Raw genomic sequence first — 72,089 nt, forward strand, 5'->3', positions numbered from 1 at the left:
CAGAAACGGACGAAGAATGGTTGGAAGGTTTGATAGAGGACCATGATATAAAAGAGGTGAATAACTCACTCGAGTTTTTCAAGGATGAAGAGGATTCCGTAATACAAGAAATTGTGCAAGGTTTGTCTAACCCTTTGCATATTGTTTCTTCTCATTTATCTCTTATTGGTTTGAATGTATGTGCTTCGAAAAAATTGTTGAATGACTTTGTTTCTCGATATCCGCCATTGGAAACATTTGATTCTCATGTTATGCAGGTTTCCGAACAAGAAACCATGACAATTCCCGAATTCTATATTTTATATCCACTTCCAAGTGTGGACAAGAATAAGTGTGGGAGAAACTTTTATCGGTTAATAGCTTCGTTTCTGTTTTATATTACTAATATGTGTGCGAAGCTAGTGTTGGCAAAACAGGTTCTATGGAAGGATCCTCAACTTTTCAGGTTATTGGTGTGTGGGGAATCGGTCTTGCAAGTCGGTATGACGACTTTAAACCAAGCGCTAAATGGGAGACAACCCATTGGTTTTGTGTATCTATCTCTATCTTTTTATTTCTCAAGTTTTTTATCTTTATTTTCTTATTTTGGATATTTGCATATCAAAACTCCAATTTTTAGAAATTTTTGAACAATTTAGAATAAACACTAGCCTTTCTAAGTAGATGGAATTTTTTCTTGACGATGAGGTATATATATTGGCTGAGTTGGGATTAGATGCCAACTAAATAACTTGTTTAGTGTTTATCCTCTATTTTTCAGAAATAGCTATGAGTTGGAATATCAGTTTTTTATCATGCATTTTATTTTCTTACTGTGTATATATATCGTGTTATGAATTTGCCATCTTAAATTTTACTTTGGATGACTTAATTTACATTGAGGACAATGTAAAGTTTAAGTGTGGGGGAGTGTTTTCGCATATAGAGTTTTTAGCCTTGTTAATTTTTCCTTTTTATGATTAAAAGAAAAACAAATTGCTTTATAAACTCCGAAATCTAGAAACTTGTGCCTTTAGGACACTACCAATATAAGTGGATGGAACCATCTTGGTTACAAGAGTTGAGGAACCCATTAACTAAAGGGATGGACAGAGCTCATGTGTTAGAAATAACATGATAGTTATTACCATATCTCGGAATGTCACCATATCACGTTCTATTTTTATTTTTCCATATTTATCTATTGTTTCTCTAAGTGATTTGGTGGGGCACAAGCATCGAATTGTTATCACTGCTAGGATGAAATAGAGTGATTGAGTTACTACAAAAAAAAAGAGACCAGACCAATTTGACCAAATGGTGTACATATATATATAAAAAAAAAGATTGACACTTTGATAGCAATATGTGCGTGTTCTCCCTGTCTCCGTCGCCTAAACAAGCGTGGAATGCAAGATCCAGGGGAATTACCATGTAATCTGCTGACAAGAATCATGCGCTTGGATTCTAAAAAAAAAATCCAATCATGTTGTCGATTAAAAAAATAAAAATTGGAAAAAGAAGAAAAAGAAAAAAAAAATATTTTATTGAATAAAATCGATCACTGGTTCCCTTGTATGTGCCAGTGAATTGATCCAGAATTAAGTTTGTCGACCGCTGGTTCCCTTGTATATGCTAGCTGTGTTGATATTAGAATTCAGACCAGTATCTCAATCCAATAGGATTTTTAGGTTCATCTTGGCGGTGACCTTCAGACAGATATGGGAAACACCGTTCACTTAGTCAACATTCGCAAACATCTATTTCTGTATCCATCTTCTTAATCTATTCATGTGTGATTGTGGTTAGTCAGATTCCGAGTATTGTGGTTTTTTCAACTTTCTGAGTATAGCTTAATTTACATATATATTAATTTGGATTGGCATCAGGGTACCTCCTCCAATAGCCATTTTGGATTCGTTCAGAGATTTGTCACATGTAGCTGGAGTTGGAAATATAGGTTTTGTAGGTAGATCTCTTGTAAACCTTCACGAGACTATAACTCGTCATCTAGGGACACCTAGGGGTTCAAAGGCATGTTATTCATGCTAAGAGTAACTGTAGCCTCGACGACACGGAGTTGTATGTATGTTTATAATTATTTTGTTTGATTTGTTCGAGGACTAGCAAAGTCTAAGTGTGGGGGAATTTGATAGGTGTCATAAACACCTTCATTTGTATCTATAGTCAATGCTTTCTTTGCCATGTTTTCTTGTGAATTATGTATTATTACGTTTGTTTTGAGTTTTATAGGTGTTTCGGAGTCGTTGGAGCAAAAGAGGAAGAAATTGATCAATAAAGGCATAATTGTCATTCCAGCACAGGTGATATTAGGAACCCAGCAATAGCTAAGAGGTTGTCACTTGGTAGCTCTTAACTGAAACGTGGGTGGCAATAGCTTCTCCCAAAGTTATACCTTATCTCAACTTGGGTCGAGCTGAAGAACACATTTTCCTTTCCTCATTCTACAGCCGCTGGATATGTTCATGGAGGTGATTTTGATGGAAAATTGGTTGGAAGATAAGGAGTTGAATTAGCAACGGAAGAGATTGATCGATGAGTTTGGTGGATCTTAGATCGGTGGTAATTCAAGGGTATAAGTGTGGGTTTGAATCTGTTAAGGATTTGTCATTACTGCTACTACAGATCGAGAATGAATGGGGAAAAAATTGGAAAGAGTTAGGGTTTGTGGTGAATGTTTTCTGCTGATTTCGGTTGAAATTAAGGAGGAGAAAATTGGAGTGCTGATATTGATTGTGTACATTGAGAGATGGGTTCGATCTGTAAGAATGAATCCGACAGTTGCTGGCAGTGTGATGAAGCTATTTCTGTTAACGAATTTGAGATTGAATTTGAGATAGATGATGAGTATATTTACTGGATTGGATCGAGAAGAATCGGAAGATGCTGCTGTTAATGAATCTGAGATGGAAATGGGTTTGAGGTTGAAGTTGCAGAAGTTGATTCAAGAGTTTAGGTGGAGCTGGATTTTGGCTAGGGATTGAACTGAAACAAGAGAGAATGAGTTTCTGCTGGTGATTAATTACAGTCTAGTACAGGGAATGGTTAACCTCGAGGTGTGCTGGTAGATTATGAACAAGAATGTTGCCATGAGCTGCAGGCTGAGTAACTGGTGCAGAAAGAAGATGCAACTGAGATTGGTGATAAGGCAATGGCTAAGCAATGCTACTGAGATGCAGTAAGTTGGAGGAATGGTTTGTTGAGGAATTGAGAAAATGCAAGGAACTGGAGTTGAAAGTTATGAACTACAAGATAATGATGCTGTTGTGTGTGTGGAGATGAAATTGGAATAAAGAAGATGGAATAACTGGCAGGGAAATTGGTCGATTCTGGTGATGTATTGTCTGAACAGGGAAGAAGCATGGTTCGAGTTGCAGAAGGAAAGTGATGAACATCAGTGAAGGAGAATTCGATTCAGTGAGCTGGGTGCTAATCGATTTCAGTATTAAGGTAAATCTGAGATTGATGGGGTTTTTCTTTCTACAACTAGGGTTTTTATTGATACTAAAGATTGAAGAATTGAATTTGAGGTTAAGCACTGAGATCTGGTTTGATAGAAAATGGGTTTGTGTTGGTGGTTGACTGTGACATGGAGAAGATGAATTACATGATGTTGGTGGTGGTACTGGATTCATGTTAGTTGCAGGCAATGGAGTTGGTGATTGCAGTTGGCATTGATAGAAATAGATGATTGTGTTATTGTGCTCAAGGTTTTGAGCTGGAGTAGATGATGATTGTCGCAGACTGAACTGGTTTGGTTTGGAGGATATACTGCAAGTTATTGAGCTGAGTTGGTGGTTCGGCTGACTGCCACAGAAATTTGTTGGTTGAATGATTGCACGTCATGGGCTGAAGTCTGTGGTGCTTGTTGCTGCAGTTAACAGCTTGGTGTTGTGGCTGGATGAATGGAGCTGTAATGGCATCGAATGAGCTGAACTGAATTGCAGCTGGTGCCGAGAAGATATGAGATGTGAACAGATGGTGGATGGAAGAGTTGAGCTTGCGCTGCTGTACAGGGAGAGGTGCAGCTGTTGATAACTTGAATGGTGCATTGGCTAGGAGATGGTAGTGCAGCTGAACAACAAGAATTGGCATGAATTGTCATGACAATGAAGTATGGCCTGAGATAGTTTTGAAACTTCAGAAGCGGTGCGAGAGGGAAAAGAAGAATTGTGTTGCTGCTGGGATTGAAGCTGGGAACTGAAGGATGGCAGCGAATGCAAGAAAGTGCAGGTGAACTGGTTGGTGCCATGTCGCTATGCTGTTAAGGCAGTGAATGGCTGAGTTGAGGAGATGGAGCTGCTAATGAGTAATGATCAGAAATGGGTTGAGATTGCAGGTAGAACTGAAGTGCTGCTTTGGAGGTTGATGCTGCAGGTGGTTTGATGAGATGGCGCTGTTAAATTATGAAAGAAGATATTGCAGCTGCAATGAAGGGCTACAAAGATGGAATTGGTAGGTCAGTGATGCTGAACAGTGCAGCTACAGATGGAGCTGTATGCAGTTGCGAACAACAAGTGCAATGCAAGTTGCTATGGAATGTGCAGTCAGATAGCTATGATTGCAGGTGGATTATGCTGCACACAGTGGTTGCAATTGAAGAAAGGGAGAGAGCAAGGATTGCAGCTGAGATGGCTTGGGTCTCTGGTGGAGTGTGAAGCGCAAGGAAGAGATTTGTTCTGCAGAAGAACAAGAAAGTGAGTTAACTCAGTGATTCATCCGACTCACCTGGCCAAATTTGATTCAAGGAAGGATTTGGACTTATATTGACTGGGCTTGGCTAATGGGTTGTAAGTGGCAGCCGGCTAACCTAGTTTTGGGAAGGATAAAAAGAGTTTCTCTCTGCATATCATGGGTGGCTCATTTGGGAAAAATATATCTTCTTCTACTAGTTTTTGCCTGGGGTTTAGAACATGATGACTTTTCTATTCCTTCTTGTGATGAACTCCTTTAACATGAGTACTTAATTTTATCATTGGTTTAAGGAATAAATTGGATTTCCAAATATGGGTTTTTATGCAATGAATTAGTTTTGTCTCCATATTATCGTTTATGATTCACCATTAATATTGTTACATGATTTGAATGTTTGTTTGGTTGAGTCTAGAATCGATTGAGTTTACTTTCATCTCTATTGCTAGATTAGAGTTTATTATACGCAAAAGTGATAAATTTCCGATTGCAAGTAGCATAATTGTGAATATTGCTTGTAGTGATACATCCTAGTAGTCACAAGTGGATCATAACCTTTGTTAAATCGGATTAGTGCTTTGACACATTCGATTGCTTTGATTGGCATGATTTCATAGAACTTAATGCATCTAGGGAATTAAACTTGATTAGTTCTTTTAAACGTTAGGTTGTTCTCTAAAGTAGAATTCATACTCGCATCTTTTAATGTGTTTGTTGATGAAAATAGGAGATTTGCGGGATATACTTGCGATCAAGGTATCTTAGGGCCTTTGATAAAAGAGAGATTCAATATCAATTCTAGTTATTGTTAGAAAGCATGTTAGTGAAAGAAAACGAAATCCTTAACCAATATCTTTATATCCTTGATTTGCGTGTTTATTTCTTTGTTTGCTTTTATTTTATTTTAGTACATAAAAATCAGAAAACCCCCCTTGTTCTATTTAGGAAACCAAAACATTTTGACAACCAAGACCTCTCTGTGGGAAAGATCCTTTCTTGCCCTTGCTATATTTATATTTTGAGTAATAAGAAAGTGTAATTTATTTTTGACGCATACGACAGCGATCAGTTGGTCTATTTCCTTGAGATGGGAACTCAAAGTCTAGACATTTGTGGGTTTATCATTTATAAAAATGTTGTCAATGACTTCTCCCAACAAGAAGTTAGGCTATCCATGCTTGATTGAGCAAATTTGTCGCACCTACTCCATTGCTCTGATTGGCAACTCCATTGGAACTCCCAAGGTTGTTCGTCCATGTACCTTCAAACGTATGAAGGAGAATGCTTGCAAGAGACAAAGATGTGACAACCTTGATGGCTCATGTGATATATTCTTCATCAAATTCTTAAAGGTGTGGATAAGATTAGTGCCAAAGTAAAGTCCGTGCAAGAACAATTACTTGTGATTACCACTAAGTTTCCAGAAATCAAGGATGACATGGATAAGATTCAAGCCACTCTTATGGTCTCCGATGATGAAGATGATGATTAGTTTTTTTTTTCGTGCTTTATCAGCTTTTTGGTTTTAGAGGTTATTTTAGTTTGTCTAGTAAATCTTCTTATGAGAATTTTATTCTTGTGTTTTTAAGAAGAATAACTAGAGTTTGGAGTAGCCATTATTATGATTACACATAGCTATGTCCAATGATTTTCATCTTCAATGTTTTTAGATTTATTTGTTTAAATTCTAAAGTTTGGTGGAAGATGTTTTTGCAGTATTAATCTTTATGGTTTATATATTGCAATTTGTTATGGGATATGTGTGTTTGCGTCCGTGAACTATGATTGTCCTATACGTGGTCAAAAGCTAAGTCTTTCATATGTCGATATGCAAATATTGATAAAAGATTGAATGAACTTTTGACAAACAAAAGTTAAGCCTTTTATGTCATTATGCAAATATTGATGGAAGAAAGGATGAACTTTTGTTTACAAAGATTAAGTCTATTGTATGTCATTGTGCAAATAGTGATGAAAGATATAATGAATCTTTGTGTATTCCGCAGTATTGATCTTCCCTGATCCATATTTATGTATATACTGTGTGGCTCCGTAAGTTTTCTTATGTTGAGCATTTACGATTAAATTAATTACGGGTTCTCTTGTGGTTAATTTAATTGAGTATTTTGGATACAAATTCATACTCTTATGTGATTTTTTTTGTTGTCCAAATAAATCTTTATTTTCATGTGAAAGTAAGGTTACTCTTGTTGTTCTTTCGTGAATGACATTTTATGCGGGAGAGTTCTTAATTGAACTTGTGCTTAATTGCCAAATCTTTTTGGGGAGTGTGGCTATAGAATATTATAGGGCTTATCTTGTATCTTTATAAACTCCTTGATGAATGCATTTAGTTTCAGTTATATGATTGCATCTAAAAAGTTGATATGTGCTTTCTTTTGGTCATGAAGTGTCTCTATTAAAATTTCATTAGGATCCCACTAATTTTCGTACCTTTGCCAATTTTATTGACAAAAAGGGGGGGAATTAATGTGTAGTTCACACTACAAATATATATGGTTTTCGGATCATTATGTAAGGGGGAGTGGTTTTCATGTGAGATGAAGTATTGACTAAGGGGGAGTGATACATATCACCATAGTATTGTTGTCGAAGTTGTGATACAATTGAACTTTGATGTTGTGTGATAATACTATGACACCGTGTAACAATGATTGGGAGCTTTTGTATTCTCATTGTTATGGCTACATATCTTCAACAACGATGATTCTTCATTGGATATCTTTGGAATCATTGGAGTACTTGGAAGTGACGAAGATTTCGAGTAATGTTGAAGAACCAAGGAGATCATGCATGTGGAAGAGAAGCTGCAAAGTTTATTTATTTTGTATTCCATATGTATTTATAGTTTTGTCACTAAAATTGACAAAGGGGGAGATTGTTAGAGCATTGCTCGGTCGAACTCGTAAGCGTTGCTATCTCAAGCTTGTTTGTCAAGTTTAGTTGCCAAAACTATAAGTCTTGATTTCTAGTCTACTTATAGCTAAGTCTCGGACTAGGATAGAAAGTATAGTAGATCTCTAGACTCCACGACGTTCATCATACAAAGACGAAGAAATACTCAAGGAACTGGTGGAACTTCATCGACTAAAAGGTATGTGGAGACTTGAACTTATCAATCACTCAAAAGTATATATACTCTATCTCCTATCTTGAGACAAAAGTCGTATTGCTATATAGACTTCGGTTATACACATCTGTTATTTCGATCCAAGTTCATCTCGCTTATCTATTTCTTGAAATATGTGTTGGTAAGCTTTCGCTTTGACCAAGTTCATCTTCACAAGTGAAAAAAGTTATGTTGATTATTTCAATATCTTGAAAATCGTTTTGATGAAAAATAGTGTGTGAATAACCTCTATTTAACATCCTCTAAGAATGTTTCAATGATTGAAATGAGAGTTTAGAATATATAACCTTGAATGGATATAAACATTGTATATGAACTCATACTTATGTAAGTCCAAAATCCTTGAACCAAAGTATGCGTACTTTGCTGCTCAGGATAATCGGAACTAAAGTCCGCGTACATGTACGCGTAATATCGAAAGTTCACATCCCTTGAATTTTTGTTGGAGTTTGTGAACTGAAAACAAACTCAATCCGGGTACTTAAGTATGCGTACTTGAGTGGGTTATTTTCTAAAACGGTTTATTCGTGAACTAAGACATATATAAACTAAGGAATATGCATATTTTCAAACCGTGGCTATAATGTTTATGAATCGATTCGGGTGAATCAAAATCGTTGTTGTTTAGATTGTGTCTTGTATACTTCTATGAGATCTAAGCAATTGAACAACTCTCTAACTAGTTCTTTTGAGTCATTTGAACTAGTTATGGTGAAGATGAATATGGTTGATATGAAAGTGCTCGTATGGCTAACCATTGATTAACTACTGTTGAACCAACTATGTGTACACGTTTAGGTACGGTTACACATGAACGTGCATTTCATTTGTGTATAACAAGCTAAGTTCAATCCAACGGTTGAAAGATATTAGCTTGAATCCAATCAGGTTTTCATCTAACAGTGAATATTGAATGCTCTGTTACCAAGGTAACTTAGATTACAAACCCTGATTTGGAGACTATATAAAGGAGAACTCTAGCAACTGGGAAACCTAATCCCCACACCTCATGTGTGATACTAGTTGTATAATCTAGAGTCGATTCTCCTTTAACCTTAGGTTTCTATCGAGACCCTGTAGGTTAACGACTTGAAGACTTCATTGGGATTGTGAAGCCAGACCCAACTATCTTCTCTGTAGTTGCGTGATTTGATCTTGTCGTTTCTATCGTTTTGAGTAAAATTGGAATAATTGGCTCGATATTAATATCTCTGATAGACAAGATAGAAAAGTAGTCACAAACATCTTCGTCTCATCGTTTGTGATTCCACAATATCTTATTTCGCTAGTCGATTAAGATTATTGTGAGGTGATTGATATTTCTAGGTCGTTCTTCGGGAATATAAGTCCGGTATATCAATTGGTTCATGTTCACCATGATTTATCAAAAGACGGAACAAAACTCGTAGGTATTTCTGTGGGAGGCAGATTTATCTATTCCTGTAGACTTTTCTGTGATGCAGATTTGTTTATTAAAGTCTTCGACTTTGGGTCGTAGCAACTCTTAGTTGTGGGTGAGATCAGCTAAGGGAATTAAGAGCGTAGTATCCTGCTGGGATCAGAGATGTAAGGAGCACAACTGTACCTTGGATCAGTGTGAGACTAATTGGGGTTCAACTACAGTCCAGACCGAAGTTAGTTTGTAGTAGGCTAGTGTATGTAGCGGCTTAATACAATGTGTGTTCAATATGGACTAGGTCCCGGGGTTTTCTGCATTTGCGGTTTCATCGTTAACAAAACTTCCGGTGTCTGTGTTATTTCTTTTCCGCATTATATTTTGTTATATAATTGAAATATCACAGGTTGTGCGTTGAATTGATCATTTGGGAAATCCGACCTTTGGTTGTTGATTGAAATTGATTGATACCTAAACACTAGTCTTCGGTACCGTTCAAGTTAATTTCTCTTGTGTTCAATTAGACTCGTAGATTTCTATTTGCTTGAGTAAGTATTGAATCGAGAAAGTGAGATGTAACTCCTTGATATACTTTTTGTTAAGATTGAAACCGACTGTCTAGTTGATTCTCTTAAAAGTATATTGGAGTTAGTCCATACAGATTGCTAAGAGAAATATTGGGTGAGGTTGTTGTACCCCTACTTTTCAAATATGACTAATAACAGGCTCTTTTGTTGCAAAACTTATTCAAGCTCATTTGACTTCAATAAAATAAGAAAACTTTCATAAACTGAAGCATTTTTACAACCACTACAAATTTTTCCGTATCAATACCGTCAATATCCACACCATCTCAAAGTAGTTTATGCATAAAATAACTCTGACTTGACTATGCACTGGTCTCCACTTTCTCTATGTTAAGAGTCGTAAAAAATTTCAAACACCAAAACTGAATTATGAATATGTAGCGCCCCTAAAGCTAGCAGCTGTCTAATCCAAGAGATTAACTAAATAATAAAGCTCTACGAATCTAAATCAAATACCTAAACATTCAATTAAGAAATATGCTACAAAAACTTAACCCAAGAACTATCCCCGCTCAGAAATATATATATACAAGAACTCCTTTCAAATGATACATATACAATAGTCATTTGGTTTAGAAATATAATATACAACATAATAAACATAGCCGAAGTTAACCAACTAACGAACTCAACTCCTCGAAGCTTTTGCTGCGCAGCTCTGATCTGTCTCCGAAACTGAAAGTGGGAATGTGTGAGCACGTCATCCCTGAAAGGGGTTCCCAGTGGAAATAACATTTACCTTTCAAGTAATCATGGGAAATTATTTGAAAACCATTCATGTTTTCCCTAAACACTATAACACAAGCAATTTCACAGAGGTAAACAATCATGTATGTGGAACTAACTCCTTCCAAACAATGTATAATATGGTGACTCGTCCCGCACCTAGATAATAATATGGTGACTTGTCCCGCACCTAGATATTGCATAAAGTAGGCATAAATTTCTTAATCAACCTTCTTCCCTGTAACCAAATCTCCAAATTAAAACTATAGCAATCTTTCTTACATCACGTTCTTCAACACCCATCCTCTAATTTCTTCTTAATTACCTCCAATCATAACTTTAATAAATTGCAGAAACCCTAATTATCTTCAGTCTCAAATTCAAACTGAAAACATCACTACAACTCAAATTAAACAACAACCTAGTTGTTCTTTATCCTTCAATAACCCGATAACTTGTCGATTCCACAACAATATCAAAATCAGACGAAACCCTAAGTTGAGTCGCCCTGATTTACTCTTTATTTAGAATTTGAATCAATTACTTGGAGTAGCACCACCATCATTACCCGTTTCTTTCTAACTCTATTCTCTTCTCGATCTCAGAGTTTCTGATTTGATTCTACAAATTCTTTCACAGACGCAGAACAGGGCTAAGAACAAGAGAAAATAAGAAAAACGAAGAAGAAAGAAAAGAAATGAATAATTCTTCTCGATTAGGAGTAGATAAGGCCGACCAAATTACTTGGGCACCCATTTTCTGGATAAGGGAAGACATAAGGTATATCAATGGAATGACTATTTCCCTCCATAAACAAATTGATAAGTCTTCTTCTTCTGGTATTCGATTGACACGTTCGAGTAGTCCATTCCGCGTAACTTTTCGAGACCTATACAAAGATACTAATTTCGTATCTAAATCGTTGTTAGATTAGTTTCTATTAATTAGCGCTCGTGTTAAGTTCATCGAGTAATTATCAGCTAAAACGTTTCTTGATCATATCTAGATCAACTCTTGACCAGTCTAATAGCGTTGACGAGCTTGAGGGTCCTTACAGAATGCATGCCCTTTTTAGCAAACTTTAAAGAGAAAAAAAATCAAGTAGACAACCAAGGTTCAAGTAACTAACAATTGATATTTTAGTAAGATCATGAGCTTCATTTTGCTCCAAGATTGCCCTTTCTTCTGGTCCCAAAAGTAATTCAACTTCTGCAAAAACCAAACGGCAAAATTAGGCTAAGGCCCAACCCATGGATAACACATAATATGAGGCCCTTAATTAAAAGAAGTTTAAATCTAGGCCCCGAATTATTAAATAAAATTTAAAACTAAGCCCCTCATTAAATAAAATTTAAAACTAAGCCCAAAATTATTAAAAATACATGTATTACTTTAATATTCATTTACAATAATTTCTTAGCATGTGTAACTAGAACTTACACACGCATATGTCTAGTATAATTGAGAGTTACATATGCATCTATCTAGTGTAATTGAGAGTTACACATGCATTTGATTTGTGTATTCAGCGTCAACTCCAATTCCAGAGAGACCTTTACCACATATATAATCAATTAGCTTTTATGAAGTTTAAATCTTTGCCTTTCCTTCTTGTCTTCTTCCCTCCAAAATGCTTGCATATCTGCAACGAAATAAACATCCATGGATTAGGTTGGATGAACAAAAAGAAAAAAAATAAAAATATTATAGAACAATTGTACGGAAAAATTATAGAACAAAGATCACACAAAATACACATGATAACCTATCTTAGCATGTGTAACTGGGAGTTACACATGCATCTGTCATGCGTAATTGACAGTTATACATGCATATGACTTGGATACCTAGCATGTGAAATTTTTTGGTTGCACGTTTGTTCATTTTAGCATGTGTAACTAGGAGTTACACATGCATCTGTCTAGTGTAAGAGGAGTTACACATGCATATATCATGTGTAACTAGGAGTTACACCTACGTATGACTTGTGTACTCAGCTCATAGTTGTAAATCATATGTTACAACTAAGAACCAATTAGTTCTTTTGCTAATTCTGATTTATTGGCAGACAAGGTTTCAAACATGAAACAAATTCGCTGAACACACATTCAATGCCTGGAGCCCAATTACATAGAAATAATGTACATCATAAATAAACATATTTTCAAGATGATGATTCCTTAATAGGAATGTTCAGGCAAGTGTTGGACTTAAAGAATTCAAATATTATGTAGCATTTGTGGGTAAGAAGTACCTGCAATTGCTTTTGTTTGTTCACCCACAACAGTCAAACTGTGCCCCTCCTCTTGTTATTCAAGAGTCTCACTGACACCAGCAATCACCTTAAATCCTTGAGAAAGTGCATATGCAACTTTCTTTCCAAAGAACTACATAACCATATTTCAAAAGCACCCAATCAATGTTACGGAACTATATAAAAATTAAGAAAAACCAAAGCAAAAGATGTTGTGCCACAAGAGCTATACATAACAATAACAATTAAGCTTCTGTACAAAAAAAAAAAAACTAATTACCTCATTTGATTCATTTAGCAAAGCCCTTCTTTCAGAGAGGTTGTGAATAACCCAGGGGATGTTCAAACTGGAAAGCATCTCAGTACTACATAAATAAGGGACGCGAGTTTTATTTATTCATACATGCCTGAGTAGTATTCCACCAGTATCAGAACATAGAAAACATGAATGCATGATGTGAGAAGATTAACTATTGTAAATAGGAGTTACACATAAATTTCAATAGTGTAACTAGGAGTTACATATGCATTTGAATGGTGTAACTGAGAGTTACAGACGCACCTGACTTGTGTAACTGAGAGTTACACATCCATATAATGCAAATAAATGTCTAATGTATTACACCTAACTAGTGTTTCATTAACACTTGGAAATAAAAACAATACCTTGAGCCAACACCATGCAGTTTCACGCCCTTCCCTGCTAACAGCTAGATCAAAAACAACATCTTGGCTTCGAACCTGCCGCAACAGCCAACAGAAGTTAATTTCATTCACCAATCATATCCTTCAGTAACACAATTAGGTTACATCACTTTATAGGAACTCTTAATGACAAATTAAGTTACCTCAGGCGATAACACAAAGTTCATAACCTCACGAACAATGCTAAGGTCCGGACATGAGGCAAGTGAGCCTGCAACAACAAAACAAATTTTTAGCGACAACAAGGAACGCCATATTGTACCCGAATTTACCACAAAAAAGATTAATCACCTAAAAATGCGTGTTTTCTCCTGGCTTAGATCAGTTTATCCATAAATTTTCATAAGTGTGTCATAACCCCATCTATTTGATGCAGCAACGGTATGAATAACTACGACTTATGCTGCCTACAAAATGTTTTGTATCAACAAATAAATTACGTGGTTGACAACAGAAGCCTTTTGAATGTAAAGAAGCTAATAAATCTCAACAGTGAATAATGTTTATTATCTTGTAATCCAAAACACAAGAGAAACTAATAATTTCAGCAACAAACTTGTTGAAGCTTACGTAGTTGACAACTTCTTTTAATAATGCTTTAAATACGGTTAAACTCTACATGAAAGAAGAGAAAATCAATCAAAATTTTGACAAAAACATGACATTCTCAAGAACTTAAGATTCAAAATCAAAAAGTGAGTTTTACCTTTTTGGTATACATCATCAATCCATTGCAGGTGTAGATTCCTGCATATTGAAGCTTCTTACTGTCTATAAGCTAGCATGTGTATATATAAATTACACATCTAATTAGCATGTGTAACTAGTAGGTACACATCAATTTAGCTTGTGTACCTAAAAGTTACACATGTAATAGCATGTGTAACTAGTAGCTACACATACATTTTGCTTGAAAAATTACAATATTCTGCAATGTAAAAGACATACATTTAGCTTGACAAATTACAACACTGTGCAATACATTTAGCAGTACTAGTACCAACACTACTTACATTTTTCCTGATGAAGTTTTCGTCTTTGCAACTACTAATTGTGCCTTTGATGTTGTAGGGAAGCTTTGCTGCAGAGACTCAAGCACCTTGTTAATCCATTGTGGGCTTGGTAGAATAGCTGACACATATGTACATGAAGAAAAATACAAGCAAAATGTAATGACCAATTTATCTTCTGAAATGTTAGCAACATTATATGGTAGTAGCACCGAATAAAAGCAAGATTAAAGATACCGACGAACTGACACTCAATTCTATTTCATCTATAGTTTATATGGAGTAAAAACATCTGAAGGTAATTAAAGGAAAATTTACCTGAAGCGAATGATGGTTGTGGCAAAATGAAATAACTGAAAAGGTTGAAAAGCTCATTACTCCGTCTGAAGAACATGACCATATAGAACTGTTGCGTGTCGTTAATGCAACAAACTAATATAAATATTTCCCACTAATTAATTGGTAATATAGCGGTAGTAAGAGATCGTTCCCACAAAGAGCTTTGTAATTGATAGGTTATTTGAAATAGAAAAATAAAGTAAATGACAAAAGGGGGGTTTTGTTGTGAGATAAATATAAAGACAATAAAGAAAAGAGATGATTAAGGAATCCTTCGCCGTTACCAAGCGATAGATAAATTAAAATACTTATCTATTGTTCGTAAGAACCATTCATCACCAACCGTAGAATAACAGCTAGATCAGTGTTATCCCCAAAACTCCTTTTATCATTGGATACGAAAGTTCTCGCCTACCAGATTCTATCCAACGAACCACCAAGTAGTAGATCATTCAAGGTGTAATCCAATCGAATTCTTTAAGCTTTGTGAATTTAGGTTGATCCCAGTAGTTAAACTCTTACATCAAGGTTCACTTGCTGGTGTTGTCTTCACACACGATTCCTCCACAGAATCCCTCTGTAAGGTCTCGCGATTTCTACTTGTGTAGAGAGTTAATCGGCGATTACTTATCTCATAACTTCCACTAGGAATAGAACAATCAATATACTGATCTAGTAGGCCTCCAAAATGAATATAAGAATCACTCATAAACCCTAGATATGGTAAAGATAAACGATGATGATAAAAACTCTCAATGGATTTGTATTATTAATAAAGTTTCACTCTTGGAACATTGAATGCATCCTTAATCAACAAAGGATTTAGCTACTCATATTACAAAGAAGATGATAATGGTGGTTTTCCCCTAAAGGGGTAAAACCTAGGTTTTGATATAGAAATTGTGATATGAGATCGATTTTATTCCTTACATAACCTAATACCTTTTTATAGGTTTAAATTGCTTGGTCTCCAAGTATTTAGTTCGTTTCAAGAACCCGACCCAAAAACATGAAATAACGATCCCAAACGTGCCCTTAGGTCTTCCGAGTAAATACACGTTTCCCATTTGATAAGTTCGCGAACCCAGTCCGCAAACTTCAAAATACAACATAAATTTTCGAAATTAGGTCTGCGAACCCGGTCCGCAAACCCAGTTCGCGGACTTCAATGTCGTCGGTATTTGATAAAACTGTTTTGGCCATAACTTCTTCATTCAAACTCGGAATGACCGCATTCTTTTTGCATTGTTTTTATATTTCAATTATCTTAAAGATGATGATGATAAATCATTAATTTAAATGAGTTAAGATCTGTCTTTTGCTCGTCTCTTGATTTTGAGCGTTTTCCTCATTTTCGTCGCACTTCTTCAACTTCTGTTGGACTTGGGAACTTGGATACTTGGAATACTTCTCTTCCTAGCTCTTTGGACATTAAAATACGCCTAATTGAAGCAAATAATAGAAAACCAAAGTAACAATACGAAAATATGCAAGAATAATAGCTAAAGCAAGTATGGAATGGACATTAAAATCATATGAATTATGCACTTATCAAATTCCCCCACACTTAGATTTTTCTAGTCCTCGAGCAAACTAAATAAAACTAATCCTAAATACAACACTCCATGTCGTGAGGATACGGTTACTCTTAGCATGAATAACAGGCCTTTAAACCCCTAGGTGTCCCTAGTGGACGAGTTATAGTCTCGTGAGAGCTTACAAGAGGTATACCCACAAAACCTACTCCAATTTCTCGCCTTGGAAGAACCACTAAGGATAGACACAAAGCAATAGCTAAATAATTAGCTTGCATAAGTTCTTTAGCTGCAAACATCCCACCTACATTTCAATAATCACACATAAGCAATTACTTACGTATGACATTCAACCTGATTGCAAAACTCTACTAAGATAGTCATCGTACTTGTTGCAACTTTTATCACAACACTCGCATACTGAAATCACATGGATAGATAAGAAAATGGAAATAGAAAAGTGAAGTGTGCAAATGTTGACTTAAGTGAAAGATGTTACCCACAATACTTGTATGAATGTCGTCAAAGGATATTTATTTATAGCACAATAGTTGAGAGAAGCACCCATTTAACTCGACCACATGATTAGATACTCTAAGCGCATGTTCCTTTTCAGCAAGTACATGATAGTTGCCTTGGATCCTGCACTCCACGCCTGCTTAGGCGACGAAGACAGGGACAATGTTTCACACATACTGCTATCAAAGTGTCAAGAACCCAATCAATAGTCTTTTTGACTTGCTATATAATGATGATATATTTTTTGTTTTCATCGACTATGATTATCCGCGATTCCGGACCTATCATTTATTAGTGTCGATAAATAAAGAGGAGCCTTATATATATATATATATTTTTTTTTTTCCGGCTTACTCTTTATGAGTGTAAGACAATTGTCTTATGGGGCTTTTAAATAACTCAACCAATGATTACCTTACTACAACATCCATGGCAGTATTAGGATCCCACCAAATCACTTTAGAAAAACATATAACTGCAAAAATAAAAAAGAAAGTGATTCAGTAATGACTAATTGTGGGGATAAATCTTTCAAATGACTACATAGCTTAGTTTCGCATTCAATTATGAACGTATATATTTTAAGGATTGAAATACATGGAACTTAATCTATAGCTTGAAGAACTGTTTCAACCTTAAAAAGGTTTAGAGTGCCATCCTAAATAGCTCAAAATTAACTCCAAAAGATGAAGTCTCAAGAATGCAAAAAATCAAAGAGTATTATTTTATTTATTTATTTTATATGCAATCCAAACATGCTTAACTACTCCCCTACACTTAAACTCAACATTGTCCTCAATCTTCAAAACTGAAAATTCTGATTTCTGACATAACAGCAAATTAAACTCGAAAACTGTACCAACGGGTAGGTAACTAGGAAAAACATCCTAAACAAAAGTTGTTCACCTATTTTTCTTTTATAAGGTGTCAAAATTTCACAGTGTTTCTATAAATGGTCTGACTTTTAAGGCCTCCGGACTTACTGACATGCAATCTGAAAAAGTTCTGGTAAAATACCAAAACTCAAATGTCCAGGCCTATCGCTCCAACTTAACAGACTCCAAATTAGGATTTTCTTTTTGTAAATGAAAGGTGGGTCTGTCCTCTTTAATATTTGGGATCAACCACTCAAATAGGACTCCGTATGAAGTCTCGAGATCTATTTTCGTGACAAGCGCGCAGTTAGAATTTAGTGACGAGAATTCGTCAAAACTTTCATTATAGATATAGGACTTTGTAAAATATAAGATGGGAATGCAATATATGATATGAAAACTAAGAAAACTAAAATCAAAAGGGATAGAGATACAAAACCGATGGGTTGCCTCCCACTAAGCGCTTGGTTTAACGTCGTCAAAGCCCGACGTTATTGTTAACCGGCCTAAAAACATTGTAATATGGATGTTCATTGTAACATTGATATGCATTTGAGTATGTCACACCATTCATACCAATGGTTGGTCATACCAAGGCTCCTCCTTTTGAATAGGCGAATGATCATTATTACGATCTGGAGTTGGAATAACTTCATCACTGTTACAAAGGCTTTCCAAAGGTTGCTCATCTTACTCCATTTCCTCCTTAAGCTGATTCACGTTCCTTCTCAAGTTGTTCATACCCTCTTGAAGTTCTTGGATTTGCTTGCACTGTTTCTGTCCAATTGTAAGGAACCTTTGTTGATGTTTCTTTAATCCTTCATAATATTTTTCTATTTTCACATGAAGATATTCCATCTTGGTACACGTTTGTTCTGCAACACTTGAAGAAATCGGATAAGAAGCATAACTATCCTCCCATCCTTGTGACTGTTCACTTATATGCCAGTCATAAGGTTGTTGACATGTATGAGAATATCCATAAGGTTCCGTAGGATATTGATCATAGCCAAATGATTGGTTTTGATTATATCCATAGGATGGTTGGTAGTTGTTATATGAATGAGATTGAAAAGGAAACATGTTATTTTCGAAAGGAAACATGACGACTCACAAGAACAAAAGAGAATATCGAAACAAAAACCTAAAAATTAAATAAAAAAAAGCTAAACAAATAAAAAATTAATTAACAACTGCTCCCCGGCAACGGCGCCAAAATTTGATGCATGTCTTTAGTTCAACAAATTAATATAAATATTTCCCACTAATTAACTGGTTATATAGCGGTAGTAAGAGATCGTTCCCACAGATAGCTATGTAATTGATAGGTTATTTGAAATAGCAAAATAAAGTAAATGAAAAAAGCGGGGTTTTGTTGTAAGATAAATATAAAGACAATAAAGAAAAGAGATGCGCCGTTACCAAGCGATAGATGCATTAAAATACTTATCTATTGTTCGTAAGAACCATTCAGCACCAACCGTAGAATAACAGCTAGATTAGTGTTATCCCCAAAACACCTTTTATCATTGGATACAGAAGTTCTCGCCTACCAGATTCTATCCAACGAACCACCAATTAGTAGATCGCTCAAGGTGTAATCCAATCAAATGCTTTAAGCTTTGTGAATTTACGTTGATCCCAGTAGTTAAACTCTTAGATCAAGGTTCACTTGCTGGTGTTGTCTTCACACACGATTCCTCCACAGAATCCCTCTGTAAGGTCTCGCGATTTCTACTTGTGTAGAGAGTTAATCGAGGGTTACTTATCTCATAACTTCCACTAGCAATAAAACAATCAATATACTGATCTAGTAGGCCTCCAAAATCAATATAAGAATCACTCATAAACTCTAGATATGGTAAAGACAAACGATGATGATAAAAACTCTCAATGGATTTGTATTATTAATAAAGTTTCACTCTTGGAACATTGAATTCATCCTTAATCAACAAAGGATTTAGCTACTCATATTACAAAGAAGATGATAATGGTGGTTCCCCCTAAAAGGGTAAACTCTAGGTTTTGATATAGAACTTGTGATATGAGATTCAATTTTATTCCTTTACATAACCTAATACGTTTTAATAGGTTTGCATTGCTTGGTCTCCAAGTATTTAGTTCGGTTCAAGAACCCGACCCGAAAACATGAAATAACGATCCTAAACGTGCCCTTAGGTATTCCAAGGAGTAAATACACATTTCCCATTTGCTAATTTCGCGAAGCCAGTCTGCAAAGTTCAAAATCCAGCAGAAATTTTCGGAATTAGGTCTGCGAACCCAGTCCGCAAACCCAGTTCGCGGACTTCACTGTCTTCGGTATTTGATAAAACTGTTTTGGCCATAACTTCTTCATTCGAACTCGGAATGACCGCATCCTTTTTTTATTCTTTTTATCTTTGAATTCTCTTCAAGATGATGATGAGAAATCCTTAATTTAAATGAGTTAAGACCCGTCTTTGGCCTGTCTCTTGATTTTGAGCGTTTTGCTCCTTTTCGTCGCACTTCTTCAACTTCTCTTGGACTTGGGCACTTGGATACTTGGAATATTTCTCTTCCTAGATCTTTTTAGCACTTTGTAGATCCTTTTTGGATGATTCACCTAATTGAGGCAAATAAGAGAAAACCAAAGTAATAATACGAAAATATGCAAGAATAATAGCTAAAGCAAGTATGGAATGGACATTAAAATCATATGAATTATGCACTTGTCAAATTCCCCCATACTTAGATTTTGCTAGTCCTCGAGAAAAATAAATAAAACTAATCCTAAATACAAAAACTCCATGTCGTGAGGATACGGTTACTCTTAGCATGAATAACAGGTCGTTAAACCCCTGTGTGTCCCTAGTGGACGAGTTATAGTCTCGTGAAGGCTTACAAGAGGTATACCCACTAAACCTACTCCAATTTATCGCCTTGGAAGAACCACTAAGGATAGACACAAAGCAATAGCTAAATAATTAGCTTGCATAAGTTCTTTAGCTGCAAACATCCCACCTACAGTTCAATCATCACACGTAAGCAATTACTTAGTATGACATTCAACCTGATTGCAAAACTCTACTAAGATAGTCATCGTACTTGTTGCAACTTTTGTCACAACACTCGCATACTGAAATCACATGGATAGATAAGAAAATGGAAATAGAAAAGTGAAGTGTGCAAATGTTGACTTAAGTGAAAGATGTTACCCACAATACTTGTATGAATGTCGTCAAAGGATCTTTATTTATAGCACAATAGTTGAGAGAAGCTCCCATTTAACTCGACCACATGATTAGATACTCTAAGCGCATGTTCCTTTTCAGCAAGTACATGATAGTTGCCTTGGATCCTGCACTCCACGCTTGCTTAGGCGACGGAGACAGGGACAAGGTTTCACACATACTGCTATCAAAGTGTCAAGAACCTCATCAATAGTCCTTTTGACTTTCTATATAATGATGATATGGTTTTTGTTTTCATCGACTATGATTATCCGCGATTCCGGACCTATCATTTATTAGTGTCGATAAAAGAAGAGGAGCCTTATTTATACTTTATATTAGTAAGATATATTTTTTTTCCGGCTCACTCTTTATAAGTGTAAGACAATTGTCCTATGGGGCTTTTAAATAACTCAACCAATGATTACCTTGCTACAACATCCATGGCAGTATTAGGATCCCACCAAATCACTTTAGAGAAACATATAACTGCAAAAATAAAAAGAAAGTGATTCAGTACTGATTAATTGCGAGGATAAATCTTTCAAATGACTACCATAGCTTAGTTTCGCATCCAATTATGAATGTATATATTTACGGATTGAAATAAATGGAACTTAATCTATACCTTGAAGAACTGTTTCAACCTTAAAAAGGTTTAGAGTGTCATCCTAAATAACTCAAAATTAACTCCAAAAGATGAAGTCTCAAGAATGCAAAAAATCAAGGAGTATTATTTTATTTATTTATTTTATATGCAATCCAAACATGTTGAATTACTCCCCCACACTTAAACTCAACATTGTCCTCAATGTTCAAAACTGAAAATTTTGATTTCTGACGTAACAACAAATTAAACTCGAAAACTGTACTAACGGGTAGGTAACTAGGAAAAACATCCTAAACAAAAGTTGTTCGCCTATTTTTATTTTGTAATATGTCAAAATTTCACAGTGTTTCTATAAATGGTCTGACTTTTACGGCCTCCGGACTGACTGACATGCAATCTGAAAAAGTTCTGGTAAAATACCGAAACTCAAATGTCCATGCCTATCGCTCCAACTTAACAGACTCCAAATTAAGATTTTCTTTTTGTAAATGAAAGGTGAGTCTGTCCTCTTTAAAATTTGGGATCAACCACTCAAATAGGACTCAGTATGAAGTCTCGAGATCTATTTTCGTGACAAGCGTGCAGTCAGAATTTACTGACGAGAATTCGTCAAAACTTTCATTATAGATATAAGACTTTGTAAAATATAAGATGGTAATGCAATATATGATATTAAAACTAAAAAAAATAAAAATAAAATGAATATAAATACAAAACCGATGGGTTTCCTCCCACTAAGCGCTTGGTTTAACGTCGTCAAAGCCCGACATTATTGTTATCGTCCATACGCCAACAATCTGAAAATTTAATAATCCTTCCAAATAACAATCTGCAATTCATATAATAGCTTCACCAAAACATTATCACAAAATATAAATAATGAATCTATCACTTTATTGAATTTTCCCCCACACTTAGTCCTTTCTACACTCGGAAGCGGATAAAGAACATAGAAAGCGAGAACTTCAAAAGGTTCCACAGCTTGGTGAACCTGCACAATTATCAAATCAAACACATCAAGTGGTGGATACTTAGAAGCAAAACAATCCGTTAAAACTTTGGAAGAACACAACTCTAATCCTAAGTGATGTATTTTCTTAAAAGTTGGGTTAACAACTCTTTGAGAAGCTACTTCAATTGGATGGAAAGGATCAATAGATATAGAATTAAGCAAAGGCTTAGACAAACCTTGTATCGGATCCTCATTCGTAATTAACAGTGAATTATTAACCTCCAGTATATCATGGTCCTCTATTGAACTATTATTATCTAGCTCAACTGGGTCTTCCACGACTTCAATCAATTTGGTTTCATTTTCAATCTCAATTTCTTCATCAACTTCTTTATCGGAATCGGAATCTTCCCCTAAAAATTCTAGTTCATTGGTGCAAATACTATGGTCTTCCGTGAGTCTCCGACAAAGATAAAATCGGGTCTACTTCTTGTAAATCAACCGGCCTAAAAACATTGTAATATGGATGTTCGTTTTAACGTTGATATGCATTTGAGTATGTCACACCGTTCATAATAATGGTTCGGTCATACCAAGGCTCCTCCTTTTGAATAGGAGAATGATCATTATTACGATCTGGAGTTGGAATAACTTCATCACTGTTACAAAGGATTTCCAAAGGTTACTCATCTTTCTCCATTTCCTCCTTATCACGTCCCTTCTAAAGTTGTTCATACCCTCTTGAAGTTCTTGGATTTGCTTGTACTGTTTCTGTCCAATTGTAAGGAGCCTTTGTTAATGTTTCTTTAATCCTTCATAATATTTTTCTATTTGCACATGAAGATATTCCATCTTGGTACACGTTTGTTCTGCAACACTTGAAGAAATCATATTAGAAGCATAACTATCCTCCCATCCTTGTGATTGTTCACTTATATGCCTGTCATAAGGTTGCTGACATATATGAGAATATCCATAAGGTTCCGTAGGATATTGATCATAGCCAAATGATTGGTTTTGATTATACCCATAGGATGGTTGGTAGTTGTTATATGAATGAGATTGAAAACCATAATGATCACCACTATTATATGATTGATCTTGTGCTCCGTACATGTTATTTCCGAAAGGAAACATGACGACTCACAAGAACAAAAGAGAATATCAAAACAAAAACCTAAAAAATAAATAAAAATAAGCTAAACAAATAAAAAATCAATTAACGACTACTCTCATGCAACAGCGCCAAAATTTGATGCGTGTCTTTAATGCAACAAATTAATATAAATGTTTCCCACTAATTAACTGGTAATACAGCGGTAGTAAGAGATCATTCACACAGAGAGCTGTGAAATTGATAGGTTATTTGAAATAGCAAAATAAAGTAAATGACAAAAGGGGGGGTTTTGTTGTGAGATAAATATAAAGACAATAAAGAAAAGAGATTATTAAGGAATCCTTCGCCATTACCAAGCGATAAATGAATTATAATACTTATCTATTGTTCGTAAGAACCATTCATCACCAACCATAGAATAACAGCTAGATCAGTGTTATCCCCAAAACTCCTTTTATCATTGGATACAGAAGTTCTCGCCTACCAGATTCTATCCAACGAACCACCAAGTAGTAGATCACTCAAGGTGTAATCCAATCGAATGCTTTAAGCTTTTTGAATTTAGGTTGATCCCAGTAGTTAAACTCTTAGATCAAGGTTCACTTGCTAGTGGTGTCTCCACACACGATTCCTCCACAGAATCCCTCTATAAGGTCTCGCGATTTCTACTTGTGTAGAGAGTTAATCGACGATTACTTATCTCATAACTTCCACTAGCAATAGAACAATCAATATACTGATCTAGTAGGCCTCCCAAATCAATATAAGAATTACTCATAAACCCTAGATATGGTAAAGACAAACGATGATGATAAAAACTCTCAATGGATTTGTATTATTAATAAAGTTTCACTCTTGGAACATTGAATTCATTCTTAATCAATAAAGGATTTAGCTACTCATATTACAAAGAAGATGATAATGGTAGTTTCCCCCTAAAGGGGTAAACCCTATGTTTTGATATAGAACTTGTGATATGAGATTCGATTTTATTCCTTTACATAACCTAATACCTTTTTATAGGTTTACATTGCTTGGTCTCCAAGTATTTAGTTTGGTTAAAGAACCCGACCCAAAAACATGAAATAATGATCCCAAACGTGCCCTTAGGTCTTCCAAGGATTAAATACACGTTTCCCATTTTCTAAGTTCGCGAACCCAGTCCGCAAACTTCAAAATCCAGCAATTTTTTTTGGAATTAGGTCTGCTAACCCAGTCCGCAAGCCCAGTTCGCGGACTTCACTTTCTTCGGCATTTGATAAAACTATTTTGGCCATAACTTCTTCATTCGAACTCGGAATGACCTCATTCCATACTTGTTTGTCAGATATTATCAAATTACTATGTTAGAGATGTACACGATACATAGAGCAGTAGGGTGGTTTCAGAAATTACCTGCCTTTAATTTTTATTTTATTCATCTACCGCTCTTAGAGTTCCTGGTACGACATCAGCTGATGGATTTTGAGCACCGAATTGGAGGCTGTTGGAGTCTCGTATGGATTACATGGGTTAAATAGAGCAATACCGTGGATATAGCAACAAATATGCAAGGTTAAACAGTAGAAAAGGGAACGTATGAGATCCACATTGGTTATATGAGAAGTGTATCAGTAGAATTCAACGTACTATAAATTTTCGTTACTATGATGAGTAAACTTACCTTGTTTTGGATGACATGAGCATTGTCAGAAAACTACATTTCCTGTGTCATTCTGACAGTGACCAAAGCATGACTTCTCGATGGCCTTGATGATAAAGAAAAAAAGTAAGAAGCAAAAAATCAAATAGATTCAGATTGCATTTTTTATATAATTGAAACAACAACTTTATGATTACTTTCAGAAAATTGAATTTGTGCCATTAAAATTGGCGGATGGTAGAGCTAGGCTGGCTTGTAGCTACTGAAAAAATGAAAAATATTCAGTTAGGACAGTCATTTGTATTTTATCCCATTGACGACATTATTTGACGATGAGAGATTTGAAATTTGTGAAAAACGTACCTGCCAGCATTCATAAGTTGCATCCAGTAGCAGTTATACTTAACTTTTGCAGTGGCTGCATCATAAGTTGCATCCAGTAGCAGTTATACTTAATTTTTGCAGTGGCGGTACCGCTATAGTCATTTAACACAAAATCACATTAGAATGTTAAATTTTAACAATCAAACAAAAACAAAAAGAGTAATAACAAAAGTGAGTATCAGTTCACATATAGAGCGAGTTTAGTGTTGGTTAGTAGTGGAAATTTTTGCACTGTGGACATACATTTCACATTCATATGCAATGTACTTTGCATAGTCCATTTCAGTGGCAGTATCATTGAGCCAAGTCCTAGTACATTAAAGGAAAAGGTATGCATGATCTATTCCCACCTCAGAAGAGCTAGCACTTCGGCTTTCAAGGATGCATTAGCTTCCAATTGTTTTTTGATGAGATCCTTAAAGATGACTAAGTAACAGTGGCCATATTGTTACTTAGTCATAAAAAATAAAAAATAATAACGGGATTGCAATCACCTAACCGTTCCTGATAATTTTCTTGCATATTGCGACAGTGCAAAACCTTTATGTTCCTTTCGCATTCTCTTTAAAATTACTCTATAATAGATAAACACTTGAATCAATAGCCTAAATTTGTAGATTTTGTTTCCAAATACAAACGTAACTACGGAAACAGAGAACTCTTTATATGCTCGTTGAAAAATAAAAACATGCATTTGTAAGAACTTAATATGTCACTCCGGTATTCTAATAAGCATACATGGTTTCTGCAACCTCTACTTCATATATATATATACACACCGTGCAAGAGAGTGTGAAATAAATTTTAATAAGCATACATGGTTTCTGGAGTTCATGGGATTTTAATAAGCATATATACATGCTTAAATAAAGAAAAAAAATGATCCAATCACCTTGCTTGGGATTTTGCACGAATAATGGTACAAAAGATACAATCTTTTTCCTTTTTCTCCTTCTTATCAACAACACCATTAGAAAAACATTTTGAAGTTCAAATCCATAAAACATCTGATATTTTTTGTGGATCTGCAGTACCCTTAAAATCAACCTGACAAAAGAAGTAGATTAATGAAGAATTAGGAATTTTACCTTTCTTCCATTTCCCAGCTCTGCGAGTTGTTATCACCAGTACTGAATCTGAAAATTACATCCAAATTAATCAAACAGTTTTCTAGTATCAAAATAGAAAACTTTAAAAATAAAAAAAGAAACCCTTAAAATCCTTTTGCATGATACTGCAATTTGGATCAATCAATATCAGGCTTAGGGTAAACCCTAATCGGATTTAAAAATGTATAATAACCTAAAAAAGAAAATTGGGTCATACTATATCCGACCAAGAGGGGGAATTTTTCTCAATGACCCAGGATGAAGATGCCCGCAACATAAAAAAACGAACACGGTTCAGAAAAATATCTAGTCAAACAATCAGAGAAGGGGTGGGTAAACTGGAGGCGGAAGGGTTAGGGTTTATTGATACAGAGAAACAAAGAGACAGAAAAGAAAGGTAATGATTTACGAATAGCAAAAATCTCCCATGAAAAATAAAAACGTACAAAACTCTCCCTTAGATCAAAACACATGCATGCGATGAACTAAGAGGTGAAGAAAATAGGATTAGGGACGGAGAAAAGAGACGGCAAAAGTAAGTTTTAGGTTTTACAGTTTTTTTTCGCAAGTTTAGTTTTTTTTTTTCCACCATAAGTCTTTATTTCCCCCGAAATATTTTTCTTAATTTTTTGAAAAAAGAGGTCCCTAAATCTATATAAGAGCCTACAAAACCATTTGGTTGGAGCGCCCTATAAAAAATGTAGTATGTATAAAAAGTTAATGGAGTGTTGGCTACAGAACGCAACACTGAACTATGGACAAATAGGGGCAATTCCGGAATTTAAATAACTTTTGGATATGATTTTCATCGCCTTCTTTAATATTGCCCATATCCCCAATTTATTTTAAAATTTCAGATAGGGTTTCAGTTCCAATTTCTAAACCTATTTTTCAAACATATTGTTTTTATACGGTTTAAATACGAATCGATCTCTTCAATGATCTAAAGTTTCTTGAGTTCGATTATACGAATTCTCTGGGGAATTCATATATATATATAACTCAGAGTTGCACTTATTTCTGAAATCGTTGCTTAAATCACTGGTAAAGATACTCCTATCTTTCATTTTGACGTTTTTTGTTTTTGTTTTTGGGCCTTTTTATTATGTAATTCTTGTAATTGAACTGTTGTATGAACTGCTTGTATGAAGATCAGTTAGGTTTCGTTTAGAAATGTGTTTTTGCTAGTTAGTTCGAGTTCCTGTCATTATTGAATACCGTGTTTATGAATTTAGTACATGAATTAGAGTTGTCTGGGTCGGAAGAGGTTAGTGGATTATCAAATTTTAGAAAACATTATCTTGTTGGTAAAAAGGAAGTTGAAAGTGGTAGAAAGTTAGGAATGGGTAATTGTAGGTAGTGGTCATTAAGTTAAGGTGAACTCTGGAGGGAAAGATGGATGCTTGGACTTTTTATGTAGCTGTTGCCAGTGTGTGTAACAAACTAGAGTTTAGGACTCTTTTTGGACCCTAGCAAAAGATTATCAAATACGAGGGAAAAATAATTAGCCAGGAAAGCCTCTTTGATTTGCATCGAATAAAAACTGAAGGCCTTTTATATAATCTATTTCTTGGTAATTACAAAATTAAATAATTTTCTTGCAAATTTGCAACTAGTGCAGTTCTATTTATAGGCATGATATATCATCTTTTTATGGATATTATAAGAAGTTGCTCTGACAAGATATGGATATAGACAACTGTTAGCTTATACGACTTTCATTTGTACATTGTGCTTTCCACTTGGAGTTCAGGTTTATCTGCCTGCGAATAGAAATTCCGTTGCTCTTCTAGATTTGTTGACTGAATTATTAAAGCCACTGGTTTATCGTTGCCAAACCTCGAGATGCCATTTTTCTTATGTTTGTACTTCACTCTTTTAGGTCGACTTCTTCTAATTCTGACATGCTGTCTTTTTATCTGCAGGTCCTGAATATAATTTTTTATCAGTTTTTTAGATTGGGATTATTCTGATAGTAGTTCTTGTATAGTGTTTATATGATTGGAGCTTACTTTAGTCGGGAGCATATAACCCGTATGGCATGAGCGAAACCATTTGCATCATTCTATAGCTGAAACTGTTATATCCGGTGAATATATGGCCAACTATTCTTTGGCTGTCCCCAATCATTTGGTTGTCCCTGATCATTTGGCAGTTCCCGATCACTTGGCAGTCCCTGATCAATTGGCTGTGGCTGATCACTTGGGTATCCCTGATCGGTTATCTGTCTCTGGTGACTTGGCTGTTCCAGATCATTCTTTATCACTGGCTGACCATTCTTTAGTTATAGGGCAAGAATTTGCTGATGTAGAAACATGTCGAAGGAGTCTGAAAGATATCGCTATAGCATTGCATTTTGACCTTCGTATTGTGAAGTCAGACCGAAGCCGGTTTATAGCCAAATGTTCAAAGGAAGGATGCCCATGGCGTGTCCATGTAGCAAAATGTCCAGGTGTTCCAACTTTTACTGTTAGAACTTTGCATGGAGAACACACTTGTGAAGGTGTTTTAAATCACCATCATCAGCAAGCATCAGTTGGCTGGGTTGCTAGGTCTGTTGAAGCACGTCTGCGAGATAATCCACAATACAAACCAAAGGAAATCTTGCAGGACATACGTGCACAGCATGGGGTTGCTGTTTCATACATGCAGGCATGGCGGGGGAAGGAGCGTAGTATGGCTGCAGTTCATGGAACATTTGAAGAAGGTTACCGTCTCCTTCCTGCATATTGTGAACAGGTTAAGAAGACAAACCCAGGAAGTATAGCATCGGTTTTTGTCGGGCACGAGAATCACTTTCAACGTCTCTTTATTTCATATCGTGCATCAATATACGGCTTTATAAAAGCTTGCAGGCCACTTCTAGAACTTGATAGAACCCACCTCAAAGGAAAATTTCTCGGGTCTTTACTTTGTGCTGCAGCTGTTGATGCAGACGATACACTGTTCCCTTTGGCATTTGCTATTGTTGATTCAGAAAGCGATGAAAATTGGATGTGGTTCCTTTCAGAGTTGAGAAAACTGCTTGGGGTAAATACTGAGAGTATGCCCAGGCTTACGATATTATCTGACCGACAAAGAGGTATTTTGGAAGCGGTGGAAACTCATTTTCCTAGTGCTTTCCATGGGTTTTGTCTGCGTCATGTTAGTGAAAATTTTCGTGATGAGTTTAAGAACACAAAATTGGTAAACATCTTCTGGAGTGCTGTTTATGCTTTAACTGCTGTTGAATTTGAATCCAAGATCTCTGAGATGGCAGAGATTTCACAAGATGTCATGCAATGGTTTCATCGTTTCCCTCCCCGTCTTTGGGCTGTAGCATATTTTGAAGGAGTACGATATGGTCACTTTACTTTGGGAGTAACAGAGTTATTATATAATTGGGCTCTAGAAGGTCACGAGCTCCCGATCGTGCAAATGATGGAGCATATTCGCCATCAACTAACGTCATGGTATAGAGATCGCCGTAACATGGGACTGAGTTGGAATTCTATTCTTGTTCCATCAGCTGAGAAGCGCATTGCAGAAGCTATTGCAGATTCACGTTGTTACCAAGTCCTTCGTGCAAATGAGATAGAGTTTGAGATTGTTTCGACGGAGAGGACAAATATCGTGGACATACGCAGTCGCGTTTGCTCTTGTCGTCGTTGGCAGGTCTATGGTTTACCCTGTGCACATGCTGCTGCTGCCCTAATCTCTTGTGGTCATAATGCACATTTATTCGCTGAACGTTGTTTCACAGTGGCAAGTTACCTTGAGACCTATTCTGAGATAATAAACTCTATTCCGGACAAGAGTCATTGGAGGGAACTTGGTGAAGGATCTGATGGTGGAGGTGCCAAAGTTGATATCTCTATACGTCCACCCAAGACTCGTAGGCCGCCTGGTCGACCTAAAAAGAAAGTTCTCCGGGTAGAGAGTTTTAAGAGGCCAAAACGAGTTGTTCAATGCGGTCGATGTCATTTGTTAGGGCATTCACAAAAGAAGTGTACTATGCCAATCTGATTATGACAATACTTGGTTGGAAATCTCTTTAAAAAAGTTAAGTCTTTTCTAATCTAATTTTTTTGTTATCAATTTGCAATGGTAATCTAGTTAGTAAGTAGGCCTGTCTTGTAGCAAGAATTTAGGGATTTCCTTGTAATGAATTACTCTTCCCAAAATCTGTATTTGTTCACACAGATCATGTGAAGTATTTTACTTGTGAAGCATGACTAAATTTTTTTATTTGTTAATTCATAAATTCAAGCTTCCTTCGGTTTTTTCAACTCCAGCACTTTATTTTTCAACAGGATCAGATCTAACTGAAGATGATGAAGAGATTTATATACAATTTACTCCAGTACTTTCTGATATGAATTTACTTTTTACTTGGTGTTTTTCAGATAATTGGGTGCTCAATAAATGTGATAAATGAGCGCCGTTGGCATTGACTAAAGTCAAGGTGCATATTAACACATCTCTTGTTCATTGGTTTGGAGATCAAACTTTCAAAATTTTTTTCTTTTGCTGGATCACATTTTGTTTCATTTATTGACCAACAAAAGGATTACAAAAGTTATTATAAAACATAAGTACAAAGGAAGCTAAAACAATGAAGCTAAAAATGAGTAACTAAGAACATAAAATAGTCCTAGGGACTTATTCTAATTTTTATTTTGAAAAAAGAGATTATTTGGGATTCATAGACATTATTCCACCTGCTACCCTTCATTCTTGCTCCATTTTCATGGACTGTCTTAACAATCCTGCTTTTAAAACTGTGTAGATGAGTATCACCTCCTTCCAAAAAGATTTTATTTCTTTGAAACCAAAGAGTGAATGGACTGTGATGCTTTGCTGTAGAAAAAACATCATGAAAAGAAGATGGCCTGGAGAATGTAAAGATATTACCTAGCCAGCTCCAGAATTGTGCACTGAAATCACAACTCCACAAAGTGTGTTCCATATAATCCTGATCTGATTTACACACACAACACCTAGATGGCATTTCATACCCCTGTTTTCTTTTAACATCATCATCTACATAAACTCCTTATAGCAGCTTCCAAATGTTACTTGCAATACTTGGATGTAAATAAGATCTCCAAATATGAGATGATCAGTTTACTTTTTGTTCTTTGAATCTTAATTTTTTCACTGCCATTGCAGTGTTGAATTGTCTATTACTATGTAAATTCCATATTAGGCATGTTATCAATATGCAAAAACTGTTGCAGTTGAGGAGGGATATGCCATTCATTATCAATAATAAGATTCTGAACTTTCATTTGCAGATTATTATGCACAAATTCAGTATAACCAATCTCATGAATTAAGGGAGATGATCTATACCATGTATCAAGCACACAGAGATATTAGCTCCATTGCCTACAGACCATGTAATATCCTCTTGTAGTGCATCCCAAGCCCATTGCAATCCTGCTCTAACTGAAGATAATTTCCAACCTGAAAACCAAATTCCATATTTATTTTTGAATTTAGCAGTGAAGAAAAGAGCCCATTCATCTGAAGAAGAAATCAATCTCCACATCATTTTCATAAGTAAAGCTCTATTAATCACTTCCAGTCTTCTAATTCTTAAACCTCCTTCATCATATGGAACACAAACTTTCTTCCAAGATAGAGTTTTGTACTTTCTGACTTCACTATCCCCTGACCATAAGAAGTTTCTTATTAACTTTTCACAAATTTTGATAATGGAAGATGGCCATTTATAAACTGCCATATTGTACAAAGGATAACTGCATAAGACCGATTTAATGAGAACAAGTCTGTCATGGAATGATAATAACCCCCCTTTCCAAGCTGCAAGTTTATTTTGAAGCATTACCACTATTGGCTAGACCATTTCAGTAGTTACCCTGCCAGGAGCAAGTAAAACACCAAGATATTTGTACGGGAAACCAACATTTTCCATATTGACCAATCTACAAATTTGTTGTTTTCTGATTGAAGAAGTTTCATCAATGAAGCATTTACTCTTGGCTTTATTAATCAACTGACCAGAACTAGCTTGGTAATCTTCAAGTAGCTTAAAAAGACATTCCAAGCTTTTCTTAGCTCCATTACAGAATAAGAAGACATTATCAGCAAAGAATAGGTGTGTTGGATAAATTCCATTTCTAACAACCATTGGCGTTATCTGTCTTGTGTTCACTAGATTTGTAATATTTCTACTCAAAACATCTTCCATCAAGATAAATAGAATAGGGAATAGAGGATCACCCTGTTTGAGACCTCTATGCATTGAAAAGAAACCACATGGTCCACCATTGATCATGACTGACAACTTAGCATATTTGAATATGGTTAATAACCAATCACACCAAGATGATGAAAATCCATATTTATGCAGAACTTTAAAGAGAAATTCCCAGCTTAAAGTGTCATAAGCTTGAGAGATATCAAGTTTGAAAGCCACATAACCTCCTCTTCTTTTTTTCTTCATTCATTAACCATCTCTGAAGCTAGAAGTACTTGCTCTTGAATGTTTCTATCTTTGATATATGCAGCATGTTGTGGAGATATTAGCTTCACTATAAGTCCATTCATTCTTACAACAATGATTTTGGTGAATATTTTGAACAAAACATTGCTTAATCCTATTGGTCTGAACTAATTTGCTTTCTTTGCACCTGCACATTTAGGTATGAGAGTTAAAAAAATTGAATTGAGTCCTTTAGGAATGAACCTTCTTCTCCAGCAGAATTGTATTGCCTCCTTAAGATCTCCTTGAATTATCTCCCAACAGTTTTTGTAGAAAGCTCCAGAGAATCCATTTGGACCAGGAGCACTATCTGGATCCATTTCAAAAATAATTTTCTTTATCTCTTCAATAGTTGGAATTGAGTCTAACATGGCCTGATCTTCAAAAGTAATAATAGATGGAATAACATCAAGTAAATCTTCAGCTAAATTAACATCTTGAGCTTCAAATTTTTGTTGAAAATGTTGAACTAAAGAATTAGCAATTTGTGATTGATCACTGATAATATTTCCTTGAATATCTTCAAGTTCACATATCAAGTTTTTAGCTTGTCTAATCTTCATTTTAGCATGGAAATATCCAGTATTTGCTGAACCATCAGTAATCCATTTTCCCTTGATTTGAGTTTCATAAGTGTATTAGCCTGCACTTCTCTACTAGCATGTTCATTCTGAGCTTCAACTAACTTATTCAAAACATCTTCATCAAAAGGATATCTGTCAGATAGTTCCATTGCAATTTTAACTTTATCTTCAGCTTCCTTAATTTTTGTATGAACATTACCAAAAGTACTTCAATTTCCATTTATTCAAGAATTTCTTTAATGCTTTAAGTTTCTGCATAAATATGAAAGCAGGATCACCAACTATAGGATTGGAGCAAACTTTGTTTACCTGTTCTAAGAAGGATGGATGATCAATCCATATTCTTTGAAATGTCCAAGGAGTATTTTTTGGTTTGGGTATACTTGCACAACCACCCAATAAGGGAGCATGATCTGATACCACTCTCAAGCCTACTTTATATCCTCAATCTCCATATAATTGCATCCATAGAGAGTTAAAAACAACTATATCTAGAGTGCATAAGATTCTATTCTTTCCTTGTTGACAATTAGACTAAGAGAATTGCAGACCTGTTTTAGGTGCTTGAAGTAGTTCACATGCATTTAAACAATGAATAAAATCTAGCATTGAATTTCTATTTGGAGTTTTACCACCAACCTTTTCCTCAGGTGAAATAATTGCATTAAAATCACCTAGAACAATCCATGACTTCTTAAGTTCACTAATTATCTCCATTTCTGACCATAAAAATTTTCTTTGAATTTTTTTAACATGAGCATGTACTCCTGAAACTAGAACATCTCCAATGCTAACAGTAATCATTTGGCTGGAAATAGAAACAACTTGAGGAGTAGCTAAAGATTTATTCCAAAATAACCATAAGTTACCTTTATTTGATGATGTAGAGTTATGAATCACCATGCTCTGCATACCAGGGAGATTCAGCTTACTACAAAATACTTTTGGTTCTGCAATCCATATAAGAGATGGACTAAATTGATTTACCAAAGACCTTAATTTATCCTGCGCCCTAGGTCTTCTCAGGCCCCTGATATTCCAATATAATATCTTCATTTTGTTTGTGGAGGATTTTTGGTACCTCCTTTACCTGGATTTTTTCTGAAGTTGTATTTATTATTAGCAACAACTGGATTAGCACCTTTTACTTTACCAGGTGAATTCTGAGAAGTAGAAATTGGAGTTTCGTTTTCTTTCAATCGATTCAGTTTCTCCCCCTTAATTCACTCAAAGTTGTTCAAACTCGGGAAACAAAAATTGGGGTTTCATTTTCTTTTCTCCTAGGAAAAGTTGTGTCTGAATTACTGAAGTTTTTTATTTCCCACCTTCACTGCCACAACCTCCTATCCCACCAATGGCTACACAACCACCATCACTCTCTACATCTGCCATTTTTTCCTCTACGTTTCCACCACATGGAAACTAGCTCCACCATGCATGTTTTTCAAATGTCACTGGAACATCAAAAGGACAAAAATTTCATCCTTGAAAACCAACCTTGGATAACAGGAAACCAGGTAGTATTTTTTGAAGATTGGAATATCTTTGTTCGATACCCAGAAAACTGTTTTCAATATTCATCCTTTTGGTTGCAGGTTTTAAACTTACCTAGATATCTAGCTGATGAGAAAACAATCCATGATCTCACTGAAAAGACAGAAACGGGAACGATCCTACAAATAGATCTGTCTGGTTCTCTATCTAGAGCTTATGTGATGATCGATTTCAACAAACCTTTCATGCCAGGAGTCATGATAAACATAGGAAAAGGTGTGGGGTTCAATTTTGTTATGAAAATATATCAGTGTTATGTTTTCTGTGTGGATATCCATGACACATCTTCAAAGACTGTACAAACTTCCTCGGAATGTAACAAGCAATGAAGAATAGTAAGTTCCCCAACTTCCCATAGGGAAGACTTAATGCAAAGATGAAAGCTTCTTTTATAAAAACACAAAATATACAATACATGCAGGAAAACAAGGCAAAAAACGTTTTTGTTGGAGAAGCTTCCTCAACTCGTACAAACAACAGGGATGATCAAACCCAAGAACAACAACAGATCCACTAGCAACAACAACAACATCATGGAATAGATCAAACAACATTGGGGGAAAATATGCATTAGGAGCATGAAAACATTAGTAGGGTTAACAATCCAGCTAGGTCCAAACCGTTCCCAACTCACCTTTCAGAGGAGAATGCTCGCCACGGTTTAGCATGGAACTCGGTAACACACCAGACTAAATATGTAAAGGTGTTGTCATAAGCAAACCTGCTGAGCCGTAAAAACAGAATACCAAAGAACGCTCCCATGCAAAAGCACCTGAGTAAGTCTTTGAGCTCATCAGAAATGTTGGACAAAGCCCTAACCAGCAGGGACCACTAAAATCCACGTCGACTATGCCACCCAAGAGCTCAAGCAGATTTGTCACACATGTGGAGGAACATATGGATAAGACCCATCATCAATAGCCCACCAACAAAGGAAATGGAAATCTCATTCAGTGGAAACCCAAACAACAACATCCGGGTCAAAGGATCGACAATCAGATCCGGTTTCGGATAGGGCATCATTCCCAAAAACAAAACTGGGTATCAGTCGAATGTTAGCTTTTTTCACTCATGACTACACTCAAGTGTTACTCAATGTTTTACAACGTAGGGATGCCAAAGTTAACCTTCTGGTTCACATCATAAATGGAAAATTAGAGGTAGTAGTCACTACAAATGTTAGGCCGGAGGACCATCACAACATTATGAAACCACTTCGAACCTACAAGAGAAGGACTATGAGACCACCAAATAAGCTACCTGAGCGCCTGCAACTTCCAAATGCACCAGATTTTGCGGCACAACCACTACCAGTAAAAACAAGGAAATATGTCTCGGTAGCCCAACTAGAACAACACACTACAAAGATCCGAACAATAGCATTTGAAGTACCAACACCACGATCAAGAAAAACAAGAAGAACAAGAGTACACAATTCATCTCCATCACCCAATTCTGAAACTTCCCAATCAACGACTCTCTTCCACCAGGTAATTGCATCATCGACCAAGGATAATAGAGCCAAAAATATCAGCACCTCATCAGCAAGACCTGCTTGGAAGCTTCCTTCAATGAAGAGATTGCAACCACAAATTCACTAAATTCATTGCGAGATGTTGGCACAGGCCAACACTTGCACCAGTCATGAGTTACTTGGCATGAAACTGTCAGGGTATTCAGAACCGCTTGACAGTTTCAAAGGTGCGTAAGTATACACACAAATTCATACCAAATTTAATGTTTTTATCATAAACTTTAGCTTCAGTGGATCATATATATTTTTTGCAATATAGCTTAGGATTTCAAAGTTCTTTTAATGTAACTTGTACTGGACATAGAGGTGGACTCTGCTTGATATGGACTTCTCATCTCAATGTCTCAGTGTTAGTATCCAATCAAAGTATTTTACATGTTCCCAACATAAACACAAGATACATAACCATGGTTATTTACTGGAATTTATGGCCCACCACAACCGGCGGCAAGGAAAGACCTTTGGCAACTTTGGAAGCATCATAACAACCCCAACAATACCGTGGATACTCGTGGGTGATTTCAGTGAGGTTATATCTCAACAGGAAAAAAAAAAGAATAGGAAGACCTATGACAAACAACTAGGTAAAGCATTTTAACACCTTCATCAACTCACATTCCCTTATTGATCTAGGATTTTAAGGTGATGTGTAAAAATGGACAAATAGACAAACGAACACCAACTTTATCATGGAGAGATTAGATAGAGGATTGTCAACACAACAATGGCTAGAAAATTACCCTCATGCTCCCATGATATATCTCCCAAGGATTGGATCAGATCATGCACTATTGTTGTTGCAAGAAAAGGCTATGTCGAGAAGATCCTCAAAATATTTCCGTATAGAACACCTCTGGTTCCTGCATCCACAAATGAAAGAAGTTGTTATCACTTATTGGTAACAATAACAAGCTATAGATTTGGCTCTGAATCTATAGCTTAAAATGAAGGAAACAACACAACCTTTCAACAAAGTCACAAAAGAAACTTTTGGCAATCTACCCCAATTACTAAAAGAAGCGGAATTCCAAATCCAACTTGCAAAATCAGAATGTGCAACAACCAATAAACCTTAACTTTTGTTTGGTTTCAACACGAGAAAGACACACGAAATTCTCATATGATGCTGCAACAATGTCACGATGAGTATTGGAAACAAAGGTCAATAATAGATTGGCTGAGGAATGGTGACCTCAACACAAAATTATTCTACAAAAAGGCAACTATAAACAGAAGAATAAATCACATACACTAACTCAAAGATGACAACAATAGGTGGGTGGATAATCAAAGGCAAATAACAATAATGATGGTGAACCATTTTGAACATCAATACAATGCATCTCCAATAATTATTGACATGGACCCGTTCAACAATTTTACACCAAGAATTTTGAGCTATCAATGCAGAGAATTAATGAGACCACCAACAAATGATCAAACCACAAAGATTTGTTGAGTATTGGATCAGAGAAAGCTCCGGGACCAGACGTCTATACAAGTAAGTTCTTCAAGGTGTTTTGGGACACTACAAGCCCACAAATTATTGATCTGGTGACCAATTTTTTTGATAAGGTTGAACTAGCAATTCTTTTCAACCATACAAACATCACCTTGATCCCAAAATCAGATAGCCCATGCAAACCAAATGAATTTAAACCAATAGGACTATGTAATGTAGTCTATAAAATCATCTCAAAAATACTGGTAGATAGACTAAGATCACTCATATAATTAATGATTATCCCCTATCAGAGTGCTTTTGTCCCCAATAGAGAAATACATGACAATATTTCCATTGCAACAGAAATTTTTCACCACATTAGAACTTCAACACCTACAAAGAATCCAAAAACTGCCTTGATATTAGATATCCAAAAGGCTTATGATAGTCTAGATATAGGTTTTGTGAGACAAACCTTTACATCTTTGGGATTCCCAGAAAAATTCATTGAATATGTGATGTTGTGTATTACAAATGTTACATACTCAGTCAATGTGAACGGCACACCACAGGGACACATCCAACCAACGAGGGGGTTCAGATAGGGAGGCCCCCCATCACTATACATTTTCATTCTCTGTGCAGAACTTCAAACCTAGCAAGGCTGGAGAACCAAAGAAGGTTGAAAGGACTGAACATCTCAACTAATCTTCCACCTAATGTATGCATATGACTTTCTAATTACTTGCTCAGTATATTAACAAGCTTGTGATAACTCAACCACTTTCTACACTCCTGTTCTACTTCAGCTGGCCAAACCATTAACTCACAAAAATCAATTCTTATACACCATCCACATACAAATCAAATCACAAGAAACTGGCTAGAAAGTACCTTCAACATCCCAACAACCCACAACCCATACAAATATTTGGGAGTGCAGTCCAAACAGGGAAAGAGTTCATCACCAGTTTTTGCTCACCTTTTACAGAGATTGGAAAAAAAGGGAAAAGGATGGATGGAAAAGTGTCTCAACCAAGCAGGTAGATGGTTACTTGTCAAGACATCTCTCATACCAACGACAAACCAAAGAATGCAAACCCAACTTCTTCTGGTGCATGTCCACGACAAAATGGACAAGATTGTCTGGAACTGTTTTTGGGGACATGAAAAAAACACAAAGAAATTTCATATGCTAGGAAGAGAGAAACTTAACCTACCAATCATTCAAGGAGGACTGGGGATAAGAGATACCAGGAAACGCAACTTTGCTCTACTTGGAAAAAGGGTGTGGCAGATGCTTGCTAACCCGAACACAATTTTCAATAACATGTATAAAGGAAAATACATGCAGTAAAGGTGAATTTCGCCGGACAATCAGAAACCACTGGATTCGGCAAGTGCAACATGGAAAAATATCCATAAAATAGTTATTTTTGTGCAACAAAACTATGAGATCCTAATTGGCGACGGGAAGTTCACAAGAATTAAAGACAATTGAATTCCCATGCATGCAAGCACGTTAACACATGGATAAATGAGTAGTAACTTGGTCAGTACGTTAATCGAACCACACTCTTTTAATTGCAATGTGAATCTCCTTAACCAATTTTTTACAATCACAATCACCAACTCCATTAGATGCATGTATTTACCAAACCCAACAATCCCAGACAAACCAATTTGGTCTTTTTCAAAAAGTGGACATTACACGGTTAAAAGTGTCTATGCGGTGTTAACAAAAAATCCAACACAAACACCAAATACTACTAACACCCGGACTTCAAACACATCCACTATCAATGTCCTAAGTTATAAAAAAATTCGCAAGCAAATAGACCCGAAAAAAATCAGACTTTTCATATAGAAAGTCAGCCATGGAGGATTACCAACTTTCGAAAACCTTCATATCAGAAACATTAGCAACACCAGCCTATGTCCAATATGCAATCAACATTCAGAATCAGTTCAACATTGCCTATTTGAATGTGACAAGGCTAAATAAACATGGAAACGATTATATGCACATATGAACGGGATCACTGTGACATATAACCCATACATCATGATAAATCTTCCACCACATTAATACCAGTTCTTATTTTTCGACAACATATACACATAATGCAAACACATCGGATAACCAACAACAACATCAGGGGATACCGGGGCACACAAATACAACAACCTCATTCAGGATACCCAGAAACTTCAATAAATTTATGCAAAATGCAGACATGAAAGAAGAATTCACAACATGTTGTTTCATGATGTGGAGTATCTGGCTAGCTAGGAACGCGAGAGTCTACAACAACAACATCCAGACCCCGCAACAAACTTTCCAGATAGCCATACTGCTAAGCCATGAGTACATATGGTCCAACAAGCACAACATCAACAGATAGCTAGAAACTCAATGGCAACAAACTGGCAACATGACTGCAACAGATACAATTTTTTTTTTGGGTAAAGTAGAATCCACCACCACATGAATGGTTGAAAATCAACACAGATGGAGTGAGTAAAAGCATACCAGGAAGACCACCGGAGAGAGCGGGATGGATATGCAAGAATTCATAAGGAAGAGTAGTGACGTATATGGGCTAACTACGACACTGATAGCAGAAACGTGGGCCCTCCTATTGGTAACCAAAATGGCGATCACACAAAGATGGAGCCAAATACGATTTGAAACTGACTCAAACACGCTGCTAACGCTCCTGAAGAAAGATATCACACAAGCACCATAGATCATTTTTAATATGATAAAGGAAATACAAAACCATCTGCACCAAATCGGACAGTTCGTAAATGCAAACACGTACAGAGAGGCGACCAGGTGGCGGATGGATTGGAAAAATTTGTGACGTAACTACAATTACAAGTAGGAGAGAATATACAAACATGTATCTGGGACAACACATGTCCATACTTCCTTAATGTAATTGTAACGAATGATTCGACGGGGCGTTCCTACCCTAGCGAAGTTAAGAGTTAATAATAATAAGAACTTCCCTTTCAAAAAATAAAGGTTATAAATCGGTATCAATTCCATCTCAAGATCGAGAAAATAACCTAGGGATGCCAATGCTCTTGAAGCCTAGAGGTACTTCATTCTGCTACAACTTCAAGCATTTCTAATCACTTTCGTATTCAAAACTGTCATGTACCCAGTATCGGAGTGGAGTGCCCTTATCATTTTACTTATTAATATTTAGTATTAGTTGTAGCTGGTAGCTTTTATTTTATGGAGGGTGTATTTATCATTTGTAAAGAGTGAGTTGGATGTAAAAATCTGGTGGCATTGTAGCCGTTAGATGCTAGGTTGGACTGTCTCTAGTAGCTTTGTAAGAAAACGAGTATGTAATGAAGGGTTTATCAAATTTATTAATCGAAAGAATCGTTTATTCGATTAAGGCTAGTTCTTCGGAATTAAAAGGCTTTATTCTCATGAATCAAGAGAGGTTTATCCTCAAATTGTCACCCCAATCTTTTCATCGAACCCAGGTACATGATGAAAAGAAGAGGGTACCCAAATACACCACAATATTTTTGTTTCAATCTATAAATCCTCTACCGAATGTAATCGTCTGTGGACAGAGTCAAGACAATACGATAATTCGGTTCACACCTCGTGTGATCGTCTATGGATACGAGATCGAGACAATACGATAACAAGATAACTTATATTATTGACTATGGATACAAGATCAATACAATACAACAACAAAGCGTGTTACTTGATGCAGAGTTAATGTATATGTGTATTTTACTTTATTATAATAAAAAAATTATAATGCGGAAATCAAAATAAAAGGCACAACAAGATTTTGTTAACGAGGAAAACCACAAATGCAGAAAAACCACGGGACCTTGTCCAGAATTGAATACTCTCAGGATTAAGCCGCTATACAAAATCTAATACCAACTTCGTATAGTTGAGACCAAGCAGACTCCCGGAGCTACTTTGTTCCCTCAGTATCCCTGCGCCTTCGACTTCTAGAGTCACGCACGTGAATAACAAGTCCTCTGGATCGTATTCCAAACAACAAAAGAAGAATCTGTTTGGTAACCACTCTAATCAATCTTTCTACAGGATTTTGATAAGTTATTGACGAAGGATCTTCCGTTTAATCTTATTGATGGGGAAAAACGATCTGCTGATTTTTCATAGACGATCACGAACGTGGAGTCTGCAAGGCATACATGTATTTGATCAATCAGTCGTTGACTTGATTAGAAGATGAGTCTAAGTATTGTTCAGTCGAGCATGATTTCCAAATACTTTAGGGTTCATGGATTGAGCATGTCTGCTGGGACGTGTAATTCTTTAATGAATGATGTTGATAATTGAATCAACATAATGAATATTGATAGTATGAGCAAATATTGCTCATCTGAACAGATGTTTCTCATTTGATGAATTACTGAATATTGATAGTTGAATCAATATTCAAGCATCTGAGCAAATATTGCTCATTCGATAAATTACTGAATATTGATAGTTGAATCAATATTCGAGCATCTAAGAAAATATTGCTCATTCGATAAATTACTTAGTATTGATAGTTGAATCAATATTCGAGCACTTATGAAAATATTGCTCATTCGATTAATTATTGGTAACATGACCAAATAAATTATTAATTAAAATATTGGTAGTTGGACCGAATATTATATGATTAATCCAGATATAAGGGTAAGACACATGCATTTTTCTAAAAAGTTCGAAGAACTGCCTAGCCAGTCAGGATGCAAACCAGAAGGTAGGTGGCTCTTTGTTCCATAGGATAGGAATTACTATTCAGAAAGGTGTTAGTGCCCATCTTGTCGCTCGGATACCTTCTACCGACGTGTAACGAATATCTCTGGATCAACATAAAATTATTATTGTTTGAACTTGCTCAGAATTATGATTTGCAGAGCATTCGTTCGAAACCCTAATTTTGATCAATTGCTGATCAATTGATGGTTTACTGAAAGTAAGTCACTGAGTGAAAGAGGGACCGACTACATGGGATGATGGCTGATCATGTAGCCCAGGCGCTCGAGTGAGCATGCACCAAATTCCTTTGTTGACCAGTTGGTGAAAGGATGATCAAATGCTGGTTTAATCATTTATCAAAATAGTGCTCGTCTGAGTGTTAGGTAATAAAACCTAGTCATGGAGGGATGAGGGACCGACCAAGGGGTCATGGGAGCGACCCTTGGTTGTCGTGGGATCAGCTGATGGTCGATTGGTCAAATCCCAAGTTGGTTGGAGAGAGTTTGGACCCAATATGAACTGTTGAGGGATAATTATGTCAAAATTATGAAAAAGTGTGGGACCGGCTCCTTGCAAGCCTAAGGGCCGACGTTGGTCGGTCAAGGTGGCATGCCCGTATCACCAGTCCTGAGAATTTTGGTATTTTCTGGTGCGCGTTTGAGCAATATTTTGGATTTTCAGAAGAGTTTGATCTTGACTGAAACTCTCGATTTTGGTCAAATGAGCAAGTAGAACTTTGCTCGTGCGACTAATATTTTGAGAATATTAAAATAATAATATTTTAAATTTTAACGTGACAAGCCTAGTCGGTCATGTGACCATTTGACTTTTTGGCTTTTTCATGGTTTGAGAAATATTTGAGAAAATATTGAAAAACTAGGGTTTTCGCTCAAACGATGGAGTTTCATGAGATGAAGGAAATAATAATATATATAAAAAAATAATAATTGCAAGGTGTGGGACCGGCCATGGCTAGGGAATGGCCGGCCGACTAGGTGGCCCGATCCCGTGACACCTTTCCTTATTTTTCACTATTTTTCATCGTTTGATGGAAAGTATGGAGAAACTAAAAGTTTTGCTCAAATGAAGGAGTCTTCATGAGATGAGGGCAAAATAACAAAATATAAAATGATTTAAAGAGGTGCAGGACCGGCCACGACGGCATGACCGGCCGGCCGGTGGGCCCAGTCCCCTTAGGCGCCTCTTTATTAATTTATTGATATTATTTTCCTCCCCATTTTGCACATGTTTCCTCGTTTGTCCATATTTTCGAATACTCGATCATGCATTCAGGTGCTCCTTTCTGGATTATTTTCTAAGTACACTCGCACCATTTTCTCGGGGCTTACTCAGTGGTGGCCCAGATGCCCGATAATGAATATTTATTACTAATCTATGAAATTCAGCTGAGAATCAGTCATGAAACATAACAATAAAATTAATTGAGTATCTATTAATAATCCACAGATTCAGCTGAGAATTCATGGAACGGGGTAATGAGATAAAATGGTCATCTATTACTAATCCATGGAATCCAGCCGAGGATCAGCCATGGAACGGAGTAATGAGATAGACTATATTATTTTCTAGGAATTCAGTTGATGAATGACATGCTAGAATTAATCTATTTGCAGAATCGAGATATGAGATGCATCATACTCGTTCTGAGGGGGTGCATAGTCAGGGAACAACGAGCAGCGTGACGTCCTGAAGGCGTTAAGTTCTCTAACAAACATTATGTCTAGGAACCGCCCAATCATCAAGAGATTCTATACACGGTCTCTCTACATAGTCAGGGAACAACGAGCAGCGTGACGTCCTGAAGGCGTTAAGCTCTCTAACAAACATTATGTCTAGGAGCCGCCCAATCATTTTGATTCTATGTAGAGGTGATGATGAAATGTGTGAAGCATCGAACGCTCAGCTAAGAAGCCTTTCGAGAAACATATTCATCATAGCTCCGAGAGGAATGTTCGCTCAGTCAGAGATGGTGAAATAGTTCACGGATCATAAAATATGAATCGTCACATACATTCCTGAAGTCGGGTAAGAAACTTGCAGTATCATGATTTTATGATCTTTACCTTTGTCGAAAATCCAACATCAACATTAAGTCCCCTGCTTAGTGAGGGACAGTCATGTTCCGCAGTAAGCACTGGATGGTGATTTTCCAGTAAACGAGATAAGTAGTTGAACTTAGTCGTACAAAGGTATTTTAAGAATCCCCGATTTGCTCCAACGATGTCATGTACGAGCAAATGCCCGGATAAGGACTCTGACAGTATGATACAGTGTCATCCCGTGAGCATGGATGAGATGAAGCACTGCTGATTTGGACGATCAGACGTCCAGTTTTGGTCGGTTTAGAGTTTATGGGCCCGAGCCCAAAAAAGGAAATCCTTGTTTTAGGAACAGACATTCGTTCGTTCATTAGTTTAAGAAACAAACATGATTCCTAGCATAAGACAGATTTCTTTTCTTAAGTAGACCTGCGTCTAATGATAAAAAAATTATTTATGAGCTTTCACGAAAACCAAAATTTTATTTTTTAAATATTTGAGATTTCACAAAATGTAATAAACTCTCGTTTCAAAGGTGGATGCTCGTACGAGAGAAAAGTTTTTTTTTTAATAGACGTGTCTGTTAGTAGTAAAATTTTGGTCTATGAGCTTTCATGAAAAAATTTATTTCGATATGTGAGCTTTCACAAATTTTTGAAAATATACTCTTATTTCAAAGACGTATGCTCGCGTGAGGGAGCAAATATATATATATATATATATGTACATATATATGTATACATATTTTTTCAAGTTTACGTGAGTTTCATGTTAAAATATATTTTTTATAAAATCAATGTTTTGATTTTGAACAACTGTTGAAAGTAGAAAATTATACATGGTGAAATAATGTATGTATGTGAGTTTTCACAATTGTAGAATGGACGTCTGTCCAATATTTGAAAAATAAGTGGATGTTAACATATTAAAAATTTACATGGGTGGTTTACGGTTTTATGAAAATCAATTTATGATTTTTGAATAATGGACTTTGCCCGTCTTTGCAGGTTTGAAGAAACGGGCAAGTTCTTAAAACTTTTGTTTTAATTTCACTACTGTTAGTGAAATTGTAAACAGGTAAGAGTTGGAGTGTTACCATTTTTGCTGCGTGTTTGTTATTGGTATATCCTTGGCTCTATGTCTTTCTCCTCAGATAATGGTGACTTTCAGCTACAACCACACTTCTGGCTCTTCCGAGGAACACTCCAGAAATATCAAGTCAAAGATGAAGACTTCTGCTTATGTTCATGCCAAGGTGAATCAACCTTTCAGAGATGCTAGAAAGCTGATACGTGGTATGTCTCTTGATCATCTGAGAGTGGTTCGTGCTAAGATATATTCTTTCTTGTTCTTAGCATATGCGTAGGGAAAGCAGAGACGTGGTGAAATATCACAGAAGAAAAGAGCTGAAGATGAAAAGCTCATATCTCATCAGCAGAAGCACCGGAGACTTGCAAGTGAGACTATCGGCTGAAGATGATGTTCGGATTTGCGTTGATGGTGTAGCTCCTGATTCAGATGTGGAGATGAATGAAGAATTTTGTCATAATTCGTCATCAGAAAATTCAGAAGTTAGGTCTTCATTGAAAATATTGTAGAATATTCATACGATGTCCGTTTTTGATGATCTACCCAAATTTTTGATACCCATCAAATTTCCTAGATTTTAAAAAGAAGCCTTTTGAGTTTGAGCACGTTTAGTAGTCGAAATCAACAAGAAACTTCCACGAAGTCTTCAAAAACTTCAGCTGTCATGTAGTTTGATGTTTCGGCCACATATTTTTGCTCGTTCATCCAATTATTGTGAATTTTGGATATGTTGTAGAGGACACCCATGCGAATAGAATGGTATATGACCCATTCCTAGATTCCTCACCAATTTCTACCAGCTCGCTTTTTTGTGCAGGACGGTGCAAAATCGTCTCAGATGAGCTTGTTGTAAAACGCCCATGTTGTGTCTTTAGACCATTTGATTGTGTCTTGAACGCTTGATGAAGTATTTCAATGCCATTGATTAATTTTCAATATGAACCCCATGGTTGATACATGATCCTGGTACTTGTAGTACCATTTTTTGTTTCTGTCAATCGTAGAAACATCACTTTTGAAACCCTGGTCACGGGACCATAACAGAGGTTGCTCTCAAGAGGGGATGATGTAATGACCATGGTTGTATTTCTCGGTTGTAGCATTTGTTTTATCATGAATGATTAGCATAGTCAAGCTTGGTGCCGGTCACTACTCTTGGACTGTGAAACTGATCGTCAGTCCCCAGTATTTAGTTAAATCTCCTTTTCGTTTTTCCTTCTTCGGGCAAGACCAAGATAGAGGACCCAGGTAGAAAAACATGATGTAAAAACCTAGGTGGTCGGAGTTGGAGGTACCTTGATGAAGGACTTAGTGGAAAGGCCTGGTGGACATCGATCGACTGTGAAGGTAATGAATCCCGTCTAAGAATTTCTGCTTACATGTTGTATGCTCTGGAAGTTGTAGGAACCTCATACGACATCAGAATTCGGTGCTTGACCCTAATGTTTGAATCTAAGAGACTGATCTATCATATGAGAAAAGAATCACTCAATTTGGAGTTGTGTAGGTCACCCAACTAAGCGTGCACATTTGTAGTTTGTAATCCTGTACAAAATTTTCAGATTTCATAGACCTGATGGTAAAAACCATATCTTTCAGCTCGTATGTACGATTGATGCGCCCTTTTGGTATATTGTAGAAGAGACATAGACGAAGATCTTTCTTTGAGGAAGAATTGTCCTATTCCTCACACATTGGTACGTTTTTGTAAAACCATGGCCTGAAGTGTATTGTATCTCATTTGTAGAGGTGATGAGAACATCTTGTAGAAGACTTTGGCTTGCCCGCCCGTCGTGCAAGCTTTGGGAAGACTTTCATGTGAACATGTTTTCTTTTCTACATAACTTGATATAAATCATTAGTACTTGGAGAAGTCTGCTTTATCGAGAAACACTTCAGAGAATGGTTAGTTGATGAAGCCCTGTCATGAGGATGTTGCTCCTGAGACCGTTGTTGATGCTAAGATCACGATTGAATTTTCTCCAGACTCATTCACTTAGCAGAGTTGAAGGAGTTCGTAGTATCCATTGATGAATGATGTTGCATCTACTTCAGAAGTCTTATCATGGGATAGTGAAGACTTATCGATTGTGGTTCAATTACACTTTGATCGTGCTGGTGTTGAATCAGTGTGTCATCGTCGAGATATTTGTGCTAAAGCTAGAGGCGTCATTATCGAAGGTCTACTGTTTGATTAGGAGTACAGTTTGAAGGCTTCTGAAGAATGTAGCACTCAGAGATGAGAGGTTTTTGACTTTCAGTTGGCCTTGGAGAAGTAGATTATTGACAGTTGTGGGGATTTTCTTTTGGTTTGATAGATTCAATTACTTAATTCAATAAGGAATTGAAAATACCAGATAAGTTAAGAAAATCCTAAATTCTTCAAACCTTAGCTGCTTGAACGTTGAAGCCTAATACCCCTTAAGCGTCGAATGTCTTGGGCTTGACCGTCTCGATCCCGAGTATCTTTTGTTGATTCAAAATTCCTTTCGTTGCGGTAGTGGGAGTCAACACTTCTGCAGACTTTCTGATTTTGTGGCACACATGGAAACTCCTGCAAGGCTATGCAGAAACGCCCAAAGTGTTCTTTTGCAGGCTTGGACATCATTTCAGTAATGAATGTCTCAGTGATATACTCGATTCAGAGAGGTGTCAGATTCAACCACTTGGTAAAATATTAATGTGGTGAAGCTACCCATTCATAAAGTCTTGCAATAGAAGAATTGAGTCCTCATGCTAGGATAGCATGTGAGGAAATAAATAACATACACATGGGAGGAATGATACTTGCTTGAGTGCGGAACCTCTTGATGAATGTCTATGCATCTTTTGCAGGTTCTTGTTTCAACCTCGTCGAAGTTCAAAATTCTTCCAAGTGCTCTGATGATGGAACATCCGCCAAATCTTCTGGATCAGAACTTTCTTCGTTGAAGAGATATGCAACCAAAGACGCTTTATCAGTGGCCATCTTTTCAGCGTGGATGCACGCTCGTTAGAGGATCGTGTCATATCTTGGATCTTCCTGATTATGTGAAACTTGGTCTCTGTCCAGGTTGAACCTATTTTCACCTTGAGAGTAATGTAGCCATAAGCATCTATGAGCGTTCCTTCATGGTCTCTGATTGAGATGGGAGCATGAGTAGCTTCTTGTTGAGTGATGCATGCGACTCTGAGGGGTTTCAGTGGAATAGTGTTGATAGAGGTGCCAGCATCGATCAACGTTCTCTCAAATTCATTTCCTTGGAGATTGACTGTGGTAAGAAGTCCCAAGTCGTACATTTCTTTGTCTGTGGATGGAGGCTCAGGAAGTATTTCCGGAATGGACTTGCTGACACGATGCGATTCAGTGCTGTGAACATGTGTCCCCTTTGTTCCTTCAACAGATAATTCACATATATGTTCGAATAAGGATTGAACTGCCTTTTTGATAGGTTGTTCAGAGAGAGTGAAGGTATTGATTGGGAGAGGGTACTGTGTACTCCTTCAGTCCCCAATTGAAGCTATTATGGCTTAACCTTCTGTTTGAAGACGTGCTTCAAAATATTGCAGTCACTTGTTGGATGATTGATGAATTTATGAACGCGACAGTACCTGGGATTCTCCATTTCTTCTTCAGTTGGCTCTCTCTTGATGAACAACAATTTTATTGCACCATCTTGAACCCATACTTCCAGTAACTCGATCACTTCTTCAATGAGAAGAGGAAAGTTTGAGTATATCTGATCATTTCCCCATTCATTGATGCCGGGTCGAGGTTTGTGCATTTCAGGATTGGTTATCTTTTCTTTGCGCCTTCAGAGGAGCCTGGGATGTTGGAGAAGCGCTCTGATGCTGTGTCTCGGCTTTCCTTTCATTCTGTTGATGGTGGATTTTAGTTCAGGGCTAAAGTTGTGAAACCAAATTTAATGTGCTGACATCCTGCAAAGGGTAAAGCCATTTAATGTGCTGACATCCTGCAAAGGGTAAAGTCGTTTGATAAGTGATGAGTGCAGAAAACCTCTCCGCTTTATTTATTCAAAGCAATTCAATAAATACATAAAATTCACCCAGAATGGTGCATGTAACAACAATCCCAAATATTCTGTGAATATTTAGCATTATTAATGCATGATTTGCCTAGTATTTCCTGTGTTGTTCTCAGCGGGACTCTCATTACTGGCATGGCATGACGACTGAGTGTTTACTCTCAGCAGAGTAACATGAATCTCCAAGTGTTAATATCGAGATATGCACGAAATACCCGTACAGGCTACACCATTCTCTAACAAAGATAATCTCGTATCAGCGCTTTTGGTTAGCCCGATCGAGTATATTTAATTTCCTTAAGGGAAATCTAGAATGTCCATGTCAGTCTCAGAAACGATCACGGCGACGCAAGTTGGTCGCATGATTTAACCAGCCTAGCCAAACCCTAGCAGGAGTAAGACGTGATCTCGTATGGACGGTTAAGATGATGAGGGAAGTGGGCTAAGACGTGATCGTGCAATCACCTACATGACCCCACTACTCCATCACTCAACTTCCTCCACTTCCTACAAGATGAGGGTTTGCGCTCAATTACTTGCATAAATAGGTCCTTCGCCTATTTCCAAACAACACGAACAAACACATAAAAACTAAGTTTTGTTATCACCGTATCCAGAAAACACCCAGAACTGGTAGCTTACATTGTGCAAGCCCGTTCATCATTCTGATACAAGTCATAAAAATCCAACACCTTCATAATCTCAACTCCTTCTTCGCTTCCCTCCCTAAGATCAACCCCATCTCCTTCACTTTGTGACCGAAGCAAGTCTGGAACGGCCATTTCTTAGTTTAGGCCAGAATTGTATAGATTGATCTCTTGAATCAAAAAGCACTCCCGTGCAGTGCATTTATTTAGGGTTTAGATTCGTTTCTCATCCACACACACCTAAATTTACCAAAACCAGTAGAAACAGTTTTCACCTATAAACACATTTCTTTCAGCAACAATTTTTGTTGAAGGTTGGAGATTGTACTGATTGTTGACCAGGCGTCGGCTGCTACGAGGTTTCTCGACCTTTGCATACTTTGCTATTTTCAATAAAGCTGGTGCAATAGTCGCTGATCGTTTAGCTACTTCATGAACTTCTGAGAAAGTCTGGAATCAGAGATTTTCTAGTAAATCTCTTTAGACCGGTGTCATTCCATTGATGCAAAAGTATACGAGTTGTTGTTCAGTGATATTCGGATTATGACAAAGCTTGGATTCTGAACCTTTTCACGTAATCATCTTGATGTTCATTGTTCCTCTGAAACATGCTTCCTAGTCTGAGAAGTGACCTGTTCTGAAACGAATCAATTCACCCCAACTAGTGATGCTTCCTGGTGCGATGTTGTTGTACCATGTGTATGCTCTGCCGGTTAAGGATTTTGAAAACTCTTTCAAGCGGATAACAAGGTTGTACTCATGCTCTCCTAATAATTCTAAGAACCGAGAGACATGTTCTTGAGTATTTCTTATTCCATAATAAAGTGTGAACGTTGGAGAAGTATAACCTTTCGTAAGAGGAACTCTCTGTATAGTAGAAGGATATGGAGGTTGGTGACGATGGACAGAGGATGTCTTATCTTTTCCAAGATTCTCCAAGAGGCGTTCCAATTCTTCATGAGCGATGACACTGGATGGTTCTTTCGCTGGTGGGTTATCTGCAGCTTTGGGGACTTCATCATAATCCACCACGTGAATTGGAGTTATCTCAGGATCAGCAACCGGAGATGTTTCTTTGGATTTTCCTTTCTCCTGAGTTTTCTTAGACATTTTGTCTGTGAGAGTTTTGAGACAAGTGCATGTCAATTTGATTTTTGGCGAGAGTCTCTTGCACCTTCATGAGGTCAGCTGTGGTAGGCGGATTTTCTCCGATTTCTTCGGGTGACTGGTCGAAGAGAGGAGTGCTTCTGATGTTGGTTTGAGGAGGTGCAGTATCACCAGTGGTGTCATTTTTTAATTGTTGTAGTAAATAAGATTCGAACTCTAAGACTTGTGAAGATTAAATTTAAAGATTTACTGAAAATGATAAATTAAAGCGAGAGTTACTGGGACTAGGATTTCACCGAATTCATAACATAAGGTTCAATTATTTATTCTTCAGCAGTTACAGCTCAATAAATAAAAATATGGACTCTTATTTTTGCCTAGGTAGATTCTCAAAATATTAGTTATAAATCGTAAGCATGGGACATCAAATAAAATAATAACTAATTAATCAAAATCATAATTCTATTTAAAATAAGTGCAAAAGTCATAAAAAGAATAAAATAAATTTACCCATGTATGAAATTCGGATTCCTCCGTCGACCTATTGTTGGGTTTAGTTTATCATGTTGGAAACACGCTCAAAATTTAATTTCATTGCTCAAAAGTGTTTACAAAGATGAATATTAATAAAAACAGAGATTTGCAACACAAAAAATGCGTAACAAATAAACTATACTCCACTGTTGCAGAAAAACTGTTGCAAAGGGAAGAAAAGGTGACAGTCAATAAACGACTGTCTTTGACTGTCATTCTTCTCCTTCTTCTCCTTCACTTGCTGCTGATGAAACTCACTCTGCAGCTTTGTTCTTAGCTCTGCAGCGTACCCAAACTCTCTCTAGTCACTCCATCCCCCTTCTACGAGTCCCGTGATATCATTTTATACTCAATAGGCTCAAAAATATTCTTGTTTGATGAAGAATATCTTATAATAACTTCTCGGATTTTATTTCCATTATTCTCTTTCAGGCGGCTGCATTTATTGATTTCTCCTTATTTATCTCAATCACACACGGGAACCTTCTGTCAAAAGTCTCGAGAACACATGAAACACTTACTTGCCACACAATAACCACAGTTATACTCGAGAAAACCCGAGATATTTTCTTCTTTTATTCTCTATGAAGCCATGAGATTTCCTCTCTTTTGTGCGTAAATGATCTGTAAGCAGCTTTCCAAATATAACTTCAATCAATGGTGAAGAAAATCTCCCTTCTTCACATGCTACTTCCAAAAATATACCAGAAACAGAATATCCGATACTCTCTCCTCCCCTGTATTAGATGAAACACCAAAAATAACCAAGTTTTGCTTCTTCAAAACACGTAAAATACGTGTGTACATAGTGACCATATAAAATCTGTTCAATACCCACGAAAATCTGCAACAAAATCTTCTCGTAACTTACGTATATCCCATAAATATATCAGTGAGTTTTCCTTCCCCTGTTTTACGAGATTTAACTCAAATCTTCCTCATTTACGTGCACGAACTAATTACCACCCCTGTATTAGTGTAACAGGGTGATATCAATCCATTAAGCCGAGAAAATCTTACCAAATATCTTCAAAATTCTATCCAGAGATACACGCAGGAAACCACCAAATTTTCCCGCCCAAAAATGTCTTCAAATCGTGAAGAAGGAGGGTACCCCCTAACAGAAATGGGGTGCGAATATCCATGAGGAGTGCATAGTAAATAGGGTGCCCCTTAGCAACTGGGATCCCCTTAGTAATTAATGTGCCCTTAACCAACATTGAGAGTCCGAATAACACGCGTCTTCCGGGTGAAAATAACATTTTTTCGAGCCAAATCTCCACAAGAGCTTATTCTTCCAAAAACAACTAAAACAAGTTTATTAGAGAAATAATGAGTCCTAGCTATAGTAATTATGGGTGAAAAAGCATCGCACTTTCGTGCTTATCAACCAGCACCGTTGTTGGAAGCGGGAGTAGTTTTTGGAGTACCACCACCATCGCTAGTGCTAGCATTGTTTGGGTTAGGATTTTAATTGAACCTGACCTAAAAGATCAACCATTTTGATGAATTAAAATTGCAACCAAGAGATTAATCTCCCATTGTGATCGCCAATCTGTTGATGGGGAAAAACGGTCTGCTGATTTTTCAGGGAATGGAGAGACGACCGTGCGGACGGAGGCTCCTCAGCGGAGCAAACTGCCTAACCTCAAACAGATGCACTGCATGGGAGTGCTTTGAGTTCGAGAGATCAATCTGTAGGACTCCGTCCTAAACCAATAAATGGTCGTTCTAGAGTCAATTCAGCCACAAAGAGGGAAGAGGCTTGATCTGTAGGAGGGAAGCTGAGAAGTGTGCGAGATCAATAACAATCAAGGATTGTGAATGTGTTGTGGATTTCTGCAAATGAACAACTGGGTTCGAATAAAATCTGGTTGACTGATTGAATTCTTGAGAGTGATTTCTCGGATCAGAATTCTTATGTTGTTCAATCATGGATTCAGAGACTTTATATTGCTAGAATATGGACACATTGATCTCTAGTAAGTGTGACGGTTGCTCGAGTGAAAGAGTGGGAAAGTGGGAAATCGTGGTTTAACCAGTTTCAGGTCGTGAAGAGACTTGGTTGATTGTCCACCCACTACTTTGCAAACTCCCTCAACTGCTTGCACGACTTACTCACATTTCTCATCATGGATGAACATACGTGTCGTAGGCCACTATACCAAAACCCTAATTAATATACCCCATGTGACGTGATTGATGTCTCACGAACGTGGAATCTGCAAGGCAGACGTGTATTTGATAAGTCATTTGTTGACTTGATTAGACGATGAGTCTAAGTATTGTTCAGTCGAGCTTGATTTCCAAATGCTCTAGGATTCATGGATTGAACATGTCTGCTGGGATGTGTAGTTCTCGAGTGAATGATGTTTATAATTGAATCAACATAATGAATATTGATACTCTGAGCAAATATTGCTCATTTGATGAATTACTGAATATTGATAGTTGAATCAATATTCGAGCATCTGAGAAAATATTGCTCATTCGATGAATTAACGAATATTGATAGTTGAATCAATATTCGAGCATCTGAGAAAATATTGCTCATTCGATAAATTACTGAATATTGACAGTTTAATCAATATTCGAGCATCTGAGCAAATATTGCTCATTCGATAAATTACTGAATATTGACAGTTGAATCAATATTCGAGCATCTGAGCAAATATTGCTCATTCCATAAATTACTGAATATTGATAGTTGAATCTATATTCGAGCATCTGAGCAAATATTGCTCATTTGATGAATTATTGGAAGCATGACCAAATAAAATATTAATTAAAATATTGGTAGCTGGAACGAATATTATATGCTTAATACAGATGTTGATTTCTGGATCAACATAAAATTATTAGTGTTTGAACTTTCTCAGAATTATGATTTGCAGAGCATTCGTTCGAAACCCTAATTTTGATCAATTGATGGTTTACTGAAAATAAGTCACTTAGTGAAGGAGGGACCGACTCTATGGGATGATGGCTGACCATGTAGCGCCCAGGCGTTCGAGTGAGCATGCACCAAAGTCCTTTGTTGACCGGTTGGTGAAAGGATGACCAAATACTGGTTTAATCAATTATTAAAATAGTGCTCATATAAGCGTTAGGTAGTAAAACCTAGTTATGGAGAGATGAGGGACCGACCAAGGGGTCATGGGACCGACACTTGGTGGCCGTGGGACCAGCTTATGGTCGATTGAGAAAGTCCCAAGTTGGCTGGAGAGAGTTTGGACCCAATATGAATTGTTGAGAGATAATTAGGTCAAAATTATGAAAGAGTGTGGGAACGGGTCCTTGCAAGCCTAAGGGCCGACCTTGGTCGGTCAAGGTGGCATGCCCGTGTCACCATACTGCCCGCATCTCAGTCCCGGGAGTTTTGGTATTTTCTAGTGCGCGTTTGAGCAATATTTTGGATTTTCAGAAGAGTTTGATCTTGACTGAAACTCTCGATTTTGCTCAAATGAGAAAGTAGAACTTTGCTCATGCGACCAATATTTTGAGAATATTAAAATATTAATATTTTAGTTTTTAACGTGAGAAGCCTAGTCGGTCATGTGACCATTTGACTTTTTGGCATTTTCATGGCTTGAGCAATATTTGAGAAAATATTGAAAAACTAGGATTTTCGCTCAAATGATGGAGTTTCTTAAGATGAAGGAAAAAATAATATAAAAAAAAAAAGAATTGCAAGGTGTGGGACTGGGCACAGCTAGGGAATGGCCGGCCGGCTAGGTGGCCCGGTCCTGCGACACTTTTTCATATTTTTTACTATTTTTTCATCGTTTGATGGAAAGTATGGAGAAACTAAGAGTTTTGCTCAAACGAGGGACTTTGCTCAAATGAAGGAGTCTTCATGAGATGAGGGAAAATATAACAAAATGATATAAAATAAATTAAACAGGTGCGAGACCGGCCACGACGGCATGACCGGCCGGCCGGCGGGCTCGGTCCCCTTAGACGCCTCTTTATTATTTTATTGACATTATTTTCCTCCCCATTTTGCACAGGTTTCCTCGTTTGTCCATATTTTCGAATACTCGATCGTGCGTTTGGGTGCTCGTTTGTGCATTATTTGCTAAGTACACTCGCACCATTTTCTCGGGGCTTACTCAATGGTAGCCCAGATGCCCGATAATGAATATTTATTATTAATCCATGAAATTCAGCTGAGAATCAGTCATGAAACAGAGCAATAAAATTAATTGAGTATCTATTAATAATCCATAGATTCAGCTGAGAATTCATGGAACAGAGTAATGAGATAAAATGGTCATCTATTACTAATCCATGGAATCCATTTGAGGATCATCCATGGAACGGAGTAATGAGATAGAATAGATTATTTTCTAGGAATTCAGTTGATGAATGACACGCTATAATTAATCTATTTGCATAACTAAGATATGAGATAATTGAAGCATCATACTTGTTCTAAGGGGGTGTATAGTCAAGGAACAACAATCAGCGTGACGTCCTGAAGGCGTTAAGCTCTCTAAAAAACATTATGTCTAGGAACCTCCCAATCATCAAGAGATTCTATACACGGTCTCTCAACATAGTCAGGGAACAACGAGCAGCGTACATCCTGAAGGCGTTAAGCTCTCTAACAAACATTATGTCTAGGAGCTGCCCAATCATTTTCTATGTAGAGGTGATGATGAAATGTGTGAAGCATCGAACCCTCAGCTGAGAGGCCTTTCGAGAAACATATTCATCATAGCTCTGACAGGTATGTTCGCTCAGCCAGAGATCGTGAAATGGTTCACGGATCATAAAATACGAATCATCACATACATTCCTGAAGTCGGGTCAGAAACACGCAGTATCATGATTTTACGATTTTGACCTTTGTTGAAAAGACACCATCAATAAATCTCAAAAGAGATACATAGAGAATGCCGATCTCATGAAACTAATCAATCGAATAAATTCGATTCTAGTTGGATCCCAGCCGATCAAGGTTTGTGCATACAATTCACAAAATACGAAAACCAGTAAGAAAACTTATTCGTCTTCAAATCTTTTTTAATCTTCAATAACCTGCACAACACTACTTGAATCTCCTATGAACGCACAGAACAGAGTCTGTTAACAATGGATTACCACACGATGTCTTTAGATCTACAAATAGTTCTAAATATCCCACATAACAGAGTCTGTTAACAATGGTACTCGTAGAGCTTCTTGATCCCATAAAAGTCTTTAAACGAGTGGTCGTAAGAGATTTCACCTAATTAGGATACTTTCCTCTCCGAATAGACGGCTCCACCGGAAATAACAAAAAATGAAGTTTGTCTGGCTCTTAGGATAGTTTGCTAGAAATGCAAACTTAGGTATTTATAGAACAAGGATGTTTGGACACCAAGGAATATTCTAAACCAAAAATATTCTCAAGATATGCAAAGAATAACAAAATTCAGTTTTCGTAATTCCAATAAATGCTTGTCCAATATTTCTGAAATCTCTCAATAGAAAATCCCCAACTAGTAAATGCACATTACTAATTTTTATTTTCTAAAGCTATACATTAATTGCTGGTAATTAATGTATATAATATCAAAAGCCTTAATAAAAAGATTCTTAATTTATTTCGGCACGAGATCACCTGAGTATTAAGGAATATCTTTGAACAATAAATGATAAGAGTTATTGCTCTTGTTCAAAGTATGTTGACATCTTTCCACTGCAAATCCTTATTTCATATTTATATGGATTTTCATTCTTGGAATCGGTTATACCACACCTCCAAACAAGTTTATCATTGGTTCGCCTGTTTTCCAAGACTACTATGTGATTGATCAAATGCCAACTCACATACATGGGTTCAATCGGTTCTACAAATCACTAGGATCAGTTATACCTAAATATGGAAACACTTGTGTTCGGTCACACCAGTCACTAAGATCGGCTACACCAGTTACAAGGATCAGTTCCATATGCACATGGTATTACTTGTGATCGGTCACACCAGTTACCAGGACCGGTTACACCAATTACAAGGATCGATTACACACATACACTCATGATCGGTCACACCAATTACTAGGATCGGTCACACCAATTACAAGAATCGATCATACCATCTCATGGTGATTACTTAGGACCGGTTACACAAATTAATAAAAACCAGTCATACTAAATCATAGGTCAGGCATTGTGATTAGTTATGCTAAGATATATAACCTAAGTTAAGATTGGTTCGACCATCTCACACATATTGTTCACCCAAAGATTTGCAATGAATAGCCGGACCAATAAGCCTAAATATTTCCCTTTCGATTCACGAAACAAGTTCATGAATGTACTTCCTTTAAACAAATGTAAAACATTGTTTCCTAGGATGAAATCTTCACCATAGCCCATTCACATAATCATAGCAATATATATAAGATTATATCGATGTCATATCTACGAAGTTCAAAAGATAAGCGTTATACTTCGAAGTCTAATTACCTAATACTATGATCATACTTTTATGATCATGTCGCATCATTAGATTATTATATAATATGTACAGTATATCCATCTTTGCAGTTATGTTTTCAGTATGCACGACTTGAAAGATATGTTACGCATGAAACAAGTTCAAGTCAGTATTACTAACCTCAAGTGGAAGGATGATATCGTCGTTGTGGTTCGTTACTTCTTCGCATTCTTCAGGTCTTCAGAGTAATACTTGTATGTCTCAACATTCATATACTTTCTAGTCTAACCTAAAATAAGTTGACTCTAGTATTTAATAAAGCGACTCCAGATGAGTTTTAATACTATAATATGACAACCAAACTTGACATACCAACACTTGGTGAGTTCAACCGAGCTATGCTCTAACAATCTCCCCCTTTGTCAATTTTAGTGAAAAAACTCTTATCACATATGGATAAACAAATTACAAAATAATCCACTATTCATACGCTTGATTCCAAGTTTCAACAACATAATAACCTGCATCTATTCAGTTAATAAATGTCGTTGTTGACATTTGAATAACAAAAGCTTTTACTCCCTCTAAAGGTAAGCTAGGTAAATATTAAATCCGAACATCTTTGTTATTCCCTTTTTGTAGTAAGTATTATTACACAACAATACGATAGGTTTCTCCCCCTTAGTCAATACTATACTCATTCGTTAGATATAACGTTAATGCACAATTGTCCTTTTTCTAGTGATTAAAAATCAGTTGCTTACTCCATATATTTCTCTCCATTTTTTTCACAAAATGACAAAGGTTCAAGCAAATAAAGGATAAACCGAATGGATCTTACAAATCTAAAAGACTTGTAAATAACTTATTAGAGTTGCATGAAGGTTTCACATACCGCATTAGATAACCAATATTAAAAACCGAAACTACAAGTAATTTAGTTTTAATAGGTCATCAAGGAAACAATTGTCCGAAGCAATTTTCCCTAATAGTCTAACAAGTCGACTAAGAAACTAATTCCCTTGTTAGACCGATTGCATATGCACAATCGCTTATTTCGATAAGACCAAAATAAAGATCAGAATTAACTTTATTTCTCTCACCAGGCTCTAATTATTCAGACAATAACTTAGACCTTTGCCTTTAGACATGAAAAATAATAGGTTAGAAATTAAATTGCACAATTATTTTCTTAACGGAAGAAATTGAATCAAACATGTACATTAAAGCATCGCAATTGCACCGAATTTCGTTAAGTAAAAGCAATTGATACCCAACTATAAAGAAGATACCAAAAAATTAGACAAATGAATTGACATATTTTTTCTTTACCGAAAACAATTGAATCACACATACATCCATACACAATATAATGTAACATATCGATTGTGCCGAAATTTTGTTAAGAAAAAGCAAAATGTATGCAATATAAACAAGCTTTTCTTAAATAGGAAAACGATTAACTAACAAATTCATTACCTCGAATTTTGCAGCCTCGTCTCCCCAGAAAGATATATCATTAAGCGCAAGTTCAAATTAGAACTCTCCCCCAGTGTGTTGTCATCCTCTCGCAAGAATAAAAGGACAACAACAAAGGCAACCTTTACCAGAGAAAGGTTGAAAAGGTTTTAACTAATTTGTGCCAAAAGCAAAAGTTGAAAACCCGAAAAACATATGTTATGCTAAACACAACTCATGTAAACATAAATTGATTGAACATATTGTGACTTTTCACATATGAGTTTCAGTCAGAACTCCTTATGATCATTTGTTAAAACATAGGCTAGAAATTAATCCCGCTAAAACAAAAAGCCACCCGAATCATAAGGGTTACATCATATGACATCGAATATTAAGGTTAATGAAAACCGAAATCAGACATCTCATAACCGAACATCACATAGAAAAAATATAGACATTCATTCACAGGCTATGTAATCGGTAACTATCACATAAAAATTATAAAATATTAATTCTATTCATAAATAATCATAGTTTTATTCAAAATATACCTTATACAAAGATATCAAATAAATCAATACATTGAAGTCTATTTTCTTTGAGTAAGAATCTAATCTTATTTTTATTATCTTCTACTAGCTTCCATGCAAGGGTTCTTTTAATCCTTTTAGCAAAAATTCCGTTTAGGAGGAAATCTCGTCGAGTAGAGACTAGAACTCCGTCAAAACATCCTCATAATGATTAAGAATGTTAGTAAGATGTGTAACATCACTTGAGGAGTTCTCAGTAACTTTTTTAAGAGAATACTCGTTTCCGTTCAGCATCAACTCTTTCATCAAGCAAAACTCTTCTTCCGATTAGGTCTAGTACATCACCGAGTAAACTAGATGCATGCACCCTTGAAGAGGAAGTGAGTTGAATGGAATGGTGGCATGTCTTGTTGCATAGAGTTAGTCTGTCAGACGTTAAGGAATCGAGATATTTCTGAATCTTGAGAAGACAATGATCACTTACAAACTCCCCGCAGACTATTCCACTCATCACATAGAGGATTTGATAACACTTTCCTTCAAACATGCGAGCAAGTTTGGTGGTGAGAATCATAGATGCCAATCTATTCCTCATATCTTCACCCGGTATCATCTTTGAAAGCCTGCTTGTGAAATCAGAATATTTATCTTGCTCGAAAATATTTCAAAAACTTGCAGAATAACCCAAGTTTTTATTTCCGATATTGAAAATATAATTATTAAGAAAATATTTTTTCGGAAACAAGCCATTTTGATTGACGCGATACCGATCCACACATGGGCTTTTAAGAGCCGAATTTTCCCATAGGCCCTGAAACCGAACGATAAGTTGTAAGTTATGTTTTGGGAAATTTTAAACATAGAATAACTTAACTTATTAAGGTTATTGATTCCTTTTAGCCTATCACCAGTTTCAAAGAAACCATTGTGTAGAGAGTGCATGTGACTACTTTCCATAGAAAAGTAGAGAAAAAACTTATTTTTCTTAAATCCGTAAGTGAAGTATTTTCTAAACTCGAATTATATTGTAATAAGATTTTATTACAATACTGTTTTTTTAATAAAGTAAGAATTCTTACTTTATTAGTAACATCTCGAGTTTTTAGAGAATGACATTTTTGATTCTCTGTTTGAAAATAGCTTTCCATGTAGTTGCTTCTAAAATCTAATCCAACTAGATTATTTGTGAATATTGATGATACAGGACCAAAGGTAAGATTCAAAAATCTTAATATTTTGATATGATAATTTCTCTTAGTGAAATGTTCGCAGTGAAAAACAGAAGCAACTAAAGAGATATTTCGAAACCCATCCAAGTCAACATTATGCAACCTTATTGAATTGAATTGATTTCCTTGTTTGAATGATCCGTCACATGAGGAAATTAGTGGGTTGTCTCTTAGATCTAAGAGACATTTTCTCGAGAACCCGTAAGTTTCTGACAAACTTTTAAACGATTCCAAGAAATAGAGTTTCATTTCCTTCATTCGTATCTTCCACCACGGAACCTTGAGGATATCAAATCTTGCAATTACGTAAACTGAATCAGCCATTAAATTCAATTCTTATAAGTTGGATCGCACCAAACACAGATTGTTAGATCATTCATGTTTTCCTGCTCTGATACAAATTGAAAAGACGAGGGTACCCAAATACACCACAATCTTTTTGTTTCAAAAGTCCTCCACCGAATGTGATCGTCTATAGACAAAGTCGATACAATACGACAATTTGGTTCACACTTCGTGTGATCGTCTATGGTTACGAGATCGAGACAATACTACAACAAGATAACTTGTGTGATTGACTGTGGATACAAGATCGAGACAATACAACAACAAAACGTGTTACTTGGTAATAGGTTCGGTGATAATCAAAATCTATAGGATCACTATCAAGTAATGTGGAGTTAACGTATATGTGTATTTTACTTTATTATAATAAACAATTATAATGCGGAAATAAAATTAAAAGACACGGCAAGATTTTGTTAAAGAGGAAAACCGCAAATGCAGAAAAACCCCAAGACCTAGTCTAGTTTTGAATACTCTCAGAATTAAGCCGCTATAAAAAATCTAATACCAACTTCGTATAGTTGAGACCAACCAGACTCCCGGAGTACTTAGTTCCCTCAGTATCCCTGCGCCTTCGACTTCTAGAGTCACACACGTGAATAGCAAGTCCTTTGGATCGTATTACAAACAACAAAGGAAAAATCTATTTGGTAACCAATCTAATCAATCTTGGTACAAGATTTGGATGAGTTTTTGACAAAGGCTCTTCCATTTAAACTAATAAACTCCTTTGTCTTGTTAGATCAATTGATGCAATAACTACCAAAGTAGTCAAGTTTAGATTCGCACTCAATAAAAATAAATCTCAAAACAAATATATAAACAATCCCGATCTCACACAACTACTCAATCGAGTAAATATGATTCTAGTTGGACCCCAGCCGATCAAGGTTTGTGCACACAATTCACAAGATACGAAAACCAATAAAAAATCTTCTTCGTCTTCAAATCTTCTTTAATCTTCAATAACCTGCACAACACCACTTGAATCTCTTGTGATCAATCACGCACAAAACAGATTCTGTTAACAATGGTTATCACAAGATGTCTTTAGATCTACCAACAGTTCTAAGGATCCCGTCGATACTCTGATCTAGTTTGAGTGAATCTTATATCAGAAGAGAATATTCTCAAGCATAAACAAACTAGGTGCAATCAAAGTTTAAAAAACCGTTAGTCAATCAAATCAATTGAAAACTAATAACACTGCAATTATCTAGTTTCCCACCAATGGTACTCGTAGATCTTATTGATCCCACAGAAGTCTTTAAATGAGCGGTCGTAAGAGATTTCACCTAATTAGGATACCTTCCTCTCCGAATAGACGGTTCCACCAGAAACAACAAGAAATGAATTTTGCCTGGCTCTTAGGATAGTTTGGTAGAAATGCAAACTTAGGTATTTATAGACCAAGGATGTTTGGACACCAAGAAATTTTCAAAACCGAAAATATTCTCTAGATATGCAATGAATAACAAAATTCGGTTTTCAAAATTTCAATAAATGCTTGTCCAATATTTCCTAAATCTCTCAATAGAAAATCTCCAACTAGTAAATGCACATTACTAATTTTTATCTTCTAGTTCTATACATTAGTTACTGGTAATTAATGTATATAAAATCAAAAACCTTAATTAAAAGATTCTTAATTTATTTCGGCAGAGTATCACCTTGAGTATTAAGGAATATCTTTGAGCAATAAATGATAAGAGTTACTGCTTGTGTTCAAAGTATGTTGACATCTTTTCACTGAAAATCCTTATTTCATATTGACATGGATTTGCATTTCTTGGAATCGGTTATAACACACTTCCAAGCAAGTTTAGAATTGGTTCGCCTTTTTTCCAGGACTACTATGTGATTGATCAAATACCAACTCACATACATGGGTTCAATCGGTTCTACCAATCACCGGGATCAATTATACCTAAATATGGAAACACTTGTGATCAGTCATGAAAAAGCGGGGGTCTAACAACCTCACCCAATATTTCGATTAGCAATCTGTATGGACTAACTCCAATATGATTTCTAGAAAATCAACTAGACAGTCAGACTCAATCTAGATAAAAGTATATCAAAGAGTTAATATCTCAATCTCTCGATTTGATCTTTACTCAAGCTCATGGAAATCTGCGAGTCTTTATCAAATACTAGAGAGATGAACTTGGACGGTACCAAAGACCAATATTCAAGTGTCAATCAATTTAAATCAACAACTAAAGGTTGGATATTCTAATTGATTGATCTTAACGCATAATCTGTGATATTTCAATTATATAACAAAATATAATGCGGAATAGAAATAACACAGACACCAGAAATTTTGTTAACGAGGAAACCGCAAATACAGAAAAAACCCCGGGACCTAGTCAAGATTGAACACCACACTGTATTAAGCCTCTACAGACACTATCCTACTACAAACTAACTTCAGTCTTGACTGTAGTTGAACCCTAATCAATCTCACACTGATGCAAGGTACAGTTACGCTCCTTATGTCTCTGATCCCAGCAGGATACTACACACTTGATTCCCTTAGCTGATCTCACCCACAACCAAGAGTTGTCACGACCTAAAGTAGAAGACTTTAATAAACAAATCTGTATCACACAGAAAAGTCTACGATAATAGATAAACTTGTCTCCCGCAGATAAACCTAAGAGTTTTGTTCCGTCTTTTGATAAAATCAAGGTGAACAAGAACCAATCGATAACCCGGGCATATATTTCCGAAGAACAGCCTTGAATTATCAAACACTTCACAATAATCTAAATCGTATGGTAGCGAAACTAGATATTGTGGAATCACAAACAATGAGACGAAGATGTTTGTGATTTCTTTTTATCTTGGCCTATGGGAGATATATTCTCAAGTCAATTATTCAATTGAACTCATACGATAGAAAATGGCAAGATCAGATCTCTCAAATATAAGAGAAGTAGTTTCGTCTGGCTTCACAATCCCAATGAAGTCTTTTAGTCGTTAACCTACAGGGTCTCGAGAAGAAATCTAAGGTTAAAGGAGAACCGACTCTAGCAAAACCAACAATTATCACACAATAGGTGTGGGGATTAGTTTTTCCTGTTGCTAGATGTCTCCTTTGTATCGTTTTCAAATCAGGGTTTGCAATCTAAGTTACCTTGGTAACAAAGAATTCAATATTCACCGTTAGATGAAAAACCTGATTTAACCAAGCTAATATCTTTCAACCGTTAGATCGAAACTTAGCTTGTCACACAAAAATGAAATGTATTTCATTTAGGTTTGAGTAACCGTACCTAAACGTGTACACTTAGTCGGTTCACAAATAGTTAACTAATGGTTAGCCATATGAGCACTTCCATATTAACCGTATTCATCTTCTTCACAACTAGTTTAAATGACTTCAAGAGAACTAGTTGAAGAGTTGTTCAATTACTTAGGTCTTTATGAATAGACACAATTGAAACAAAATCGGTTTGATTCACTTGAATCATTTCATGAACAATATAGCCACGGTTTGCAAAGATTGCATTCCTTATTGATTTATTTTTTAAGTTAATGAACTTCCGATTTGAGAAATATAACCAGCTTGGGTACGCGTACGGGTACGTGTACCATAGCTACCAGATTTGAGTTTAGAAACTCAGCAGAAATTTTCGGTTGAAAACTTCCGTGGGTACGCGTACCTAAGGCGACTGGTTTAACAGTTTGCAAACTTACAAACTCAGCAGAAATTTTCGGTTCGAAAACTTCTGCTGGTATGCATACCTGTCTCCTTCACCAATACCGTATGCACACATATGCATACACTTGGTTTCCGGCACATGGATTTATACACTAATGTGCGAACACAGTATATATGCTTATATCCGTAGTTGGTTGCGTAATCTCAACTCTACATTTCAATCATTGAAACATTCTTCTATAATGTTATAACAGTCGTTACAACTATCGTCATCAAAGCTATTTTCAAGATTGAAACGTCACATGACTTTCGTCACGGGTTAAGATGAAAAGTGGTTAAAGCGAAAGCTTACCAACACATATTTCGAGAAAAAATAGGCGAGTAAACTCCGCTCGAAATAGCAAATGTGTATGTATGAAAACTATCATACTTATACGACTTTGTCTCAAGAATAGGAGATAGAGAGGTAGACTTTTGAGTGGTAGATAATTTCAAGTCTCCACATACCTTTTATTCGGATGAAGTTCCACCGGTTTCTTGAGTAGTTCTTCGTCTTCGTAAGATGATCGTCGTGGAGTCTGGAGCTCAACTACACTTAACTGTCCTAGTCCGATACTTAGCTATAAGTAGTCTATAAATCAAGACATATAGTTTTGACAATTAAACTTGAAAAACATGCTTGAGATAGCAACGCATGCGAGTTCGACCGAGCAAAAGCTCTAACAATCTCCCCTTTTGTCAATTTTAGTGGCAAAACTATCAATCCATATGGATTACAAAATAAATAAAACTTTGTAGCTTCTCGTCCATATGCTTGATCTCCTTGGTGCTTTAATAAGTACTCCCATGATTCCATAGATGTTTAATTCAGCATAATAGTTGTTGAAGATTTGTAGCCATAACAATGAGAAAACAAAAGCTCTCGATCATTGTTATACAGTGTCATAGTATTATTACACGGTATCAAAGTTCTTATATCACAACTTAGAAAACAATAATATGGTGATATGTATCAGTCCCCCTTAGTCAATACTTTCATCTCAACATGAAAACCATCCCCCTTATATAATGATCCGTAAAACACGTAAACCATATGTATTTGTAGTGTGAAGTACATATTAATTCTCCCCCTTTTTGTCAATAAAATTGGTAAAGGTACGAAAACGAGATCCTAATGAAATTTCCACGGAGATGCTTCAATACCAAAGAAAAGTACATATCAACTTTGTTTAGATGCAATCAAATAGACGAAGCTAAAAGCATTCATCAAGGAGTTTATAAAGATACAAGATAACTCCTAAAATATTCCACAGCCGCACTCCCCACAAAGATATAGAAATTAAGCGCAAGTTCTAAAGAACTCTCCCCCATTTGATGTCATTCCCGAAAGAACAACAAGAGCGACCTTACTTTTACAAGAAAAGAAGGATTTCTTTGGACACCAAAAACCACAAAAAAATGATTTTGTATCCAAAAATTCTCAATTAAACTAATCACAAGAGAACCCATGATTAATTTAATCGAAATACACAACCAAATTAATCACAAACAAATCTATGATTAGTCTAGTCGGAAATGCTCACATAAGAAGACTTATGGATCCGCACAGTATATACATAAAATATGGATCAGGGAAGATCAATGTTGCGGAATATACAAAAATTCATTCTATCTTCATCACTATTTTCATAACGACATATAATAGACATAATCTTTGTAAAAAAAAAGATTTTAACCTATCTTCCATCAAAGAATTGACATAATAGGCTTAACTTTTGTTTGTCAAAAGTTCATCGATCTTGTATCAATACATGCATATCGACATATGAAAGAGATAACTTTTGACATCGTATGGGACAGTAATAGTTCACGGATGCAAACACACATATCCCATAACATATTTCAATATATAAAACCATAAAGATTAATACTGCAAACATCATCTTCCAAATCACTTTAGAATTTAGATAAATAAATCTAAAAACATTACAAGATGAAAACGTTGGACATAGCTATATGTACTCACAATAATGGCTATTCCAAACCCTAGTTACACTCCTTAAACAAAAACAAGAATAAAAATTCTTTTAAGAAGTTTCCTAGAAAAATAAAAACAAAAACAATGTCTTCCAGAAAACTGATCATAAGCTGCATCAAAGTTCACGTTCGACAGCTTCACGGGTTTCGAGACCTTTGAGCTTGTGATTCATATCATCAACTGCATCTTCAGAGAAGATATCCTCATTGAGAATTCCTTTAACATGTGAGTTTATGAGACCAAGGTCAGTAGTAACCTTTTTCAACTCAGTTCTAATCACATCAAGAACCTTCATAATATCAACAAGTTGCAGCTTTGCTTTCTCAAAATATTTAAGAAAGTCATGAACCACTTTAGCAGAAACCATATCCTCATTCTCAACATCTTGATGTGAGTATGCGTAGTAGCATGAGGCATTGGGTGCACCATCTTCTACCAGAGTTCTTTTCTTCCTCCCTTTTGATTCGAAATCGAAACCTTTCTCAAGAAATCCCTTTGCAAAATCACCATAGTGATATGAAGAAGAAGACATTCTTGACAACCCAAAACCTAGAGTATGCGTACGTGACTTACATAACTCAATAGGTCGAGTACTTAAAGGTTTCTTAGGGTAGAAGTTTTTAGGGTTTCCTTAATTGATTCGTTCCAGACACACGGGTATCCCGTACGAGATCAATCTTGACCCAAACGAAGGACAAGAGTCGTTTGCACACGACCTTGTAGAAAACTCTTTGCACATGAGGAAATCAAAAAGACTCCCAAAAACAATGTCTCATAAGAGAAGCAATTTTAGAGTACAAGAGTAGCACCAAGTTTAACCAAAAAGAAAAAACTGATCACAGTAAAAACAAATACTTGTGCAAGTATTTTCGCAAAGATACCCATGCTAAAGACGATAAGAAAAGAGCTTGAGAAACCGAAAATACTATTGCCAACAAGTATACCTGAGCATACCTCTCAACCAGGTTTTTTGTGTGAGAGATTTCAACCTTGTGATTAAGTAGCACAAGTATGAGCTCTTAGATCATCAAATGAATATTGTTTTTGGTTAAATCTCTTCCTTTTGTACTTTGGAGGAAGGCTGTCATGATGTGAAAAATTATCATAAAACTTACTATCATCATACTACGACACATAGTAAGGATTCTTACCTGATGAGTGTTGTCTAGATGGAGCAGTCATCCTGTTGATGATTTCCTTGTATCCTTTAATAATCAATTTAAGGTTGTCATCCATCTTCTCATATCTGCATTCTTCACTTGATGCATGTTTCACATCAGGTTTATCATTATCTTCATTTCTGACAGGAAAGAGAACATGAGTTCTTCTTGGACGATATTTGTCAACAGGTCTATTATGTTTTTGTGCATTTGAGGAACTCATTGAACTGACTTTCCTGGTAGGAAACACAGGACGTGTACTAAAAAAACCAATTGGTTTAAACATACGAATGTCAGTTACACCTTTAAGAATCAAATCTAATGTGTGTTGAAGTTGAATCAACGATTTGTTTTTCAACTTGAGTTTCCTCTTTTGCACTCTATGCCCTTTTGATTCACAAAAGAGGCACACTTTCTGATCACCGAAGTGATTAGAGATTGCAGACCGAACATTATCGTTTGGAGATTTCTCTCTTCCAACTGATGTCTGAATCCCCTGTGCATCAGTTTGAGTGGGAAGATAATCTGAAGTTACTTCTGAAACTGGAGCTCTTTCAGTTTGTGTAGATGTAGATGGTATAGAAGACCTTTTTGAACATCCTTGAATGGAGAATTTACTCAAGAGATGTTCAATTTCTAAAGCATCCTTTTTAAGTTTTGCCTCAAGTAAGATACGAGTTGATCGAACTTCAGGTTTTTCCTTATAAGAAGCCTTTTCACGGGAGCCACAGTATTTTACTACACCAAGAAGAACATTTGACATGTTTTTTCAACTGTTCGAATCTATCAGCTTGAATTCTAACAAGATTTAAAATTATTTTACTCTCTCTAGTTGTTTCCTCTTGAGCAACAGTGTCAGATTCATCAGGATAACACATGTCAGTACTGGTCTGTTTCATTTGGACACTAGGTTCTCCTATAACCGAGATTGACGGATCTTTCTCTTTGATAGACCTATTAGAAACATAGTCTTTATTTCTGGTGACGCGTTTATTGATAGACACATTTTTGTGTCTGATTTGTCCTCAATGTCTGTATTGTTGGTACTCAATTTTGTACTTATTATGGTGTTTTGTGTGTTTGTAGGTATTTTTGGGAAATAAACATCTTTGGTAAAATCGGCTCGAAAAATTATGCGGAGCACCCCCGGAGGACATTTGCTATGCGGACTCTCAGTTTGGTTAAGGGGCACCTCAGGGGCGCCAACTGCTATTCGTACCCCCATCTCTGTTAAGGGGAGGTCGTCCCCTTCATTTGAATTTTGAGTTTGGCGGGAAACTGTTCACAGGCTATTATCAGAATTAGGGTTCGTGATTTAGAGTTGTTTTAGAGAGATTCAACGACTGAGATTCTTTGGGATGAGTTGTTTGTGCGTAACAGGCGTGGTATGATTGTCTTTTTTGACTGAATTTGGCTAGATAATCCAAGGGATCAAACCAGAGCAGTTCGTGCACGGGAGAAATATGTTTTCACCTGCATAACTGCTGAATCGAGTTTGGGAAGATTTTGTGGGGATTCTTTCATGGTTTTGGACTTGTATGGCCCTGTTAAGACGAAACAGGACTGGTAACCCGGTTAGTTTGAAGAAAGAATGAAGTTTCCTCGGTGTTTCAGTCAAACAGGGAAGAAATATATTCTCGGCTTTATTTCTGGGAAGTGTTTGAGGATTGCGCGTGTCTGAAGTGTTGGGATCTTTCTGTTCTTGTTCTGAGCGAAATTGGAGTATGTTTGGATGCAACAGAAGCGTGTAGGAGTTAAACAGGGAAAGAAATCTCGGTAATATGCAGAGTGAGTAAGTAGAAGATATTGGCATTAACTAGTGATATTTTGAGGTCATGTTGAGTATAAAAGAAGTGTTTGGGGGTCGTACAAGGGGGACGAAGAGTTTGGGAGAGTTTTGGAGAAGACAGAGGCGATAATCAGAACCACCAGAAATATTTCTTTGTTGCTTCTCATCTGAAGAACACGAAGAACAGACCATCCAAGACAGTCGTTTTTCAACAGTGGAAACGACACACAGGCGTGGGTCGTAGAGCTACAAAATCATCGACAGTACTGTTATATCGTTCTTTTCAGTTTGTAACAAATAAAACTGTTACAAACCCGGTTTTATCATTGTTTCTCCCATTTCATCTTTGTAAACACCCTTTGAGCAATAAAAATGAATTTTGAGTGTGTTTCCATGATGATGAGCTAATTCTCGCGCAACCAAGGCAATGGATGAAGCTATCTCTGCATGAATGATTGGTAACAATTTTATTTTCTCTAATTTACAATTTATAATTCATTCAGTAACCGCTTTTACGGAGTTCTAAATGTTCACATAATTTTCTTAATTACTTGTGATTCAGTTTGATAGATTATACTTTGTTTAATCGATTGGTAGTCTATTCTTAGGGAATACAATTAATATTTGGGAATATGTTTGATTATGTGTGAATTAAGAAATAAAGGACTTAAAGGATAGTTAGAGTTTTGAAACATATTTGGTATCGTTCATTCATGTGTAATAGTGGAATCTAGTGTCTTGGTTACTTTTAATATCTTGAAATCAATTTTGCAATAAATTTTCTATTTTTAAGTT

General features: G+C 36.3%; 1 protein-coding gene and 1 long non-coding RNA gene across 2 annotated transcripts; one reads left to right on the top strand and one right to left on the bottom strand.

Annotated features, from left to right (window-relative positions):
* Positions 1-24,754: 24,754 nt before the first annotated feature.
* On the bottom strand, positions 24,755-27,403 carry LOC113330991. The gene is made up of 3 exons (XR_003350625.1): positions 25,683-27,403; positions 25,517-25,581; positions 24,755-25,425 (listed from the first exon to the last, which is right to left on the bottom strand). It is a non-coding gene; the product is annotated as an uncharacterized LOC113330991 (long non-coding RNA).
* A 239-nt stretch (positions 27,404-27,642) lies between these two features.
* On the top strand, positions 27,643-31,080 carry LOC113331040. Its single transcript, XM_026577820.1, has 2 exons — positions 27,643-27,856; positions 28,738-31,080. The coding sequence occupies exon 2, from the start codon at positions 28,910-28,912 to the stop codon at positions 30,815-30,817; it is 1,908 nt and encodes a 635-aa protein (XP_026433605.1). The 5' UTR covers positions 27,643-27,856; positions 28,738-28,909; the 3' UTR covers positions 30,818-31,080.
* The last annotated feature ends 41,009 nt before the right edge of the window (positions 31,081-72,089 follow it).

The sequence above is a fragment of the Papaver somniferum genome, unplaced genomic scaffold (genome assembly GCF_003573695.1).
Source record: "Papaver somniferum cultivar HN1 unplaced genomic scaffold, ASM357369v1 unplaced-scaffold_123, whole genome shotgun sequence".
NCBI lineage: Eukaryota > Viridiplantae > Streptophyta > Magnoliopsida > Ranunculales > Papaveraceae > Papaver > Papaver somniferum.

Coding starts and splice junctions, on each gene's coding strand:
- LOC113331040 (XM_026577820.1), top strand. CDS start 28,910: ATGGCCAACTATTCTTTGGCTGTCCCCAATCATTTGGTTGTCCCTGAT.